Source organism: Gossypium hirsutum, chromosome A07 (assembly GCF_007990345.1).
Source record: "Gossypium hirsutum isolate 1008001.06 chromosome A07, Gossypium_hirsutum_v2.1, whole genome shotgun sequence".
In the NCBI taxonomy this organism is placed as follows: Eukaryota; Viridiplantae; Streptophyta; class Magnoliopsida; order Malvales; family Malvaceae; genus Gossypium; species Gossypium hirsutum.
Window position 1 is genome coordinate 91,214,351 of NC_053430.1, and position 72,089 is coordinate 91,286,439.

General features: G+C 31.5%; 2 protein-coding genes, 1 non-coding gene and 1 pseudogene across 3 annotated transcripts; 3 read left to right on the forward strand and 1 right to left on the reverse strand.

Moving 5' to 3' along the window:
- The first annotated feature begins 1,353 nt into the window (after nt 1-1,353).
- Nucleotides 1,354-1,460, forward strand: LOC121203957 (small nucleolar RNA R71). The gene has a single exon (XR_005898889.1). It is a non-coding gene; the product is annotated as a small nucleolar RNA R71 (small nucleolar RNA).
- A 27,926-nt stretch (nt 1,461-29,386) lies between these two features.
- Nucleotides 29,387-30,332, forward strand: LOC107954943 (uncharacterized). Its single transcript, XM_016890637.2, has one exon. The coding sequence runs from the start codon at nt 29,482-29,484 to the stop codon at nt 30,052-30,054; it is 573 nt and encodes a 190-aa protein (XP_016746126.2). The 5' UTR covers nt 29,387-29,481; the 3' UTR covers nt 30,055-30,332.
- A 3,318-nt stretch (nt 30,333-33,650) lies between these two features.
- On the forward strand, nt 33,651-34,609 carry LOC107954942 (uncharacterized). Its single transcript, XM_016890636.2, has one exon. The coding sequence runs from the start codon at nt 33,837-33,839 to the stop codon at nt 34,389-34,391; it is 555 nt and encodes a 184-aa protein (XP_016746125.2). The 5' UTR covers nt 33,651-33,836; the 3' UTR covers nt 34,392-34,609.
- Nucleotides 34,610-39,743: 5,134 nt separating this feature from the next.
- LOC107890437 (alpha-1,6-mannosyl-glycoprotein 2-beta-N-acetylglucosaminyltransferase-like) lies at nt 39,744-41,579 on the reverse strand (annotated as a pseudogene).
- Between the last annotated feature and the right edge of the window lie 30,510 nt (nt 41,580-72,089).

Consider the following 72,089-nt stretch of genomic DNA (forward strand, 5'->3'; position numbering starts at 1 on the left):
AACTCAATTGTAAGAAATAGAGAAGAGAGGGAGAATTTCAAGCAAGACACCTTATTACTTGTCGCCTCACTTTAAATAGCCAAACGTACGAAGAAAGTTTGGTTGAATTAAATTAAACAATTCAAATTCCTCAACTCTGTGGGTAACACTTGAAAAAGGTGTTACAGTTAAGGCCATTATCTCAAACTCTCCCAACTTTATCTTTTTAGAAAGGATATTCATGAATTTGATGTAATTAAGCATCTGTTCCAAAGCTTCTACCAACGAGATGTTGATATGCAATTTCTTGAGTACGTCCAAGAATCTCTTAAATTATACTTCTTTCTATTTCTTCTGGAGCCTTTAAGGATATGGAGGTGGTGAAATTTTGGGTTTCACTCGACAGCTCCGCTAAGATGATGACTTTTCCTTAGGTGTAGAAACTTTTGACTCATCTGGTTGAGGTCACTCCTAAAAAGATGTTACAAGAACAGACTTCTGTGGTGGTCAACTTTTAACTGCTGGTTGAACTTTCTTCTTATTTTGAACTTCTACAGGCTCATCTTCGATTTCAATTACCTTGGGCTCCAACATCTTTCCGCTTCTCAAAGTAATAGCTTGACACTGTTATTTACCTATGGTCCTCAGATTTACAGTGTCACTAGGCAAAGCATCTTGTGCTATACTTTGTAGCTCATTGGCTAATTTTCCTATCTACTTCTCCAAATTTCTCAAAGTTGTACTGTTCTTGGTCATGTACGCCTTCAATAGATTCTCAAAACTATTAGATGATTTAGCTGACTGAGGTTTCTGAAGTTGTTAAGAAAAATTTGGGCGATGATTTGGTTGTGATTGCATATAGAATTTCTTGGGTCATTTCCTTGATTACCACATAAGAAATTAGGGTGATTTCACGAGGAGGAGTTGTAAAAATTTGATAGTGAGCTTAGGCCACTCCTATTTTGATGTTGATTACCCATGTGGCAAATGAATTTTTGATTTGATAGACAATCCTCGAACATATGGCTTTCTCTATAATACACATATGATACGTTCTTAAACTGGCTCGACTGATAGTTCATCTGGATGCCACTGGTTCCATTCATACCCATGTTCTTAAGCATGGTACATATGAAAGATACTCGTGTAGCCAATGAGGTCAATGCATCAACTTTATGGCCTCCAACCACTCTTTTCCCTGTTGCTACTCAAGTGGTTGGCCCCAGATAGTTGTTACTTGAAATTCTTTCGATAATATCATATGTCTCATTATAAAACTTAGATAAAATGGCTCCATTGGCTGAAGCGTCTACCACCATCCTTGTATGTGCATTGAGACCATTATAGAAAATCTCCAATTGGGTATAATGAGGAATGTTATGATGATGACATTTCTGCAACAACTTCTAGAATCTCTCTCATGCATCATAAAAGAATTCATCGTCATGCTGCTGGAATATAGTAATTTCATTACGTAGCTTGGCATTCTTACTTGGTGGATAGTACTTCATTAGAAATCTTTCAGTTAACTCCTACCAGGTAGATATTGAACCAGGCAATGAAAAATTCAACCATGCTCGTGCTCGATCTCTTAACAAATATGGGAACAACTTCAATCTTAAAGCAATTTCAAACACTCCGGCTATATTTAAAGAATCATTTTCATGAATCAACATATATGTAAATGCGGATCTTCAGTAGGCATTCCACTGAATTAGCTAACTATTTGTAACATCTGGAACATCACAGGTTTCAATTCAAACTAGGGAGCTTTAATTTCAGGTATTGCAATCCCTAGATGAAGCTGATTGAAATGAGGTATTGCATACTAACGAATGACACAGTCCCTATCGACGGCCACATGAACTGGGTTATACACATGGTCAGCTCATCCTTGATTCAGATTCTGATATTGATTCATCTCTTATGATCACCTTTACTTTGATTGTCTTCTCCTTCTCCAAAAAGTGCGTTCAATTTCTTCAACAACAGGAAGTAGATCAATAATTCGAACTACACTCATAAACTAAGGACACTTGAAAAGACAAATGAACAAGAAAAACTTAAACTAAAAATAAAATAAAAATAAACCAAACTGCAAATTTGAATAAGTTTCACAAACAACAACAACAATTAACACAGTCCCCGACAATGATGCCAAAAACTTATCACTGTATATATATAATTAAAATATTCGTGAATTATGTGCAAGTGTACACAATCATAACAACTAATAAAGTAGTAAATATATGAGTATCGTTTCTACAGGGACATATAGTAAAGTTAATATTTGTGAAATGATTTAATTAACAGTTTGGTAACAATAAAATTTATTGTGAGTTTTATGTAAATGACCTAGCTAAATGAGTTCTATCATTTATGAATACAAAAATCAATGTAATATTGAGCAATACAAATGGGATATTTGTCACATCCCAAAACCCAGCCTAGTAGTTTTGGGTTAGTAAACCGGGTTTGAGTTAGGTATCGAAAATTAAGGTCATAAATGAATTATTAAATAATTAAAGTTACATATTTGGGCTTTTATTTTATTAACTAGCTAAAAAAAATTAAATTTTGAGGTCTAATTTGAAAAAAAATATATTTTAATTGATTTAGGAACTGTTTGGAAAAAGGGAAGAATTAGGAGTGTCCTAAAGTGCAAATTGTCTAATTTTTACAAATTGGTCTCCTACATAGAGCCATTCACGTCTTCCCCTTCTTTTCAAAAACCCCAAGTCATTCAAAAGTTTTCCAAAACTTAAAATTAGAGAGCTTTTTCAAATTCAATTCATTACTTCAGATTTATTAACTTTCCAAACACTAGAACAACCTCAAATTTCAAAGGAAAATCACATTTTCTTCCCCAATTTTGTCATTGTTCTCCTTGAGTTCAAATCCTGAATTAACATTGTAAATCATCGTTTTCAACAAGTTAATGGTTTAAATATAAAACTAAATGATATTTAGGATGTTCGAAATCGAAATTGAGGACTAGAAATGAGATTAGAAGGTTGAAACTTCAATTTTGGCAAAACTACCTAGTTTTCAGTAGTAAGAAATGAGAGGCTTAGATTGTGCTTTCCTTGTTTGGTCATGTTCAAGGCTGTTTTTGATGAGTTTGGAATGTGTTTGTTATGTGTGTAAAGTTTTAGATCAATCGGGAACCACTACGAGCAAGTCTAAAGGTAAAGAAAAGATTGTTTGTGCATTTGACTAAAGGGAAACATGATCGTTGAGTGTTCAGAGTCGCTACTAGTATGCGTGATTCGTAGTGTTAATCGGAAGCTTATTATTGTCCTAAACCCTATCCTAAGTTTAAAGAGTAAATATTTTTTTATAATTTTTGCCTTCTTGTGAGTTTATGTCTAATGTGTGATGAATTATGATATGTGATGATATTATGATAGGTAATATGTGACAGTACTTATAAGTGATATGTGATAAACTGATTTTAATGCACACATATATAGTTTGATATATGATGGCTCAATGAGCATTGTTGTGGCACTTAAAGTGCAATTAAATGTGAAACTGATAAGCATGCACTATGTACGAAATTGTGATATGAATTGATGAATATGAACATAGGTTATGTACATTAAAATGGTAATTAATAATTTTTAATTATGGATATTCTATTCTTGTGATATCTTGAAACCATTAGACATAGTCGGCATGCTATAGGATTGTGAGTACTTACATTTTTGTTTTGTGATTTGGGCGTTGAGGCCCAGGACAAGTTGGAGAGATAAGGGAATGTCGAGCTAAGCTTCATTCATTAGGACATGTTAGTTTGGTGGAGAGTGTTCAACTTAAAGCTACACTTATGGGACATGTTAGACTCTTTAAGTCATTGGTGTGATGAAGATCCATTTGTCAATGTGTGATGATAGAGTCTACTTTTTACGTTTCATAATCTCATGTTGCCAAATTATCATTAAATGATTTATATATGAAATATGTTGTTTGGAAATGCATGTGAGAGTATATGCTAGCCTTGTGAGATAATGAAACATGGTTATATTATTTTGCATTGAGGAATATATGGTTGTGAATGTACCCTAGTATGTTCTTGCTTAACTTATGCTGTTGTGTATACTTTGCAATTATTCCAAACATTCACTAGGCTTATTTAAGCTCACACAATCCACATTAAAATTTTATAGATAAGTAACATTTTCAGTGTGAGTGGAGTGGCAAAGGAAGTAATCTAAAGCAAGACATAATTTTTGAATAGGTGGTTTTGCAATTCATTTAAACACACTGGATAAAGGTAATGTGGGTTATAGTTTATAGTTATCAATATCATTATTATTATTTTGGGATTAAACTTATGAACTGTTAATGTTGTTTTCGGGCTTTGGATGTAAACATATTTTTATGCTTGAGATTGATATTAGTAATGCATTCTATAGTTGCTTGACGAATATGTGTTAATGTAGCATAAAAATGGTTGAAAGCTTGGTTGAAGTAGACATTATTTGTATATTGAGTAGGAATATGCTTTAAGCATGAAAAACATTTCAACTTGTGAATTTTTAGCATTTTGGGTAAAAGTAGCGATACTCAGGCTGGATTTCAAAAATTTTCAAAATGGTCCTTACTTATCAAATAATTCTATTTCTATTATTTCCAATTAAATGTTTTAATTAATCATGATTACATCTCTAAAGGTTGATAGTGGTAGTCGTTGCTCTTATTTGAAACTGTGTATGCATGTGTATAAGTTCCAGTAGTTTTAGTAACATCTTGTAACTCGGGTCCAGCGACCGGACTCGGTTAGGGGTGTTACAATATTCCAATATCATAAATTACTGGCATAGTTAATCCTTTTTAACGTTGATGAAAATTATTACGAATAAATTGTGGCATAACTAGTGAGTTACTAATGTTTAATTTTAACTTACCTTCTCAGGCATCGTTACAATAGAATCATGTGAGTTAATAGTATAAGTCTAACTTGGAACAATTTAATCACTAATAAGATTATCTTGAAGTCACTACGTTTAGTCTTGTAGGTTCATCGCATATCTCTATGTCAAATGCAACTCTAAAGACTATGTGAAGTAACAAAATTAAGTCTTTATTGAAACAAATTTAATCACACATTCCTGAGGTTATGTATAGTAGGTACCTCTCAACATAACTACAAAATTAACTAATCATCCTCAATTAATTAAACAAACACCAATTAAGCATCGTGTCAACAACCATCTTCTCAACTAAATATACTAACTTTGTTATTTATTTAACATCACGTAACGTCAATAAATATAAGTATGATTTTACTTAACTGCATAATACAACTAGATACACAGAATAATTTCAACAAGATATTATTAAATATAAACTAAAAATTCATAACAATTCTAGCATTAACAATATTAGAACATGGTAATTAACAATAACACAAAGTAATAATGCTTTCAATAGCATGAACACAATAGAAAAAAATTAAGGAAAGAATAACTCTTGGTTGTTCACGGTGGTTGCTCGTGGTGGAACACATGTCTCTTCCTCTTTTCCTTCTTTGGAAAGCTACAAGAAAAGCTTAAACAAGCTAATGTTGAACTACTTTCACTTAAAGAATGCTCTCTACTCTTGAAGAAAATGAGAGAATACTTGAGAGAATGGAAATGTTTGATGAATGAAGTATGAGAGGAATGATGCTTGAGTTATGAAGTGAATAGCAACTAGGTCCCCTTTTTACACTTGAAGCCCTCCAACGTCCATGGGTAAAAATAGCATGGAATTCCTCTTTTTGCTCCATGTGGTTGTCGTCCATGCATGTATCAAAGAAGAAGTTTGAATGGTTTCTTTGAATCAAGTAAGGGGTTGAAGATGTTGAGATTTTCTTTGATTTTTTCTTCCCTCATTCTAAATGTAAATAAATGGCACTGGTAGGCTTTAAAACGCACCAACAAAAAAGGAAAAACATTCATTTCTCTGAAGTTTTCAATATTACTCTAACAAAAAATAGTGGTAATTTATTTTAAGGATAAATTCTATTTTCTGGGAATTGGAATTCTACCGATTTCTATTTAAAGAGATTTACTTTCCCACTGAAAGTAAAGAAAATATTTTTGGTTCTGCATTTGATTCTATTTGTTCGAGTCTACACTCGAAGTAGTTCGTGGTATGAAAATAACAGAAAAGAACATTTTGTTGAAAACCAGGAATGACAAGGATCTGTCTATCCAAAAACACATGTATGATTTTGATCTAGGGTTTATTGCTATAAATATCACAAACCGAGTCGATTTTTAAAATTTTTATTTTCTGCTGTGTAAGAAATTCATTTTCAAACTAGATTGAAAGTACCATTTCCATATTTGATTTCCAAGTTCTAACTTTACAAAATCCAAAGATTGTGAACATCATTATAATATGTGAGAGGAAAGTTCCTGAGCTTAAGTTTTCTATTAAGTGGCTGAAGTTGAAGCATGTTAGTTTAGAGCCAGCAAAGCAAGCAATTGGAGAGGATGCTGAGCATATAGAACAAGTAAACCATGAAGCAATAACTACTGCAGTGGAAACAGAAATGCCGACTGGCCCTTTGAGCAATGATGAAGGATCCAACATAAGGATGATTGATCATCTGACATCACCCATTAAAGCTCATAATAGAGTGATAGCCATGATGAAGGCTGAGGTTGGGATCATACTACAGATAATGGATAGAAGCACTAAGGAAGGATCTGTAGAGCAAGTGATCCCTGCACAATTGTTCGCTCAATCTAGTGATTTGTACTCCTGATTAGGTGAACTGACTTACTCCTACCTAGTTTTATTGTTGTAATCCTCATGTTCTTCAACATTTGTTTTACCTTGGTCTAGTTATTAAACAAAAAGGGGAAGTAGAGTATAGATGATGGGAGTAGTTAAGAATCTTTAGCATTCTGAGTCGTAATTTTGTTGTTTTGTTGCTGTGTTGTGAGTGTTGTTATATGGGAAGTAAATATCATTTTGTTGTTGGATGAAGCTGCTTACATTTCCTAAAGATGTTGATTTTAAATATGCATAAAACTTTATGGTGGTTAATTCTTTTTTACTTTAGAATTCTTATTCGATCTGATCTATATAAGTGAGATAATGGTACTTATTTGATGATTCTAATAATGTGAATGTTGCGACATTTATTATTTTAAGCAAACAAATAATTTAAGGTAGGACCAAACACTTTTAATTGTCGGTATTGTACTTAATAATAATAATAATAATAATAATAATATATCAAATATGGATAAGAGAATATGCATAGATTAGTTTTGGCTAATGGCTAACAGCACTTGGTAGGGCTCCACACCACCATCTTTCTGAGTTAATTATGACATGAAATATATCCGTTAAGATGCTGAAAAGATAGCTCGCTATATTCTATACTAAATTAATTGAGATATTTAAAATTGATAAAGGTTATACTGTTTTTTTTAATTATAATTATTTTTGGTTTTTAAAAGATATTTATTTGATTGTTTAAATGGATAAAGAAAAAGTTATGCAAGTGTAGCAGAAGTATATTTGTATATCATTAATCGTTGGCAGTGTATGAATTCAAATATATTCAACATAATATGATTTTTAATTTTTGTTATTCTAGTTTAAACTTGAGAAAAAACTTAAGAGTGTTGGCTTAATTCTCCATTTTTGTTTTTTAAATTATATTTTTTTATTTTAGTATTTAAAAATTATTTTTGTCTAATTTTGCCCTTAAAATATACTTAAATTCTTAAGTATGCCTCACTTATATTTTTTAGTCTATTTTTTTGCAAATGCTAAAAAAATTCTTATAACTAATTACACAGTGTCATGTGATGTCTTTTAAAATATATTTTCTTTTATTAAATATATATATACACATTAAAAATAGAAGTAAATATAAAAAATCATAATATATATATAAAATCTAAAAAATATATATAAATTATAAAAATATAAAAATAAAATTTAAAAAATATATCTAAAAGAAATTAGTTAAAATTAATAATATTACTAAAAAAATGTACAAAAATTATAAAAAAAATTGTAAATAAATTTAAAATTTTTTAATAAAATTCTAAAATATAAATAATTCTAAAATTTTAAAAAGTATTTAAATTTAATTTTTTTTGCAATTACTTGAAATTTTAATACATTTTTAAATTTTTATAACACCTTTCGATTTTTATATATTATTTTAAATTTAAAAAAATTATAATTATATATTTAGAATTTTATAAAAAAATTGATTTTAAACTTTTTAAAAAAAATTATATATTTTATATATGATATATTTATTTACATTTTTAATCAACACCGGTCAACGGTCAATGCTCAATCAAAATCAAAAATATTTTTTAATATTTAAATATTTAAAATTATAAATTTATTTTTCTAATTTAGATTTAATATTTTATTTTTAATAATCTTAACTGTCACATGATTTTTTATTAGCAATATACGGCCTCGTATAATTTTATTGGTTAAAATTATTTAACAATTTTTTTAACTTTCATTATAAAATAGATAAAATAAAAAGGAATCTATACTTTGTATATTAAAAAAATTAAATATTAAAGTGGAGAATAAATATATTTAAAGATTAAAAAAAGATTTAAATAGATGATTAAATACAATGTGTTTAATTTAATTTTTATCTTATAATACAATATCATTAAAATATTTAATTTTATTTATATTAATAGTAAATAAATATACCAATTCTAAATCTTTGAATTAAGCCTGAACAAAATAACCAAAAAGCGGAAAGAACGAACAGTTGCTTTTTGACCAGAAAAACCAATCAAATCAAGGCTGGGACAATGAAATGATAATGACATGCTCATGTCTTATCAACATTTTCCTTGGAATAATAATTACTCCCTAACTCAACCTAATACAATAGATTTTAAACATCCAAACTATATCCTTAAAACAAATAAATTTCATAATTACACATAAATTTTAATTTAATATTTAATTTAATATATGTATATTGATTTGATATAATTATACAAATAAAATTTTGATTGTGATTGTTAAGAGTATAGAATACTCTAGTATCTCTGAGTTGTTAAGGAGTTGTTAGTCTGTTACTAAGTCTGTTAGATTGTTAAGCTAGTCATAACAGTCACGTATGTACTCTATAAATACTACTTATTCGTCTGTAATGTATATGATTAGGTTTCAAGTCTAAATTCAGAGATTCCTTATTTTTTGAGTAAGCTTATTCTTTTTACCTGAGTTCGTTACAGTGGTTCAAATATATATATGAAATTTTAATTTTGATTTAATTATACACATTTAAAGAAATAAAAATATTAATTTATTTTCATATTAATAAATATAATAATTTGTGTATGAAATATATGAATATAAAATGATGTTACATTAATAATTATGTTAATAATTTATAAAAATTAAATCAAATCAAATTTTCATATATAAAATTATTCGAAATCTAAGTTTATGTATAAAAATACATATTAAATCAAAGTTCATATATAATTTTAAAATTTATCTCCGAAAAGTCCAAATTATATAAACTAGTAACGTTTCACCCATTATTCACGTTGAATTGATTTTTTTGGATTAAATTATAATGTAAAGATTTAAATGATACAATATGCTTGTACTTTTTTTTATATAATTAGAATTTAGCCATCATATATTTTTTAAGAACTCATTCATCTATTTTTAAAATTTTAAAATTCAAGTTTAGTTTGTAACATCGCTCCTCCCTTCACTTCAGGTAAATATATAACCAGTTGTACCAATTAAATTAAAATAAAAACAATTTTTTAAATAAATAAAACTTTGTTATCAAATCATATGACTAATGATTGTGTTAGGCACGTATTGTTTTAGATCAAATTATGGTTATGGCCCATATATTGTGTTTAAATTTTATGTCATCATTTTAATCAAAATAGTTAAGAGATATTAATTATTTGGACTAACTAATCTCATCACAAAAGTAAATGATCGAATTATGTCAAATTAAAATATAAAAATTAAAACCCAAATGTAAGCATAGCAAAGAATTTAAAATGGTAATATTATCAATATCTTAAAATATAGGAATCATGTCTAATTCAAATAATTAGCTACTTTAATAATTTTAGTAACTAACATGAGTTTTAAAAATAAACAGTACATTGACTTGGACATTTGCAAGTCAATTTTTTCTTTATAAACTTTGAGGAGAGTTACAACTCGTGGATAAATTCTTTATAAAAGAAAAACTCATTTTCTTCCTTTCTTCATTTGGGCTTTGATCAAGGGTTATTTAGATTTGATTTTGGAAAGAAATAGTTTGCTTTAAGAGTTGTCGAGACTTGATTTTAAAATTGAATTTGGCGAGATGCTTACTTGAGAATTTGATTTAGTTGGATTAAAAAGATCTTTAAGATTTCATCTTGAATTAACTGTCTATTTTAAAGGTTGTTGACACTTGATCTTGAAAACAAATTAAGACCTCCTTTCATCAATTGAATTGAATCGAAAGACAACTTTTTTTAGAATTGTTTTAGAAATAATTTTTGACTTTCCACTCGACTAAATTGAATCGAAATGTAATTTTTCTTCAAAACGAGTATGGTGTTTGTCAGAAATTCTTCAATTTCCACAAAGAATTTCAAGAATTCTTGAACTTGTGTCAGTCAATCAAATAAGGCAGAGTTCTTGTAGAATTTAACTTCTTCATTTGAGTGTTTTGCAAGAATTAAATTATTTTATTTGTTATTTATCTCCTATTAATTTAATAAATTGATGATAAAAATCATTTAATATTATCACACAATTAATTTAATTTAATAAATTTTTATTATTTATCTCTTAATTAATTAAAAAATAATTATTAGACTAAATGATGTCATTATTTTCATCCACAATAATTTTAATTTAACCAACGTAATTTAATCCTAACAAGTGACGCTTTATAATTAATCCAAAGAAAAGTTTTATCTTCAAATACCACCTCTCAAGTACATAAAATTTGAGTTAGTTATTGTTGAACATCAAATTTTGGTCGGATGTGTCGTTTAATAATCAAATCATTCCAACAATGAAATGACATAAGGCAACTTTAAATTTGCATTTCTTGTAGATTCCACGTAAACAACCCAATTACTTCAACAAGCCATGCAAGTGATGATCATTTATTCTCCTACACATATACAGGTCTAAAAGCCTTGCAATAAGAACATGGGCTAGCCACGCCCAACCCAAACCAAACTTCTAGCTGCTATCCCTTGCTACGGAAAAGGAAGAGGGATTATCGGAGAGAGAAAATCTGAGAGGATTGGCGAACAAACGGCTAGAAAATCCACACCGAAGAGGAGCCAAAGTCTAAGACAGAGTCATCTGTCGTCGCCTCCGTCGAGCACGTTAAGGACACCGATGGTTGTAGATTCAATGCCTTCAAAACCGACTAGCGAAGGTTCGGTGCAACGTTATTGGCATCTCCATGTGCGAGCCTTTGAGGCCAAACGGCGACGGCGCACCACCTTGAGTAATGACCTTGTTGGGGCATTCAAAAAAAAAACCCGAAATAACTGGAATCGGTCCAGCGGCAAGAGAAAAGAAAAAAAAACCTCTAGGGAAGCAAGTTGTCACCATACGCCGGCAAAGGAAAACCGACACAAAAGAAAGGACAACTTCTTAGTTATTTTGTTTAGAAGAAAAGCAAAGGAAAAATGATCGATTACAGCGGTCGAAATGTGAGTGGTACCGACCCTAGGGTCGGGCGGCCGCTAGAAAGGCCAAGGCAACAAAGGTAGGAGAAGGAAGGATTTGAGAGGGAGGAGAGAAAAGTCTTCTCAGTTAAAAGATTATCTAACTTTTCATCTTACTAAGACCAGAACTATTGTAACAAAATAAATGCTTTCAATAAAATTTAAACTTAATACTTTTTATATATTAATTTATTCTTTAATAATCAATTTATAATTTACACAAATTAATAAATGATGTATGAAAATATAATAAAATATTTTTAATATTAAATATAATAAATAATAAAAATAAGATGATTATTTTATATACATTTTTAAACTCGCAAGTAAATTATTAAATAAAGAACTCCACAAATAATGTATGAAATAATGTTCCTAAAATTAAATATAATATTTATTAAAAAAAGAAGAAGAAGATATTTTCTTTTAACAACTTATTCTCTTAAATCTCATTTTGCTTCTTTTGAATCATATTCTTTTATATTCATAAACTTCGTTGAACAATTAGTTGGGATCATCAAAATCCCTAAATTTTTGTTTATCCATTTTATTATTTGATAGACTCAATTAGTTAAATTAATTTAAACAAAAAATTAAGTAACATTTATATAATTAAAATTAACATGATAATATGAATTTATTTTATAATGTGGGATATAATTTTATTTAATACATATTATATTACAAAAAATAGTATATATACGTTTAACTACATATAATATATTAATTTTATATATAAGTAAATTTATGAATGTACAATAATTATTATATAAGTATGATATTATAATGTGCATTGTTTTATTAATGACATTCAACTTAAACCTTAAATGTGAAAATAATTTTATGGTAGATCATAATATATACAATTAACATTTTTATAATTAAGGTATATTACTAATGATATGTATCCCTATATACAACTATGTTATTATAATGTACATTTTTATATTAATGATATGTAAGCTTAAACCCTAAACGTGTAACTAACTTGTGGCTGATTATAATATTGTTAGCTTTGACCTCCCAAGCTTTTAATATACAACATTTAAGACAAATTTTATATGTATTATATTTCCTAAATCATTTGGTGAAAATATAATTAAAAATTTTATCAAGCATTTTCAAACACATGCAATATAATCAATAACAAGTTTTAAATGTGTTTTAATTTATCTAAATATTTTCGAGTTAATTCCAAGTGTTTTAAGGTGTCCAAAATATTTTTAAGAGACTTTGATATGTACGTCTTGAGACATAAACATGTTTGTCTCGAGACAAACAAACTTCAAAGCTAAGGGTTGCTTTAGAGGAGCCATGTCTTGAGACATTTGAGTAATTGTCTCGAAACATATGGCCAAATGTCTCGAGACACATTAGTCATGTCTCGAGGCAACTTGCCAACAACTATGTAATGTCATAGTTGTTATTCCTGACTCGAGACAAGGGTTTAATGTCTCAAGACACACTGATGTGGACTGCATTAGATGAACGAAATAAATGCACCTAACGGCTAGAATTCATCCCCAACGGTTATAAACGTCCACAAACTTGTTCTTTGGTTTAAAAACAAGTCAAAGACACATGAAGACATAATAGATAAACATCCAAGTATAGAAATCAAGAGAAAAATATCAAATTCTTTATTTCTTCATTTTCTTTTATACATGTCTCTTAGGTGTTTATTGTTAGATCTTTCTATCATTCTCATTTCAGTTCTTTGAGAGAGAAAAAAAACACTTGTAAACACACATCTTTGAGAGGCCTATTGGGAAAAATCCAGTCTGAAAACAATTTTCTTGCATAACAAAAAATTAAAATTTTGAAAATTGACCCGATTTGTGATATTTATAGCAATAAACCTTAGATCGAAATTGTACATGTATTTTCTGATAGACGAATCCTTAATACTTTCCAGCTTTCAAACAAATAATCTTCTCTACTATTCTCGTACCACAAGCTACTTCGAGTGTGGGCTCGAACCATTTGGATCAAAACACAAAACTAGAAAAAGTTTTCTTTTCCTTTTGGGGTGAAAACGAACATTCTCTCTTCTTTAATAGAAACCGGTAGAATTGCTATTATGGATAAATATATCTAATAGTTAAGAATAAATTCTCTCTATTGTTTGGCAAAGTAACAATCTCTTAAAGTTGCATAAATAGCTCTACCGGTGTTATCTATTTATAGGGAGAGAAGGTAGAACCCTTGTTGAATTGTAGAAGTTTATTTCAAATAGAAAAACAACTTCCTAGTTCAACTAGGAGAGGGAGAGGAGCTAATCAAGTGTGTTTTCCCTCATATGTATTATGATGGGGATTCAGGCGTCTCATTGTGTTGGGTCTAATTATATGTGTTTTCTGAACTTTTAACCAAACATATTATAATTTAATCCAACCAAAAACATATTTTTCTATTTTCCAAAATAAACATTAAATTTCCAATTAAATAATTTTCTCATTCCAATTTTACCTCCAGTAAAATTATGACGATTCCTGGTAAAATTTCCAAGAAAATATATTCAATATTTCATAACTCAAATTGTTTACTACGAACAACTGATTTATTTTCATTTTCGGGCTTTAAGACTGGTCAAAAACATGAACTTATTCTTCTGATCATTTTTTAGTAATCCATGCACATTTGGAAATGAATCGTTTCTCAGTTTCATTTTTATTTCAATTTCCATTTTGAGAAGACCACATTCATTTCCAAATGATTACATTTCTCCATTTTGGAGAGAATATAATCATTTCCGAATGTTTTCCATTTCTCTATTTCTAGTCATTCTGTTCATTTTCGATTCAACACAAAATTCATTTTTGGTTTCAACGAACTAGCAAAGGGATCAATTAGACATATACAATTAGAGCTTAAATGATTTATAGTTAAGTTCTGGCTTTTTGCTTATTAATTATAACTCATTTAGTTACGAAGTCATTCCAATATAGTATCATGACTGAGTTCTCCCTAACGACAAAACCATTACGAATGCATCTACTTAGTGCTCGTCCAATGACCTTGTCATAAGTGTGTTACCCTCATAAAATATTCTTAATCTCTTTAGGATAATATCTGCTCTCTCAATATAATCATTTTTATCTCATGATAATCATTACATCTTTCTTCATTAAAAGTCAAATTACTATCAAACAGTAATAAAGTCATTCATCACAAAGGTGAATGACTCGTGACCATGTTTACTTTTCATCAACCATGAAATAATAATTGAAGGATATCATTTACCCATGTCTCGGGCTATGAATTCCACTGTTATGAATGACATTACATACTGCAGAAGTCGTACACCCAACGCACCAACCTTCGATTCCTTATCTATTCTAACTCAGGCTTTTACTTACATCAAAGTGTACGAGTCACGCATAAAAAGTCTGGCATCCATTCAAGATTTAGGTATGTCACACTATGAACATCATAAGTGAATAAATCCATAAACAGATTCAGGATCTATTATGTTTGGGTCCAGTCCGATGTATTGTCAATCTAGTTAGTCATATTTATGTCTCTATCTTTTGGGAGTCATCCGCTCCGATGCCCAAGACAAAACATCTTCCCAATTAGACTTGGTAGACGACATATTAGTCTTTCAACCGGTTTGCTCATTTTCGATTAGACTAAAGACATTTTTAGGTTTGTCTACTAATATAAGTTGTCCTTTCGTATTACGATCCGACCACGTAATACTGCTTAGTATAAGTTAAACATTAGACAACCAATGAGAAATTTACTTCTATTTCGCTTTGCGTGCAAAAACCATTTGAGGACAATATGCAAAGTAGTAATGTAATTCAAGAATAATTTTATTAATAAATCTGTTCTAAAAAATTACTAGTGTACTTAGACGAAAATACTACACTTAGAGCACCAGATCCAACAAGACCTTGATTTTTTACATATTTTCTTGTACTTACAAAAAGCTACTTAAGGTTTTTGAGGTATATAACCTTAAAGGGTTTTAGCTGATCCACAAAAACTAGGAAGGGTTCTAGTTTAACCATAAAAACTAAGGGGTGGTTCTATCTTAGCATTGTAAAAAATATGGGGATTGTAAATGTTATACCTTATCCTTGAAAGGTATCAATTCAAGTATAGTGAATTAGAAAATCCTTGGTTGAGGTAGACCAAGGTAGTAGAGGTAGGCTATTGGGACCGAACCACTATAAATCAAAATGTCCAAACTTTTCTTTCATTTCTTCATTATTTAGAAAAGCTTGCAAATATTTTCAAAATACCAATTCTCCCCTCTATTAGTATTTTAGTATCTAAATAATATTATAATGTACATTTTAATATTAATGATATTATAGCTACCTTACCTTGTCTATTTGCTTAAAATCAAAAGTGCAATGGAAGTGTTAGACTGTGATGGCCACTACAAATTGGCATTGCGAAAACTTTGCAAACACGAATTTAAAAAACACAAAGGTTTGTTACGCAGTTCAATTTCCCTATGTTAGCGGAGCTTAGCTCAGTGAGTAATTTCACTATATTTAATCCACAATACAACAAGTGATTCACACCCTTTCAAGTATAGAGATCTCACCTTTGTACCTAAAAACTAGAACAATCATCTCCAAATCCTCCCTCTAAGAACTTGGGCAGTAAACACTCAACAATGCTTTCAATAACAATTTGCACTCTCTTACAAAAATAGTTCCCCAATAAAAAAATTAGAATGCACTCAATAAGCTCTTATACGAAACCTATACAAGCCTCAAAGCATAAATCAATTTCGGTTTGCTAATATAAAACCTATGTGAATAAAAGTTAACTCCTTAAAAATAGCTAGGACATCAATAACAATCAAAGTACAATCAATCAAAAATATGCTCTTCAAAATTAACAACACTATCTTGATCAAATCTTCATATTCCAAGGTCTTTATTGATTCATATGAATCCAATCCAATATTCAAATGCCAAAGATTGGTTTTCATATATGGACCAAAGTATCTTCAATGAAACAATACATAACTAAGTCTAGATTTTCTTCATTAAATTGGCAAATCAAATAAGGTAAGTTTTTAACTACCTTAGTGGCAGTCTGCATTTGGCACGTTGAGTACCACTTAGCAACTCTTAACTCATTTTGCCTCAATATTCTCCCCCTCTGGCAATTTGATAAACAAAATCAAATAATATAGGAAGCTAACTACCATAGTAAACAATAGCTCCCCCTCAGCACAAACCTATCTCTACTTAGCTCAACTTACTACATAATATAGTAATTTTAACTATCAATGATATATCTAGAATTCACACCAACAATCAAAATAATAAACTATAACTAAGAAGCAAATAAGATAAAGTGCAACAATGTAAAGCATACATCATAAAATAAAATCATCATAGTTCCAAAATAATTCGGCAATGCCACAACATCCACAAAGTCAATATCAGAAAATAAGTATCATCATCTCACCTATACAAACCAGTTCAAAAGAAAAAAAAATCACCACTACAAGGTATGATGCATCTTCAATGTCTTCAACATCATCTTCTAGAAACATAATGTAACACACTAAACCCAGCCTAGAAGTTTAGACCGAATCCTGGATGCTACATTGATCGCCGAAGTGATCATAGGTAAATTTTTACAAATAAATTTATATTTTAGTTCATAATTCTTAATCGTTTAAAACCAGTCAGTAAAATTACAGTTAAGCTAGTATATATATATGTAAGCGCAATAAAAACGATTAAAACTTAACTCGAAATTTGTACCATAGCTTTATAAAAATCTTATAGTTCTAAACCAAATAATCAAATAGATACTGAAAATGCAAACCGATAATAATTTATTTTCACCGAGACTGTCCGAGACCTCTGCACATCGAGTCTAGCATTAGAATTCGGAAAGGTACCTGAAAAAGAAACACTAAGAGGGGGTGAGCTACATGAGCTCAGTGTGAGTTCGAACAATATAAGAGATAGAATTACAGATTTTAAAAAGTAGCGTAACAGATTTTCAAAACACACAGAGTGAGAAAGCATACCTGAAACTAGTGACCCAACAGAGCTTAACAGTCAGAGCACATCAAGTTCACACAAAAGTTTTAGCACAAATGCTATTCAGACCAACAAACTATAGACAACTAATCTTACAGTCAGAACTCATAGATAGATGTGAATAAAATGCAATCAAATAAAAACCTACCTGCCCAGTCAACACACCTCTTTGTCCCCCGATCGCACCCCAAAAGAGCTATCAAACTCATCCAATCCAACACACCAATTAAGACCTCGAAAGGCCCATCCAACCCTACACACCAAAAATGTGGACTAAGCCATTCAGATAATAATACGCAGCAGGGCTAGCGTATGTGTTGTACTGTGCAATGCGGTAGTCCGCTGTACAAGCGAGTTGCAGTTTAAACTGCCAGGTCAAATAATAGTGCGCAGCAAAGCTGACGCATGTGTGGTATAGTACAATAAATCGTTGTACGTATAAATTTACAGTTAAACTGCCAGATCAAAACAGATACAATCTTTATTCTCTTCACAACCTAACCCAAAATACTTTATGCAAATGCATGAATGCATTCAACCTCACAGAATAGTGGCACATTATCAGACAGTCAAACAGAACAAATATGTGCATATACACCTTGGCTAGTCGGGTTTAGAGTAAGACATTACACACATCAATCACAAATAACACTTAAGCTGCAGCCCAAAACGGAGTCTTAACTACCCTTGTTTAAGTTTAGCCAAGGGTTAAAGCACGTAAACACATTTTCAGATCAGAAACATACACAGAACTAATATAAGTGTCTTAGGACCACACGCCCGTATACTCTGGCCGTGTTGTAGAGGCACACGCCCATGTGAAGAGAGGCATACAGCCGTGTGACTAAGGCACATGCCCGTATAGACTAGGGACATGACCGTGGGAACAGGTCGTGTAACTCTTTGCCCATATGCACTAAATTTGAATACAGAGCTGACACAGTCATGTGAGTTCCACCAGACACGGTCGTGTGACACAAAATTACTCAAACCCTGATTCCCAAACTCACACGCCTATATGCCCAGGGTATACGGACGTGTAAAAATCGATTATTTTTCCCAAATCGACCACACGGTCGTGTGGCACCAAAACTTGCTCAGAAACCCTAATCTCTAATTTTACACGACCGTATAAATAGGCACACGCTATGTGGCCACCCGTGTGGTCACAAAACCACATCAAAATTTGTTACCGATCGTGTCTTTGTTGCCGAAATGTTCTAAATCCTTAATTACACAGAAAAATACCAAATTCACTCCTAATTCTAAGTTATTCCACTATAAGCGCCCGCTTTTTAAAGATCGATTACAAAATCACACAACAATTTTTAATTCCACAAAACACAACTACAAATCAATAACGAAAGTCTCAAAGGTTCGAACCCACACCTGTTTTGATGATCAAAAATGTCCCAATGCTGACTCGATGACAAAGAAGAACGAAGCTCTACCGACCACCACACCACTGATTCAAAAAGATAAAAACCAAAGAAATAAAACAAAGCCAAGAAGTAGAAGAGAAAAAGAACAACGTGAAAAAGAAAAGAAATAATAAATAAATAAAATCAAAATAATAATAAATAATAAATAATTATAAAAATTAACTAAAAACAAAACAAAATTCAAGTCTCTCCAAAATGCACACCTAAAGATTCGAACCCCGTACCTTGAGGTATACTAACACTCACTCAACCACCAGACCAGCATGAACATTCTATCACTTACACGCAAGACCAAACACAAAAGCACACCTTTCTCTCAGACCCTAACCACTGGCATCATAACTTCTAACCCCCCAAATTTAGGGTGTTACACATAAGTAACTACATCAAATTACAAAAAGACATATACTTCTCATATAACATATTCATATCTACTTCTACTCCCCATCATCTATACTCTAGTCCCCATTTTTGTTCAACAAACTTGTCATTCAAAATGTTAAAGATCCTTACTTTCTTAACTGGACCAAAACAAAATGAATATTAAAGAATATGAATATTAAAATAATACAACCAAATAAAAGGAAGCCAATCCATCGAATCAAGAGTACAATATCGTTGGATTGAGTGAACAATTGTGCAATGATCGCTTGCTTTGAAAATCATTCCTTAGTGCTACCTCTTTGTCCCTAATTTGCTATATGATCCTTATCCTAGTTCTCATCTTGGTTATCACTCTATTATGAGATTCAATAAAGGATGTCAATTTATCAATCCTTTTTTTTATTGAATCCTTCATCATTGCTTAGAGAGCCAGTGGAAGTGGGCACTTCTGCATCCACTACAGTAGTTGTTGCTTCATGGTTTGCTTGTTCTGTTTGCTTAACATCCTCTCCACTTACCTGCTCTGATGGCTCTGCACTAACACGCTTACCTTCCAACCACTTAAGAGAGAAATTCAGCTTAGGAATTGTCCTCTCAGATCTTTTGGTTAGTTTTACAATTATTGGATTTTGTAGAGTTAGAACTTGAAAAATCAAATATGGAAAATGGTAAGAGGTTTCTAACGTGTACCTTCTCAACATGACTCGTCACATGATCAAACATCAACTAAATCATATCAAACTCAATAATCTCCATTACTTTTTTTATTAGCACAGCTACCTTAGGAGTCACTGAATCCCTCTATGTGTTTGGAGCTCAATTTCTTGTTGCAATGGAAAACAATGTAGTATATATAGTGGACAATGAAGAAACTCTAATTCTTCCTTTTTGATGTCAAGACTAGTAGATGTTGTTGTTAATCGCAGTAGTTGTGGCATCCAAGGATTCATTTATTTTAACCATATTTCTATTGAAGCATTTAAGCACCCTCTGGATTAGCTCATGGTTAAACTTATACCAATGGCATCTGACATACACGTTCTAGTACAATTGGGTTGGTTAGGGAATTAATTATATTCCCATCCTAGTCGCAAACTAGCTTGTTCGTCAATGCTACTAAAGTTAATCTTAATCTATCCAGTCCAGATTTAAACCTTAACTTTCTCTTCTAAGACAAATTAAGGTGACCAAATTAATTCAACTTGGTGGCCAAGCAAGCAAATTAAATAAGCATATGGCTGAATAAATAATTAGCATAGATCAAAATAATTGAAGAGAAAAATTAATTAATTAACTAAGAAATAGGATCCATCATCATTCTAAGAAAATAGAGTTTAGTACAGCATGAGTTGAGAAAACATCACACAAAGAAATTCAAAACAAACTTGTATCAATAACATGTAAAAGAAAGAATCTAGAGAAAATAGATGAAGAAGATGAATCGAGCTCCCTAAAGCTCATATTCTTCTTTCTTTGCAAGCTTGAAGTTTCCTTTGGTCAAAGAGATTTTTCTTTTATCTCCAAGTGATTTCTCCCTCTTTTGTTACTCTCTTAGGCTCTATAACTTGTAACCCTTACTTTTTGTTATTTTATTTTATTTTGGTGCTCCACCGAATAAACCATTGCGATGGAGCATATTGCTTGCTATCAAAATGTCTAAATTGGAGCATAAGGCTTCTCTACACCATTGCTAACTTTATGCTCCAACTCTTTCATTATTCGTTCGAGACCTATAATGGAGAAAAAAATTGTAGGTAAATTCAAACTAACTTTAAAAATGATGATGATTAAATAAAATTCAAATAAAATCTAATTAATACAAAAAAAATATAAAACAGAATAAAGACTAACCTAACGCTAAAATTTACTCCTAAAATATTACAAAAACTAAACTAAAATAACTGGTGAAAGTGATAACAATTTCGAGCTTTAAAATTAATCATCATATTTTGTGACTATTTTCATTACCACTTTTCGTACACCAATAATCCATAATATTATATAATAAATTTACATTTAAGATAATCACGGTTATGTTGCTAGTCATATATGAAAATCTTATTCATATCTAAAACTTGATACAATAAGGTAATGAAATCTGATAATTAATGCAAATGAACATGGAGACACTTGAGATTCTTGAGAATAATCATATCTAAAAGGCAGAAATCAATTCAAAGCTTAACCTCTGATGAAACACATAAAGGTTCACAAAATTTTGTGTGCAAGTGACTTTAGGCAGCTTCTTCAAAAGTGTGATGTGCAATCCCATGATCTAAGTCAAATAAACAAAGAAATTTAATATCTAATTATGAAATAAAGTTTTATAAAGAAATAAAAGAATGGTTAATATGTAATTTATCCTTTTGAACGTGTTTAAAAGTATTTAGTTGGTACTTAATTTTTTTATTTTGGATCTAGTTGGTACTTAAACCTGTATTACGTCCCACAGGTAAGTATTTTTGTACTAACACTTTAGTTTGTAGTAACATGACATTGATAACCAATTTGATATTAACAAGTGGTAACCTCTCAACATGCCACATGGCAAACATAAATAGATAAAAATATTAATATCTATAAATTAATTAAAAAATATATTTTTAACATCAAGAATGAACTTGGACAAATGGTTGTTCAGATACATTTGAATATGGACACCATCTATCTGCCCAAGTTCATTCTAAAATTGTTTTTTAGTAAGTTTATAGATTTTTAATTTTTTTTATAAAATATCAATTTTCTAAGTTGGTATTATTATTTTTTAAAATCTATAAAATAAAATTTATAAAAATATATCCAATTAAGAATATATATGTAAAAAAAACTTTTAGTATTTTAAAAAAATACAAAAATTATTATATATAAATATATAAATTCATAAAATAACTAAAAATTTATAAATTTATAAAAATATTTAAATATATGAAATCACTAAAAAGCACCTTTAGAATCAATACAAAGTAAAAAAATATGAATCATTTGTTAATTTTCCATAATTTGCATCATAGTGTCATAAATCCCAATTAGGGTTTATTTGTTTTTATATTGTTTGTAAATTGAATTATGTGTATTTAAAATTAGATGCTGGTTTTGGATGTTGTAGGTGGGATGCGAATTATTCAATATATAAATTGATTTATAGATTTTGATTTGATGTAATTATATATACGAAATTTTTATTTTGATTTAATTATGTATATTTAAAGAAATAAATACATCGATTTATTTCTTATATTAGATAAATATAATTATTTATTTAAAGAAATAAATACATCGATTTATTTCTATGTGAACATAAAATAGTGTTGTATCAGTTATTATGTTAGTAACTTGTGAAAATTAAATAAAATCAAAATTTCAAGTATAAAATTACACAAAATTAAAATTCACTTACAGCATTGTACATTAAAATAAAATTTATTTATAATTTTGAAATTTACCCATTTTCCATTTTCTTATCATTCTCGTAGACTTCACAATTTCACATGTTTAAATAGAGTGCAAATTAACTGATGATAAAAATATAATTAAATAATATAAAATATTATGCATGATAAAGAGAGTAAATATAGAAAATAGATTACATATAACAATTTATACAATATAAGTTAGGATAAGCTATCAAAATAGTCACTTTTGTTTACCTCATATTACATTCTAGTCACTTATGTTTGAAATGTTACATTTTAGTCACTAATGTTATTGCGTTGTAACATTTTAGTCACTAAGCCGTTAATTATCATTAACGGTGTAACGGTAAGCTGATGTGGCACGTTAAATTATCATTTCAAACAAAAATTTTAGGTTAATTTATACAATCGGTCCCATATTTTTTGTTTTGAGCAATTTAATTTTTTTTCTTTTATGTTTTTTTAACCTTTTTTTTCCATTCTCTTCTAATTCTCCCTCTGTTTTCCTCTCTTCCTTTCTTTTAACGTAGTTTTCCTATATATTCCATTTGTTAAAACTAGTCCCTATACTTTTATTTTTTTTTTGAACAATTTAATTTTTTCAAGTGAGCGAGCTTGTAGACTGGTTTTAACAAATGTAAAACATAGAAAAATATGTTAAAAAAAATGATTAAGAGAAGAAACAGGGGGAGAAGCAAAAGAGAATGGAAAAAAAAAAAAGAGAGGAAAGTTTAAAAGAACATAAAAGAAAAAAAATTAAACTGCTCAAAATGAAAAAATATAGCGACCAATTGTATAATTTAACCTAAAATTTTTATTTGAAAAAATGATTTTACACCGTTAACGACAATTAAAGGCTCGGTGACTAAAATGTGTCAACATGATAACGTAGTGACTAAAACGTAACATTTCAAACATAAATTTTTAAAATGTAACCTGAGGCAAATAAAAATGACTATGTTAGTAGTTTACCCTATAAATTATTAATTAAAAAAATACATATTTTTCTTTTCATAGAAAAATTTTAGTCATTTAGTTTTTTCAAATTAAAATCTTTGTTTCAGCCGTGGTAGCTTCAGTCTTTGGGCTGATTACTGGTTATGGTTTCTCCAACATTTTTTTGCAATTTTATTTTGTTTTTAATTTCAGTCCACATTATCATGGTTTTATCTACAGTTTCATGATTCTATTTTGTCTATATTTTTCGTGCTTTTTATTTTGTCCACTTTGTATTCTTTGAAAGCAAAGGTGATTTTATATTTACTTTTTATTTTTTAGTTATATGTTGGTGTATATGTGAGACTTGCCAATATAATGGTGTTGCTAGATCTATTAAGAACCATTCTTAAAGGGCTTTATCATGATAGATCATTGTGATAGTGATAGCTTCGAGAATATGAGGAGAATGATGGACCATCTAAGACTTAGTCTTTTGTGTATCATTGATACAAAGGGTCTCTTAAAGGTTATGCCAGTATTTTTTTTGGTAGATCAATGTTCATCATCAGATTGATTTGATGATGACAAGGCTAGAATGTAAATTTCAACAAATTTAATGTGCCTTGATTTGTTCCTGAATTAGTTTAGTGTTGTAGTTACTCTCATTATCTTTTCTTTTAATACATTTATACATTACTTTACAGTTATTTATTTATCGTTTATATTATAGGTGATGTTTCATTGTTCTATTTTTGAAATTTATATATTAACATGCTGCCTATTGTTTTTGTTGGATGGGTTGGGCTTTCGCTCTCCGAGTCTACCTTTCAGGCGTCTAAAAATTTGAAGCATCTTCTCCTATTTCATTCATTGCATGATGGGTACTTTCAGCCTGATAAAATGAAAAATAGTAATCTTTTTATAATTTTTTCTATAAATTTTAATAAAAAATAATGATTTCAACTCCAATAAATTTCTTTGAAACATTTTTTTTATCATTTATAGCACAAACACATATATCATATTTATTACTTTTAGTAAATATTAATTTATCTCAATTCATTTTGTTAAACTTATAATCAATTATATCAATTAATTTAATTTGATTTAAAAACAATTTTTTATAAAATAAATATCAATTCTTTTATTAAATCAAATTATAAATGATTGTATTAGACATATATTGTTTTAGATAAATTATGTTTAAATTTAAGGTTTAGTATCTATATTTTAATACGATATAATTCGGTTTCTCTAATGATATTGAAATTTGAAATAGTTGATACCCTTAATTATTATGGTCAAAATGTTGATGCCAAATTCGTTCTTAAAAATATCCATTTCAACTTCATGCTTATGTGTATGTATATATATATACACGTGCGCATGTGTTAAAAAGTTGTTTTTAAGATTAGCTCACATAATCATTTTAATATAAACAATTAAGAATGTTGACTATTTGGAGTTACTAATGCCATTATAAAGTAGAGGACTAAATTATGTCAAATTAAAATATAAAGATAAAATCTCAAATGTAAGTATAGTAGAGAGTTCGAAACTACAATTTTACCATTATCTTATAATGATTAAAAAAAAAGAGTTGTTATTAGTTACTTCAAATAATTAGCACCGTCAATAAATTTGATTTTTGATGTGATTTTTTTAAAAAGGGGCACACTTATTCCAACTTATTATGTCAAACTAAAAAAATTAGAATAATATTTTTTTTTTAAAAAATCCATGTAAAAAATTTACTTAGAATAGTTAAAGATATTAACTATTTGAACTAACTAATTTTATTGTAAAAATAAAGAATCAAGTTAAAATATAAATATTAAATCTCAAATGTGAACAGAATAAAATGATCAAAACTAAAATTTTACTGAGGTGTGTCATGAGAAACGACTTAAATCATGAAGATTAAATTATAAATTGAAGCATTATATAAGGATTAAAACTAAGAATTTACCAATATGTATAATCTGAAAAATTAAAAAGGTGACATGTATACGATAAATAAGCCTTTCTACTATTTAATCTATAAATATAACCCGAGTGGATGAAGTTACGAGGGCAGATTTGGTAATTTTGGTTCAAATATGATATTAATAAACACATTGAATAATCAAGTGACTTTCTATTAATAATCGGATTACATATTGTTTTTTATTAAAAAATATATAATTTAATCTATATACGTTAGATTAAATAATAAATTAATTATTTTAATAAAAATTTCATCTATTTTTATTGCTAAGTGATGATATAGTTGATGAAGCAACTAGACAACTATACATAATTTGCTACATGTACCTCATTTTGACATGATATTTTGCACATAAACAAATATTTAAAATTAAAAATTCTAAAATTAAATAAAATTTTAATTATGATTGTTTAAGTTCATTTGAACTTGGGTTACTTTTGTCCTAACCCATCTTTTAAATAATTATAAAAATATTATTTATTATTTAGTGTATTATTTATTTTTAAAATATTACTACACAGATAAGAAAACGAAAAATATCACGTTTTACTATTTTGATGCTCTTTCAATCACGTAGCACTTAATAATAGAAATTGATAAAATTTTTAGTAGAATGGTTAATTTACTATTAATATGTTAATATAATAATTATTTAATTTGAGTTAAAGTCTAAATAATGAATTATGTTAGACTCTTTTTCTTCTCCTTCTTCTTTTTTTAATAAATTATATCGCCGTAAAATTTTTAGTGACCAAGAACACGTTTTCATTGACCAGACTTTTTCTTTTTTAAAAAAGTAAACGTAAAAAATTGAAAAAAAAGAAAAAAGGAAAAGGAAAAGGAAAAGGCAACCGGATCTTAGACCAATAAACATTGTACGTTATTAAACAAAGAAATTTAATTTAGGTTAAAATATGAGATAAGTCCCTACATTCTTAAAATTTTAAAATTTAGTCCTTACACTTTTCTTTTCAAAATTTAGTTTGTTTATTTTTCAAATTTCATGTTGAACTGTTATGTCACACCAACAAATTTATTAATAAAAAAAATTAGCAATATTAACAATCAAACTTAAATTTTAAAATTTAAAAATTCCTGACAATAAAAATTAACTTTTCAATTTTGTAAAACACGAAAGACCCTATCATATTAAAATAAAGATGTTCATTTTTCAATTTTTTAATAGAAAGAGCTACAATTAATAATTAAATCAATGAGTGAAAAATAAACTTTTCTACTTAAATTTCATAAAAAATTAAGTTTTTTTTGTATAAATAAAAGATTATTGTATAATCTTTTAATACAATGAATTAGAGTGAGTTCTCTTAACCATCAAACTAAACACAAGAATTATTTGTAAAATCATTATAAGTTGGTAGCAATTGACAACTGTCAAAATTATTTTTGTTGACCATCCATATTAATGAATGGTAGTTAAAATTAATTGATGTCCCTAAGGTGTGAACGGTGGCCTTCAATTTCATTATTTTATTCACTCACTTAGTCTCACAATAATATTCGAAGTGAATATTTTATGTAACGCCAACTATATATTATATCATGTTTACATTAGCTCTTCAATTTATTCCAATATCTATACTTCATTATTTATACAAATATGACACTTTTAGTCTTCAAATTTAATACACTTAATATTTGGTTTACATTTTCTAATCTTACCAAATATATATGTGCTTATTTTATTTTATTTTATTTTTGTGTTAATTGTATAAATATTATTCAACATGATATTATTTGGATATTAATTATATTTAAACCATCATATTAATCATGTTAGGTTAATGAGTTAACTAAGATTAATTTATTTTTAAATTACATATAATTAGTTTTAAGCAATGATTTGGGATTATTTAAAATTCGTATAATTTGTGTAATATGAAGGCCAAATTTAAAGACATACCTTCCATATAAAATGCCATTTTAACTAAAAAATTTGGCAATTAAATGAACCAAAAAACTACTCTTTTGTTATTCAATAATCTCTCTCATCATAACTTGTCTACAACTCAATATATCAATTTTTTTCAAATTATATGTACTTATAAATGAAATAATTAATGTATCTTTTAAAGGTATAATTAGAAATCACCATCAATATACCTACATATAATTACAATTTGGAATCAAATTATTGCATGCACAAAAGAATGGACATATACTTGTTAATGGGTCGAGTCACCCGGCCTGGCCCGAAAGTCCGTTCAAAATGTGAGAGGGTTTGAGTAAAAATATAGGCCCAAAAATAGGCTTGGACAAAAAATAAAACCTGTTAAAAAAACGGGCTGAGCCTCAAGTAAGGCATTTTTGGTCAGGCCCGAATTCACTAAAGGACAAAAAAAAAATATTTTTTATTTTTTAATGTTATTTTCTCTTTATTTTGCTATCATTTTACTATTATGTTGCTACTATTTTATTGTTATTGTTTGGGTATTGTATACATTTTGTTTTATTGTTAATTTTTATTTATTATTTTAGAGATATTTGCTTGTTAAGTTGCATCTATCTTAGTGTTATTTAAGTATACATATTTTTTTAAATTTATTTTCAATTTGTTTGGAAATATTTATTTTGATGTTTTTAGTATTTTTGATGTATTATATATTTAAAAATAATATAAAAAAATTAATACGGGCTGAGTTGAGCTTGGGCAGAGTTTTAAACCCATTTTTTAGACTGGGCCAGACTTGAACCTAGCAAACAGGCTTGAATTTTTAGTTGGGTCCGGCACATGAACATCTCTAATTGGACAGACCTAAACTAGAATAAATTTGGACAAGCCAACACATAATAAGACTTAAACTATAATAAAATTTAGATTGAGAATCTACGTACATGTAAATGCGCATAATGAAACTCAAATTTAAACACTAAACTCAGCTTTTGCCAACACTATTAAGACCAACAATTATTTAATATTATAAAGTTAGAGTTTACATTTGATGGATTATTGGTTTATAATTATTTAAATAAAAATGGAAAATATTTATTTGAATATAATAAATATAAGTCTATATATAAAAATTGAAATAGTTTGAAGGATTTATATTTAATCTAAGTTAAGTTTATCATTAATTAATAAATAGTTGTTAAAGCTTCCATATCAAATTTTATCATTTTTTTCGAAATTGAATCTATAATTTTAAGGAATTGAATACATTTTGGTTACTATTAAATTGATAGTATAAATTTTGGATTATTACATTTTTCAAGGATAGAAATGTCAACAAAATTTAAAATCTAATTATAGCAATCAATATCAATATTAAAAAAGTTGCTTGAAAGTAGTTCAAAGTAATACAAAAGACAATGTTTTTTTTTTCTTAATGGTAATCATAGACTTCGATTGAAACATAAAAAAGTAGCTGAAAAATATAGTTGCCTAACCTGCCCTCTAGCCCATACATTATTTCTTCGAGAAGAAGGGGTAGTTTCCGGGAATTTGGTCCCCTACTCCTTATATAAAGCCTTTGCCTCATCTCCCTTTAGCTAATGTCATGAATCTACTCTCCAAAAGCTTCCCCTCTGTTTTTCTTCAAATCCCTTTTTCATAGCCCAACAGAGAAGATAACAAGTATGGAGATTCTAAACAAAAAACAGAGAATTCAATTGATCACCACCTCTCATTTGGTGAAGCTACTCACCAAGATTTTGCTCCCATTTTCACTTCTTTCTGTTATATTATCCTACCCTTTTCTGTGCAACTTCCAAGCTTTGGCATATGGTTTACAACTCTTTAGTTTCAGTGTGGGCAAGAATTACATGTTTCTGCTCTGCAATGGGTTGCTTGTTTTCATTGCCACCAGCTCGGGTTTGATGGGTAGTAGTTGTGAAGAGACTGGTATTAAAGCTGAAAAGGCTGTGAAGATCAGTAAGGGAGGTAGTCAAACAGAATTAGAGGTGGAATCATCAGAGCCAAAAGAGAAAGTTGTTACAGAATATGATCAAAAAGAAGAAGAGGCGGCCTTGGTTGTGGAACTAGAAGATGAAGGCGAAGAAGGCAGATCAGATGAGGTTGTTTCAGCCGAGGAGGATGAAGATGAACTTGGATGGATGAGTAATGAAGAGTTAAACAAGAAATGTGAAGATTTCATTAGAAAGATGAAAAATGAGATTCACTCTGAAGCTCGCCAACTAATTACAATTTGACACAACTCAAAGGACTCTAGGCATCAAATCTGCTTATAGTTATAGATTTTTGCAACCTTTTTTTTTTTCTCTCTTTTGCTTGTCTTTTGAAAGCCTCTAACTTTGACAATAATTTGGTTCCCTGGTCTTCTTTCTTTCTTTCCTTTTTCCCCTCAGAAATTTGATTTCTGAGTTTTCTTTACAATTTTGGTCTATGTAAATTAAACGCTGCATTGGGATGATTTCTGGTGCAAACAACAATGTATTGGTATTTGATAAATGGAAACTTTTTTATACGACATTAAATATAATGGATGGAATAACATGGTTGGAATTGGTGTTAAACTTGATAAAAATTTTATTTTACCTCTTACCAATTAATTAAAAGTTTAATTTCCAATTTCTGGGTTTAGTGGCAAATAAGAGGTCGGGAGGATGTCTTAATTCATTCCATTTCTTTAATATTTTGATTTTTCAATTAGATATGTTTACTATATATTTGAACATAAATATAGAATATAAACTTTTTTTTTAATTCCGTGTATTATTTAAGTTTAATTGTATGTATTAATTAAAATATATTATATTTATTTTTAAAAATTTATTACAAATTTTATAATTTCTACAAATAATATAATTAAGAAGACAAAAATAATATAATATAAATATTTAATTTTTAGAATTTTTATAAATTTTATTATGATATATATTATCTAAATATTTTAAAGAGAACAAAACTTCTATCTTTAAACATATTCAATTTTTCATATTATCAAATATGGCAAAAATGTATTGTCTGAGAATGGAGAGAGCTTAAAAATTAGGGTAAACTCCTCGTATAGTCACCTAAGTTTTTGTGCATTTTTATTATTTTGGTTATCAAATTTTGTTATTTTAATTATTCTTGTTAATTCAATTTCATTTTTTAGACGCCCCATAATTAAAATACATTTAGTTATCAGACATAATACTGATGTGGCCTTATTTTTATTGGTATAATAATTTTAGTCCTTAACATTTCACATAATCTATCAATTTGGTACTAATTCTAAAAAGTTTAACAAATTTCTTTCTCAATATTTGCATATTCTGTTAATTTAATCTTAATTTTAAAAATTTAAAAAATAAAAATATCTTTAAACATATTTGTCTTAAATGTGAAAGGATATCCAGTTATGACCCAAATCCAAATAAAGATTGAATAAAAGATAAGCATTGTTTGATCTTTCTTTAATTATGTTCCCTACACGATTTTAATGAATGTGTTGGCCACTGCCCTATGCATGTGCAGGGTTGTTGCCCCGGCGGTTTCTTTAAATCAAAGGAAGCGACGAAGCAATAGCTGGGTTGACTTGAAGTCATCCCCAAAGGAGGTCAATGTGAACACTTAAAAACAGTGAGAAGACTTTTGTCAGCAATCACTTCCAAGTCCACCCTTATGAATCTACTATCTATGTTGTACAAAGAAAGTTCAAAGTTTGAATTCTTTCCATTCTAAACCTTTAAACGGGAGAGTAGAACCACAAACAATAATCTGATTTTAAAAAGACTAGTTAATTTACACACACTAGTTGATTCAAAGTGTCCCATTGGAAGGCTTGTAGTGCATCAATTTGTCAAGAAAAAAGAAAAGAAGGCAAGCCCTTTTCCCTTTTCCCCTTTGCACATGCACACACAGTCATTACAACAACATGTATATATATATATGAAACTAAAGAAACATATGAACAAAATGGAACCAACACTGCCATTCCATTCACTTGGAGTACCCTAGAACCCCAACAGTTACAAAGATGTTAAATTAAGAGCAAAGCTGAGTGGCAGACAAGACGTTTGCCGTGCTTGACCTGCTCCATTCTTAAGACCCCACAATTAGATTTGGTCCTCTATGGTTACCTAAAATGGATGCCGAAGAATTCAAATGGTTTTTTTTTTTAAAAAATATTTAAAAGATCATATTTTTATATTTATGTTTAAATATGTATTGTATATGAATACTTTAGACAATAGTAGGGTCTTAACAATTTTTATTACAGCATTTAGCATGTTATGATTAAATAGAAGCAGGATTAAACAATTGCTGTAGAACATATGTCCCATCCATCCTACGAGGTTATATTTTTAAACAAACAAGACAGAGCATAGTGAGGGAAATTCACTTAATTTCAAAGACAGAATAATACATACAACACTTTCACTGAAATGTTGCTGCTGCACCATCTCTCTCTCTCTCTCTCTCTCTCTCTCTCTCTCTCACCATTGGTGGCGAATGCACAAAAAAGTTTCTGGAACAGTGACGAAAACAAACAAATATATGTTAAGAGGAGCATGGGCAGTGGTTCTTAGTTTTTGCCATTATTTTCACATGCATATATGGGATTGGCAAAACAGAGTACTGTCAGCCTACACTCAAAGCAAAGTGTTTATCTTAGTGAATCGTTTCTATATATGATCATACAAGGTAAGATTGGTTATTAAGGATTTCTATGCATGAAAATTTTTAAGTCTTGTATACTTGCTTTTAATGTCACGCGTGATTTTCTACATTTTTGTTATTAAACAATGTATCTTTATAAATTTAAAATTATATATTTCTATGAACTCATGTGATGGTACGATGATTAAGGGTATTTGTTGAGCTAGTTGTGTTTGTTGTTCGAGTTTTACTTTATTATTATAATTCACAAAAAAATCAAATAAATAATAGATAAATAAAAAAAACGAATTTAACATTGCCTACTTCGCATTGTATAAACAACTTACGAGACAAAATTATGCTTGATACACATATTTCAACTATTCTTCCACCAAATGAACAAATTCTTTACATCAAAAGAAAAAGTGTCCCAACTCAGAATGTTATGGTTGCATGTGAATATCTCCAATTGATACACATATTTCAGCGGTGGATCCTGGGATTATGTTTTAGTAGAGTCTAGTAAAATTTTCAAAAATTTTAAGAGTTTAATGAGAAATTTTAAATATTTTAAGTAAATTTAATTAAAATTTAAAAAAAAATAAAAAGTATAATGAGAATTTTCAAGAATTTGGAGGAGAGGTAGCTAAAATTTTCATAATTTTCGAAAATTTTGCCTTTTTAAAACGTCTGTCTAATGATTTCATTGCTGGTAGTTTAATGAATTAACTTTAACTAGAAAATGTTATGATATATTATTTTGATAATATTTAAATTGCTTAAATGCATAAAATTGTTTTAAAGAATCATAGATTATTATATTAATATTATCTAATATATTATGTATATTCTTAAATTAAATTACTTAAATATTATTTAAATTAACTAATTTAATAGTAATTGTGTTGGTTTTGAAGTTTTAAAATTGTATTTATTGATAGAATTAGTATTAATTGTTATTATACGATTTTAATTTTTTTCTTGTTAACATTATGTTTAAAAGAATTATTTTAATTTTTAATCATAATTTTTGGCAACAATACAGAACACTTTCAATAAATCACATTTTCTTTTCAAAAACACTTTATTAATAATATCTTTTAAAAGTTAAGGAGAGTAGATTAAAAAAGCAAAGTAAGGTTAAAAAGGGGATGGTAGACTTGATTGAAATTGAATACTATACAGACGAAAGAAGTAATTCTCTAACCCATACATCATTTGGATGAGAAGAAGGGTTAGTTTCCAGGAAGTAGGTACCCAACTCTTCTTATATAAAGCTTTGGCCTCTCCTTTTAGCTTATGTCAAGTACCTACCTAATCTCCAAAAGCTTCCGCTTTCCTTCTCTTCAAATCCCTTTTTCATAGCCCAACAGAGAAGATAACAAGTATGGAGATTCCAAACAAAAAACAGAGAATTCAATTGATCACCACCTCTCATTTGGTGAAGCTACTCACCAGGATTTTTCTCCCATTTTCACTTCTTTCTGTTATATTATCCTACCCTTTTATGTGTAACTTCCAAGCTTTGGCATATGGTTTACAACTCCTTGGTTCCAGTGCAGGCAAGAATTACATGTTTCTGCTCTGCAATGGGCTGCTTGTTTTCATTGCCACCAGCTCGGGTTTGATCGGTAGTAGTTGTGTAGAGACTGATGTTCAAGCTGAAAAGGCTGTGAAGATCAGTAAATTAGAGGTTGAACCATCAGAACCAAAAGGGTCCAATTTAAATCCCAACGTTGTTGCAGAATTTGATCAAAGAGAAGAAGATGTGCCCTTGGTTGTAGAAAATGAAGGTGAAGAAGACAGATCAATGGAGGAGGATGAAGATGAAGAACTTGGATGGATGAGTAATGAAGAGCTAAACAAGAAATGTGAAGATTTTATTAGAAAGATGAAAGAAGGGATTCAATTTGAAGCTCGCCAAGTGATTATGGCTCAATAGCAGAATTTCTTGCAACTCGTTGCTTGCCTCTTGAAAGCTCCTAATTTTGACAATAATTTGGTTCCCAGTTATATTTTTTTCTCAGAAATTATTTCTGAGTTTCCTTCAAAATTTTGGTGTGTGTAAATTAAATACAGGGATGCAAATAATCATGGATTGGCATCTGATAATGGTAACCAAACTTTGCTGTTTGAAAATATAATTAAGTTTTTGGAGCATATTTTATATGTTAAAAGAGTTTAGTCAACCTAATTAATTAACAACCATAAAAGAATCTCCTAAGAAAATGCAAAATAATAAAATAATAATTAGCACTCAATCCTAATTAAAATAATCAATTAGTTTTCTTATTAATCACATTCATTCTTACAATAAATTGATAGACCAATTAAATTATGACATGTAATAACTTTTACCTCATAAAAATTATAAAAGAATATGAATATCAAAAGTAACTTATAACAACTATTATAATGTTATAAAAATTCTAATAAATTTTATAAAATTAATAAAACATATTTTAAAATATTTAATATTTTTATGAAAATCATAAAAATTATAAAAAAATTGATATAAACTTATAAAAAATCATAAAAACTTAAATTGGACCAAATTACTCAGTTGGACCGATTAAACCAAAACCGGCCAGGGTATCGATTTAGAGAAAGCAATTAGACCAATTGACCTAGGAACTAGACGATTGAACCAAATTTTTTTATTTTTTAACATATTTTTTTTATTTTTTAATGTTCTATTTAATTGAATTGGACAAATCATTCGAACTGACAAATCGATGGCTTGATCGGTTAGACCACTGGTTCGGTTCTGAAAACCTTGTTTAGAGAATTTCATTTTGATATATGCTAATAGTTAAATAATGAAATTTTGGTTTGACAAAAATATTTAAAAAAGAACAAACAGTTCAACCGCTTGATTCCCAGGTTAACCGATCTAATGGCTTTCCCCAGTTCGGTACCCTTGCCAATTTGGGCTAACCAGTCTAGTTCAAATTTTTATAATTTTTTAATACTTTTTATAAGTTTATATCAATTTTAATATATATTTTTTATTTTTTAAGAATTCTAATACATATTTTTCAATTTTAAATAAGTTTTATTAATTTTAATAAGTTTATATCAAATTTAATATATTTTTATATTTTATATTTTTTTATATTTAATATTCTTATTTTATTATAACTTTTCTTATTTTTTTGATTTTTTTAAATATTTTTATGAGAAAAATATTAGATTAAACTAGGAGGTGTCACATGTCACTATTTGGTTGGTCCGTCGATTTATTTTAATGGTCAACATTGTCAATGACAAAAACTGTTAACGGAGGGACTTAATTGATTATTTTAATTAACGGCAGAAGTGCAAAATTAATACGAGATATAAGCTAAAAATTTTAAAGTTTTAAACTATGAGTTTGGTGGCAAAGATGAGGGTTATAAGCTGAGGGCATCTTAAATTCATTTAATTTGTTTCCTACAGGATTTTATGATTGTGTTTGCCCTTGGGCTTATGAATGTGAACAGGGTCGTTACTTTATAACCAAGCAATTGCATAGTTGACTTGTAAGTCATGCAAAAGAGGACAATATAAACACTTGAAAACAGTGAACACATGTCTGTCTGGTTTTCGTTAAAGGTAGCTATATATTTGTTGAACAAGGAAAGTTAAAAGTTTGAATGCCTTCTATTCTCATCCTGAAGATAATCAGATAAATCACTTTCCAAGAAATTATTCCCCACGCAAGGATAAGCCCCAGGTAGATTAGAAGTTTCTGAATATCTTGAGGGCATATCTGAACCTATGTTAACAATATAAAGTTTTTTGCCATGTATATCCCTCCAGAAAGTGATCAGAATCTGAGTTATATTATAAATGGTTAAAAAACAAGGCTAAATCTTTCCAATTCCAACCCAAACTTGGGGGTGGGGACACTGGGGAGGGTGGTAAATAAAATGGCACAAACTTCAAGATCCTCAAATCCTATAGAGTCTTTTATTTCACAGTTCATATTGAGCTGCCAAGCATTGTTTAACCCCACCACTAAATAAACATCGGCATCAACTAAGCACTAAATCAGCTTTTTTCTCGCAAACAGCTTCTCTATCCTTTATCTTCATCACATCCATATGGTTTCTAAGGGTCCCATTGGGAGCTGCATGATTATAGACTTTCAGTGCTATTTGTCATTTCTTGCCCTTCCCACATGCGCACACAATAATTAGAAGAACAAAATTATATGAACGAAAAAAAAAAATGAGAGAGAAATAGTAAGAAGGAAAAACAAATGATCAAAATGAAACCTATACAGATTTTGCTTTCGCTTTGGGGTTCCCTTGGACCCTAACACTTCAAACCATGTTAAATTGACAGCAAGGAGAGTGGCAGACCAGAGGTTTGCCGTGCTTGACCTGCTCCCATCTCAAGACCCCACAACTAGAATTGGCCCTCTAATCTATTGACTTCTCACTTAAAACAAGTCCAATTTTCACATATTACCTAGAATTGAAGTGAATATTGAATAAAAGTTTGTGTTCAACACCAATATATTCAATTTCTTCAAACTTTTTTTATCCATTTGGAGTATCATACACTTATATCTCTATCTGTGCCGGATGCGAATACTATATGGTCTTAATTTTAATGACCCTCATCATCAACGATTTGATCAAACAATTGTAGTGGAACATGTCCCATCACTCTACAAGATTCTATTCTTAAGCAAACGATACAGAGCATAGTGTGGGAAATTCATTTTTACTTCAAAGAAAGAATAGATACATACAGCACTTTTGACATGAGTCGTTGCCGCTGTGCCAACTCTCTCACACACCATTGGAGGTGATTACAAAAGAACCTTTCTAGAACAGTGACGAAAACAAACATCATCAGTTACAAGACCATGGCAATGGTTCTTAGTTTTTGCCATTAGTTTCACATACATATATGGGATTGGCAAAACAGAGTACTGTCACCCTCACACTCAAAGCAAAGTGCTTGTCTTAGTGAATCGTTTCTATGTATGACCGTACATTAGTACAAAATTAAGAAGATGACAAGATAAACAAAACTATATACATTGCTTCCTTGGTCTTCCTGTTTCTCCCATTTCACACCAGGTTTTAACTATAGGGGAAATGATTCCTTTCATTCTCATGTTTTACTTTCTATAGACAAAGAGCTTTGATTTGATACATAATTTCATCGACTTTAAATTCAAATACAACAGAGGAAAAGGGGCTACTATATCTAAATTCAGGAGAACGGTGGTGTTTAAGTTCAGCTTTGCAAACTAAAAGGTAGCATTCATCTCTGGACAAATAAGTAGATTAGTAGATATTGAAAGAATGACCTGGGGTCAACCGGAAAAGTATGAACATGATTGATTACTACTGGCATAACTGAGTGAGCATTCAATCAACAAAACAGTAAGTGTTGCGAGGAGGTGATCTCGGAAGGGAAGGACCAGAAGCTCCTTCAAATCCCAGCAGATGACGTTGATTAGTTTATAGCATTACAGCGACTGACATTGTCAATCCCCCTCTGCCCTCATCTACCTGTAAACAAAGTCAGCAATATACACCATAAATAAACTTATTTTTATTAAATTTTCACCCGCCGTCTAGATCCGAGTAGTTTCCAAGACTTTGATCTGATACAGTATGCCCTCAGCTTCAGGTTGTTTCAACTAGAATAGGGGAAAAACCCTGAAGATTAGCTCACTAATTGCTTCATACTGAACCTTGAACACAATGTTGATGGAACATGCAAATAGGTATCCTTGTTCTCCATACCAAGATTGAGAACACAAAATGTCAGAAGAGATTAAACTTGTACATGCACGCATTATACACACATGAACAGTGCAGAGACAAAATGAAACAGTTCATTGTCTATATTGGAGTATGTATGCCTTGTAGAAAATGAAAACACAAGGTGTAGATATGAGGAAAGACACTTTTGCTTTTGTCTTCATTTTTTACCCTGCCTTTGAAACTCAAACCTCTTCCAGTTGTTCAGTTTTAGAGAAACTTTCATCCAAACAGCTCATACCACATTTTTCCTTGTAAAATTTTCGGTTCAATGAAATTTGATGTAAAACTAAGCCTAGCATAAGAGTTGCAATTACTCCGTACCACAGCAATTTCTGTTGATACTTTTAGATATTGAAACAACTTATTTTAGAACTTGATGTATATTGTAAATCCCACTTCTCTCAGTTAGCTGCAAGTTCAATTTACAGATCTGTCTTATCAGTTCATTATAATGTTGGAACATCAATGAATGAAATAAGCATGATTTTACTAGATTTTCTACAATCCTTTCGTCAGTTACAACTTTCTCAGTCTCCAGTCAATGTAACTCCAGTTAAAAAGTTTATATCAAGTGGATAATCATTCTCCATTCTAAACTAGTCATATCTTTGTCATCCACTCTAAAAAGCTTAATAGCCTGTTTCAAAGGTTAAAGATGCAACAATGGTGCACAGTATACAAACTAAATCAGCTTGAACATTAAAACAAATGCAATCATCAACATCATCTAGGTTTTTGGGGTTGACAAAAGCTGTATGCTTTTAGAAAGAACTCATTAAGACATCATCTGAAGTTCTTTGAATAGAGTAATAAGTCATTCAATTCCACTTATTTCATCAATCTTTATTATATCTACATGGAGTTCATATATTCTGTCAACTATCGACATAGTACCATATCGTTCAGTGAACATAGACTAAAGTTTCACAGGTCAACCAACTAATGTCGAGTAACAAACAGTCTTAGCCGACTAAACCATTGACAAAAAGATCATCAGCTACTGAAAATATATGTAAAACATTAATTATGCTTTATGAAGAACTAGAATTAGATAGGGTCCGCCTCTTAACAAATGCATGAAGGCTACTTAACAGACGGGCCAATAATCAAGCAAAAATATTGATTTATATCAGAGGGCAACACAACAATCTACAATCTATGGGAAATGTAAATAAGGCATTTTTTTTCTGTGAACATGCATGAAAGCAGGTGATATGCAAACTCATCCAGACAACGGTAATAGAAAAGATGTTGGTGTCTATTTCCATTTATTGATATGACAATGAAAGTTTTTGCATGTCAACCAACTTACAAAGCAATCCAAGCTCAAAAGGAATCCACTACTGTCAACATAGAATATTGCTCTCAATAGCCAGAAAGGCATCTACTTGCTCCCAGCATAAACATTTATGACCTCTAGGAGTATCATATTTTGATTGCTTCAAAATCACAATAGAAACACAAAAAAGATGGTTTCTTTGCATCAAAAAATTGGAGAAAGAATAAAAATAAGACGTCAAAGATACAAAATTATAACAGCTTCTAATACATGTATTTCTCTGAACTACTGGAAAAAGAAAATATCCAGGTCTCACCAGTTACAACAGTGGGAAAAGTGAGATGCTGGAGTCTCAACTCATGACAGCTGAATAATAAGTGTTAAATTAATGGTACATTTGAGCAAAATTCAAGCACAATCGGTGATCTCTATTATCCCCCCAGCCACCCCAACCCTTAAACCCAGCTTTATACCCTGGTTGATTCTGATATACTTTAACATCCCATTCTGGTCTGATATTAGCAACCTTATCAGTGTCATCTACTTGAACGTTCACTGATTCATTATCAATGCAAGCATTAGCCTTCCCTTGGCCCTGATGCAAACCACACTTCCCAAAGTGAACTGCACTAGTCCTTGGACCTCGTAACGTGTACACTGGACTACCAAACGAAGGATAGACGGTTGCCCACATTGTTATATCCCAATTGTAATCATCAAAGAAGCAGAACTCTTTAGCCTTCCCATGGATTTTTCTCCATACAGTCCGGTTGAAGGCATAACCCACATTTCCCATTCTCTCAGCAACCAAACTATTCCGTCCTTCTCCTCTTAAATTCACATCACAGGGTGCCAGATTTGCAGCATAGCAATCTGGGCATTTGTTAGGCTTCAGTGATACAAGAAGCTGTAAGTTGCAATACGCATTGGGGTAAATGAAGTGGTCCTCCTCTATGAAAAGAATATGTCCATCATGCCCTCTAGTCTCCTTCAATCCATCCCACACAGTGTTCATCATCCACCACCAATGATGCTTCAAAGAAACTATATTTGGAGACCGGTGGTTTCCATACTGATCTGGATTCCCAACACAATGTTTCTTCCCAGCATCATTTTTTCTTGACAGTCCTTCGACGACACACCAGGAAAACTGTCAGTAAATACATGGGGCGAATAAGGGGCAAAGATCTGTTTCAATCGGCAAAATTTGATCCCTTCCACAATCTTGTTCATTTCTTCAAAGTATCCATCATGGCTGACAATTAATAAAGTTTCACTTATCCCCACAACCTTCGACAAGCTATTAACAACTACTCGGAGATATTGAGGGCGATTATGCACGTATAAAACAATGGTTATATGATCTTTGGCTAACCTTGGATATAGATCTATATTCCTAGGGGGCAACCGGTTTTGTTTCTCCAATCGAATTGAAAAATCATTCTCTTTAGGAAGGTTGAGTTTTTCCCTAAAACTCTGAATATTAACAACACTTTCACTTAAACCTTCATCTAATCCACTTGAACCTGGCGTTGCATTGGTCCCAAGAGAAACTACCAAAAGTGAAACCAGTAGTAGAGTACCTAAAACTACAGAGAGGAAACGTTTAAAAGCTGCATCTTTGAAACGGGGTTTCTTGTAATTAGCCATAGAACAGAACACAGACGACGTCAACCAAGTTGCAAGTCAAAGTTTGCTCTCTCCAAAAACAAGCATAAGAAAAGCTAAAAACAATTCACATTCATAGACAATCAAACGGAAAAGAGTAACAGCAACCCATTTCAGAAGAAGGTGAAGATGTAAAAGGGTAAGTGCCCAAAACCTCAAAGAACAATTCTCTAATACCGTGCTCTCCCCTTGCCGCTACTGGAATAAATGGTTTTGGCGGTTAAAGGGAAACCCCAAACCCATGAAAAATCAGAGACTTGAAGGTCGTGTGTATTGCTCTGTTGAGGGGTTCAAAGCAAGCCTAGGAAAATATTTGTAGAAGAGAGAAATTGACTTTGTTAAGAGCGGAAATTGCTTCAAAGAAGAAACGCAATACAATGGAGGGCCTCAGTCACTGTTTACTTTACAAGTTTGGCCAAAACATTTGGAAAAAAGAAAATAATTTAACCATATAATTCCCATTTTTTTTCTTCTAACCGTGGAAAAAGGTTAATTTATAAGAATATGTTTGGGAAGAAATTATTTGAGAAATTAGGTTGGAATTTTACAAATTTATTGATATACATTATTTTTGGAGAGAGAAAGAAAAAATTAGTATCCTCACTAAGATTTGCCTCACCATCACTTAAGAGACGGCGAGTGGCTCTAATATCAATAAATATCAAATCAAACACTCAGCCCGGTAAAATATTATCCACTTTGGGCATACATGACCCTTACAGTTTTATTCTTAGGAGCACCCATACATCCCCAAAAGGCCTCTTACCATTTAAGTGTTGCTACCCCTTTATATAGTCTAGGTCTTTCCGTGCTTTACCGATGTAGGATTTGCCTAGGGTATTGCATTTTTTACTTAGGTAAAATTTCTTTCTTTTACTTTTTTTTCTTGTGATTAGAAATTAGAAGTTTATAGATTTATTTTTATTCGTGTTTGAGATAGACATATTATAGTTTTAAGGAATGTTTGAATTTACGGTGGTGTTGTGGAGTTGGGTGACGTACAAGTTTCATCTGTCATGTGAGTATAGAGCCATCACCTGGGAAGTCGGGTCGTATTGCAACTCAAGGTCCCAGTTGATGGTGATCATACGGTAAAGGGTTGAAGTGTAACAATGGCTTCAAGTTTATAATGATTATGTTGTTAAAGGATAGAGCATAAATGGGGTCATAGTTCACAATGGTTATATGGATACGACAATGAGTTTCTAATTAGAAGATGATGCTTTATAAAACTTAAACATAAATATGGGGAAGAAAAATGTAGTAACATTTTGGAACAATCAAATAATGCGCCTTATCCACCACCATTGAAGGTAGTGACCCCGTTATTATAACCTGTGACAGCATTAATGTGTAATAGATTATACTAACAAAGTCACCGCCTTCGGTAGAGATAGACAACACGAATAACTTGATTATACTGGAAGACCCCTTACGTTTTCCTTCCTCGCACTTATGTTTGAGTTTTATAAAACATGCTCTTTTGATGAGAAGACTCATCGTCGTTCCCGCATTAGCACCATCAACTACGACACCATTTATACTTCATCCCTTGATAGTATAACCTTTGTACACTTGAAGCCTTAGTTACATTTCAACTCGAGACGGTATGATCCCCACCAACTTGGACCTCGAGTTGCAAAACAATCCCTCTTTCTCATGTGATGGCATCATACTCACACTGTAGGTGAAATTTGTAGGTTACTGAGCTCCATGACATCACCGTGAACCTAATCACAACTTAAAACTATAATTACGTCTCCCTCAAAGCGAGAGAGAAATAAATCTTTAAACTCGAAAATTTCAACATGTAAGAAGAAGAAAAAAATAATTTAGATAAGATTGAGATGTGGTGAGTAAGGGATGAATGAGCAATTATACAGGGGATGGGGTGGGGTATAAAGTGAAAAAATGTATCCCGGGAATCCTAGATTGCAGGGCTCAGAAACAATCAAGTTGGGGTGGTTGAAATGACCAGAGAGAAAGCGCTCCCTGCATAGGGCGTTTTCTACTAACATGTTAGACACGTGGCTTGAAAATGCATCCTGTAGGAAGCATTTTCACTGCTAGATCAGATGAAAACACCCCATGCAGGGATCACTTTCTCTCTAGCCATTTCAACCACAAAACTTGGTTGCCTTTGAACCCCTACAACCTGGGATAAATTTGTTGAAAGAAAATGTAGAAATCGCACGTGTAGAACTAGTACACCAAAGTTAATATTAATTATTAAATTGTAGTAAAGCAAATTAAAACACTAACTTATGCAGTGAAAACACTAATTTATTATATTCATTTATTCATTATTTTTTCCTGTAAAGTAGGGGTGAGCGTTCGATTGAATCAAGTCAAATTGAGTGAAAAAAATCAAGTTAATCTAGTTGAAAAGTTGTATTTTATCATCCCAACTCAACTTGAAATTTTTCTGAATCGAGTTGAGTGAAATGAAATTCGAGTCTAGTTGAATCAAGTGAAATTGTTCGAGTTAAATTAAAAAATTGAACATGTCAAATTAAAATCTTATGCCAGTATAACTAATTCCTTATTAAAGTATATAAATTTGAAAACGTTTTCAAAGCAAAAAAAAAAACACTTTAGTATGATAAAATTAAATCATTAATTTAGTTAGGTCCTTAAAATTATTATTCTAGAAAATTTTTAATTTTTTAACTCTCTTTATATATTTTTTAGAATTTTTTTAGAATTTTATGATTTTTATATAAAAAATCTATTATTCGAATTATTAGAATTATTCAAGTTATTTGAGTTATTTGAATTATAAAATTCAACTCAATTCTTTGCTTTTTGAAAATATTGTACTTAACAAATGGATGGAGTAAAAATTTAAATGAAACAATAACATAAATAATTGTAAATTTTAAACTTACAACTTGATTACGTACAACTCAAACCAATTTAATAAATTTGTTTCATACATTGTAAATAAGTGTACATTTCGGATGTAAATTAAAGTATATAGAAAATTACAAAATAGCGTAATCATGGGCGTCCCGAATGTGTGCCACAACCAAGTGGACATCGGACACACCTAGGGTTCTGCTGCACTATTTGGTTTGGCAGCTTGTAACGTCCTTAACCCATATTTGTCGTCAGAATAGGGTTACAGAACATTACCGTACAAACGGAACATTAAATCATTCATTTCATATGTCATTTGAAACATAATCTAACTGTATTCAATTAAATACACAACGTCCCTTAATCGAGCCCTCGAGGCCCTAGAAATACATTAGAAACAATTCAGGACTAAATTGGAAACAATCAAAAAGTTCATGAAAAAGTTAGAAAAATTGGATTGTAGGGATCACACGCCCGTGTCTTAGGCCGTGTAACAATCAAAATAGGGATACACAACCGTGTCCCATCCCGTGTAACTATCTAATTAGGGTCACACGGCCAAGCCATACGCTCGTGTGCTAGGCCGTGTAACTCTCGAAATAGTCACACACGCTCGTGTGCCAGGCCGTGTAACAGCCTGACTTGTATGCACTAAAACCTAAAGGGGACACACGGCCGTGTCTCAAGCCGTGTGGACATGAATTTGCCCAGAAACAAGCCAATTCCATCACCAACTAAAGCATGTACCTAAAAGCATTTTGTGCACACAATCAAAGCATTAAAACCTTACCAAAACATGCATGAAATGACCAACTCAATAGACTAAATCCATTCAACCAATATGCCTAACAAGGCACCTCAAATGCATTCATTCAAATCTTACCTAAACATGTATACATACCACATTTCAATCATGCACATCAAGTCCAGTACCTTTTCAAAACATACCCTATCTTGACCACATTGAAACTAATCCATCACATACCATATTGGCTATTGAAACACGCATCAAACCATTGCTACATTAATACATGGTAAACAGGCATAAAAAGTACCAAGATGATATAAACCAACCAACATCACATGGTACCAAAACAACTTATACATGCCAAAATAATCAACCAACATTCAACCAACATTACACACAAGTCCACTTATACATGCCATTATAACCTTGGCCAAAACATCAAAAACTACCGATATATCTACTGGATAGTGTGATAGATCTTCAATGAGCTTCCAAACTGATCGAGCTTTCAGTTATCTATAAACATAGGAAAGAAAACTATGTAAGCACATAATGCTTAATAACACATGTTAGTTCATTCAGACATAATTCACTTGAATTAACATAAGGTAAGCTATTTGTACATGAACATACTTCTTTTGAATGCATCATTTTCATGAACATAAACATACTTCCATTGAAGCCTTTACATCGTTGCTCACACGAACTGTGAAATGAGCCTGCTCACACGAGCTATGGATAGGAATATAAGCTACACAATGCTACTCACACGAGCTGTGGAGTATCCGCAAAAAATGTAGGACCTTAGCCATCGATAAGACATTCAAGACCAGCACCTAAAACATGAAAATCCTAATGACATGTCATTTGTATCTTATGAATTCCTAGGGTTCAAATGGGGCTTAATAACCATCATGGCATTATTGGATATTCATCATTTAATTATATGACAATTAACTAACAACATATAATCAAAAATATCATTAGAAATGATATTTATTCATATGAACTTACCTAGACAATATGAGTGTAAAAACGAAGTCAATCAATCCAAGGCTTTAGTTTTTCCCTGATCTAAATCCATATGAGGTTTATCTTGATTTAAATAGGAAAATTCAATCCATTTAATACTTCTATTATTCAATTCAATACATATTTTATATTTTTTAAAATTTTTAATTTTACCCCTAATATTTTAACTTTTTACAATTTAGTCCTTAAGCTCATAAATTGAAATTTAAGAATTTTAATCCTTATCTCATGCTAGTTGAATTCACTAGGGACCTATATCAACCCATAAAAACCATAATCTCACAAATTTACCATGAAATTTTATAACTTTTACAAATAAGTCCCTGAATGACAATTTCATCATAAATCACTTTATAAAACTTATTTATTTATCAAAAATGACTCATAATATTTCCTAAAATTCATAAAAATCATTAAATTTTTTACAAATTAATCCTCAGCTAGTTAGATTAAGCTACAACGATCCCGAAAACATAAAAATCATTAAAAATGAAATAAAAAATCATACCATGCAAGTGAATTTTAGCTTGGTCGAACCCTAGCTATGTCTTCCTTGAAGAATAGATGAAGAAGAAAGAAAATGGGGAAAAGATGATGATTTTTTACTTATTTTTTTATCTTTATTTACTATTTTACCATTTTACCCTTTCAAAACATTCAAAATTTCAATAAAACCTTGCCATGAATGTCCATTAACTATAGAAATGGTCTAATTACCACCTAGGTCCTTTCACTTTAGAATTTCATATCTATTTGAAACCTTTTAACTAATGAAACTCTACTTTTGTACTTTTTATGATTTAGTCCTTTTTATGTAATTAAGCATGCAAACGTCAAAAATTTCTTAACGAAATTTTAATATGACCTTAAAAACATTCCAAAAATATTGAATTAATAAAATATTATTTCACTTTACGGATTTGTGGTCCTAAAACCACAGTTCTGATTTCACTAAAAATGGGCTGTTACACGGCTCCTCGTTGACCTTGGCTTCACCTTGATGTGCATGTTGGGGTTGATGGCTGACTTCATTTCATTCCTATGTGGTTGACTATGATCATGTCCTAGCTACCCATTGTGGACCCCTACAGGTTGATCGACAGTTGCGAAGACAACAATGATGCTGGGGGTGTTTGTAACACTATCGACAAGCTACTATATGGTGTCGCATGCCTCGATTAAGGATAGAAGGTAGGAATTGAAGGCAATATCAGATACGTTGGTGTTGTTGGCGGGATTGAAATGTAATATGGAACGATGGGTAGGGGTGAGCGTTCGATAGAATCGAATCAAATGAAAAATTTTGAGTTAATTGAGTTGACGAACCATATTTTATAATCCTAACTCGATTTAAGATTTTCTGGAATCGAGTCAATTGAGATGGAATTCGAATCGAATATATTTGTTCTAGTTAAATTTAAAAAATGACTTTGGTGTTTTTTTATTTTTATGTAATCTTTTTTAAAGTTTTTAGACATGCCCATACAAAAAAGATTGAAGTGAAAAAATGTAAGTAATTGATAAAAAAGAATGAGAGGATTTTGATTTTTAGGAAAATTTGGAGGTAAAGGGGATAAAAAAATTTCGTGGGGGATTTGATTTTTGGGGTAAAAGGGAAAGGAAAGTAAAAGCAATTGGAGAGAAGAGTTGGTGGTTTAGAGGTAGGGTAGTTTGATATTAGGTTTATTCAAATTATTCGAATTCGAAAACTTAAATCGATTCAAACTCAAAATTCAAAAAAAAATTGAGTTGACTTGATTAACTCGATTAACTCAATTCGAATAATTCAAAATTCACTTTTTTTTTACTTTTTTGAGTCAAATCGAATTTTGCTCACCCTTAACGATGGGTGGCGGTCGTGCATAATATATCCTTAAAGAAGGTGTTGATGTGAGGAATGATGCGACGTGCTGTGGTACTTGTGTAAAATAAACTGGTGCTGAATGTGTTGATGTAGGGAATGATTATGCGTGCTATGATGGTTTTGTAAAATAAACCAGAACTGAAGGTGATGATACAAGGAATGAGTATGTGTACTATGATGCTTGTGATAAAAAAAACTAGGTTAGAAACAAAAATAAATAAACCACACTGACAGGGAGGTTGCACGACAATCGAGTCTTCCGATGCAGATGGAGCAAATGTCGATCCCATCGCGTCTTCATCTCTCAACCTAGGATTGATATTGCCTACTCTTGTCTAAAGCTAGCAGTAGATACAACATGCCATTATGTCTCAACCAATTTATGTAATTCAAAGAAGTCGCCAACTCCGGTGTAAAAAATGGCTCACGCATTTGGGAAGAAATTGTACCTACGCCCCCACATTTTGATATATTTTTTGCGGAATGTTGGCTGATCTTCCTTGATTCTCCATCGTAAGTCGATCTTGTGTAGGTCATCAAGCTCCTAAGGTGACGGCAGCATACGTTGCATACCCTCGAACTGTCGTATGACTCGACTGGATTTGTGTTACAACATATTTTTTGTGAAATTGAAACAATGGTTTCGGGACCACAAATTCGAGCCAGAAAGAAAAGTTATTTTAATATTATTGCATGGTTCGTATTATGATAGGAATGTCATATGAAAATTATGATAAGAAAAAATTATCGATTATGTGCTTAATTATGAAAAGGACCAAATTGCATAGAATACAAAAAATGAATTCTAGTAGCTAGAAGGATCAAATAGCTATGGAATTCAAAACTTGAGGTCCTTATATGGTAATTAGACCATTAAAGAAAAGTTAGTAGATATTTTTGATGAATCATCCATGGAAAATTAGAAAAAGGCAAGGACTAAATTGGAAAGTAGAAAAAATTAATGGATGATAAATAATTAAATAGAAATATTATCATTTTATATCATTTTCATCCCCAAAATTTGCATGGAAACCCTAGGAGAGAGAAAGGAAACTAATCAAGCTTAATTAGGTTTGTTTTCTTGTCTCATTTTTAGTCATTTTTATATTTTTGAGATCGAGATAGTCTAATCTATATATTTTGGGGATTAAAAAGTTATCAAAGTAACAAAATTTTCTCATGGATGAATATGCTGAAATTTTGAAATTTATGGTAGGAAATGAAAGGTTATTCATAGATAGACAACTTTTACAAAAAGAATTTTGATGAAATCAATATTTAGGGACTAAATTGAAAAGTGGTAAAACCCATGGAAAAATTTTGAATTTTTTGAAATACAAGTGCTGCGAATGTTATATGAAAATTTCGGTTAGGCTTGGAATAAGGATTAAATTGCATGAATTTCATTTTTCGAGCATAGGGACAAAATTAGAATTTATGAAAAGTTTAGGAGAAAAATGGTAATTTTTCCTAGAGTGTAAACTGAATCCAGTTAAATATGAAATATGATAAATTGATAATTAAATTCATTTATATAGATCCAAATAACTCAAATTCGAAGCTAGATCGAGGAAAATAAAAAGTTTCAGATTAGTAGATTTTCATACACAAACAAGTGTCAAGGTAAGTTCGTATAACTGAATTGTGTTTAATTATATGCTTGAATTGAATGTGGTATATGATTGTATGAATTATATAAATGTTAAAAATAAATGAAATAATCATATGTTCAATCATATCCGGAAAATAATAAGTTCTGTTTAAATAATGAAATTCGATTGATATATGTGATTTCCCATATTACATGTGGTCCTGCATATGTTGTAGATAGAATATAGCTCGGATGAGCAATCCTGTTAAAGCCCTCTCCAGCATCCTGATAAATAGTTCTTGCGAGCATCCTGATCGGTAATGATCATACATGTGTTGCGCACTACCGCAGCTCTATGTGAGCATCTTGTTACATGATTCGATCGGTTGTGATCCAGCATATAATGCGGACACAAACGCAGCTCTACATGAGTGTCCTGATATAAACTATTATGGGCTTCCTGACATGGCTCGCTTGAACTCCCTGTTACCTTATCTAGTGCTCCCTGATGTTAACTCTTCTGAGTTATCTGATAAGCTCTATGAACTCCTTGAATAAAACTCTTATCAGTTTCTTGTTTAGCCCGGATAATTGTCCTATTACATGGCTCATCTGAGCATCCTGATATGTGGCTTGAGAGTGTGCTCTTTGATTAAATACCCTAATGGGAACCCCTAATTATGAGTTGACGGTTTATAGCTTTGTACACCCTGAGTGTGCTACCTGAATATCCATCAATATTTCAAAAATTCAACAGAATAAATTCCTGACATGAGAAATTGTGAGACTAAGAGAACTATATCTCGAATGCTTTTGAAATACCTAAAGGTTTATAGCAAGATGAGCTCATTCACGCTTACTTGATGTACATGTGAATTTGTGACTAACTTGATTACTTGAATGTATGTGGTTAGGCAAATTTACTAATTTGTTGGAAAGCATGATATTGTTATGCTTATTTAAATGAATATGATTGGTAAGTTACTTCCTGTTATACAAACTTACTAAGCATTAAATGCTTACTAGGTTTTATTTTCTCTATATTATAGCGCTCAAAAGCTCGCAAAGGTTAGAGATTTGTCAGAGTATCATCACACTATCCACCAACTTATTTTGGTAAAAATAGCAAACTTATTTTGGTATAATGGCATGTATAGATTAACTTGACCAATTGATGGCTTGTAAATAGATGTTTGTAATCTAGCCATTGGAATGGCTAATAATGGTTTGTTTTGGTATATTAGTAGTAGGTTATATATATCATGGTTAACATATATGTATGTGGTTGGTTAGATTGAATTAGGATAAAATATAAATCTTTACTAAAAGGTATGTAACGCCCCAAAAATTGGGCCTAGAAAGAATTGGGCCTTAAGTCTGGGATTCGGATAGAAGAAAACCTGAATAATTAAGAAGTTTTAAATATTATCGTTTAAGAAAAAAAAAATATTACTGTATGTATGTTTGAAAAATTTTTAAGAAAATTTTTATTTACTGTATTATTTGAAATTTTTATTATTAGATATATTTATAAAATTATTATTGGTAATTAAATAAGTAACGAAGGGCTTATAGTGTGGGGAAAAGTCCAGGGTTCGGCCCACAAAATTCTTAAATTTGGCCTCTTAAGGAAATCTGGGTAGTAGGCCTTATTAATAAATTAGGCTGAGTTTTAGCATGAAGGAACGCCTGGCCCAGTGGCTAAGCACACTAGAAAAGGTATGGGAGGTGCCTGGGTTCAAGGCACGGCGTGCGCAAATGGTTGTTTTTTTTTCAACCAAGAATTTCCACAAGAGCGCCTTATAAATATTTCGAGAGGAAAGGTGACACAAAAGAGTCACATGGTCAAGTGACAAAGAGGCGTTAAGAGTGTGCATGTGGTTAGGAGTTCGAGTCTGGTAAGTAGCATATTTTGTTTTATTTTTAAACAAAATCAGGACTGCAGCAGATAAGTCTTAAGATTAGTTGTGAGCAGATTATATCATGAGAAGAGCTTCAGTGCAGTGGCAGCAGTGCGTTACAGGGACTGAGAGGGCACGAGTTCGAATCCAGGTGTTGGCGTTATTTTGGTTTGTTTTTACCTATCTTCTTCTACTCTTCTTTTCCTTCTTTTCTTTTATCTCATCTCTTCCTTCTTTAATTTCCTTCAAAGCCGAATCTGTACTGTCATCTCCTCTTTTCTATTTTTTTATTTTCTCTTTTTCATTATACTAAAATCCGAAACATCCATACTTTAGTGATTCGGGAATTAATTTTTAGATCTATTTCCTACTTGCGATTAAGATAGATTCACAGTGGATCTAAGATTTGAAAAGTGTTGAAACGCTTCTGGCAAGAACGTCTTTGGTGGTAAGCATTCAGATCTTATTTTTTCTTTATTTAGTAATTCGAGGATAAGCTGAAAACCCCTAAATACTTTAGGGAGACTATCGATTTTTGCCAAGATTAAAATTAAGTATTTTTCATTCGGTTTTTTTTATATGTGCGTATCGAAGGCTAGCGATCAAGATCTATTTGGAGGCTAGTAAGATCAACAAGGTTAATTGTGGGGGAGATCTCGTTAGCGAATCGTCATAAAACAGGTGTGTAAACGACACCCACTCATAGACTAGATCGGCAAAAGTCGAAAAGCCGAAAAGCCAGCATTTGTGAACTTGCGAGCGTGCGAGCGCTTGTGAGGTGGTTTGGTTGTTAATTTTGGTAATCGCAAGCAGTATGATTGCAGAGTGCGCAATTTCGTGCACTTCGGTATATTTGGGCTTAATGGGCATAAAACGAGTTAGTGGGCCAATGGGCCTAATTCGGTAAAAATGCTCGGTAAGTGCTTCTGTTAATGTGTTAATGGTTAGAATATGTATGTAAACTCTAGAATAGTAAATTTTATTAAACTACACCTAAATATGAAAATTATCGTTTTATCCCTAGGTGCAAAATGACCGTTATACCCCTAGGGTTAATTTTGACTGAAATGCATGATATTCTGATTATGTTTGTTGTATGCCATGACATGTATATCTGTTGCATGGGGTTGGGTTTTGTTATGGAGGAAGAACCCGTTCTGGTGGCTGTGCCACATATTCTGATATAAGCAGCTTTGCTGCGGATTATAGTTAATGCCGCAACTGGTGCTAACACTGTAAGTGTAGGGATGGCGTGGGTGATTTATTCCCCGCAGGAAGTGTAGGGATGGACGGAGGCAAGTGCAGGGTTGGATGGGGTTATCATGCATTAATCATATAAGACTGTATTGAAATGGGCCCAACTGTGTTGATATGGGCTAGGCCCAATATACTCTGATACTGTAAGGGGTTATGGCCCAGATTAATATTGATATGGGCTAAGGCCCAGTTAACACTGATTTCTGAATAGGGCTTAGGCCCAGTAAAGCTTGAACTGATTTGGGCTCTGGTTGGGATACTTTACACACTGAGTTTCCAAACTCACCCCTTTCTTTAACTTTGCAGGTGAGCCTTGAAGTGGGGGCTTAGAGCCGGAAGGGATTCAGAGTGGCCACGGTGATCGCTTTTGGGCTTTTGAAATAAGTGATTGGTTTTCTTAAGTTACCTTATTTATTATTTATTTTTGGGTTGTAATAAGGCCATTTTAACTTTATTTTCTTCTCTTTTCTGGGATTATTTTATTTTAGTAACTTTAAACTGGTTGATAATAATTCAAATGGGCAAGACTTAGGGTGCGTTTTCAAAATGATACTCGTTTTCAAATAACACAACATCACGATTAATTAGTTTATCAAAGATATCCACTCAAATAAATTCCAACTCGTTATAACCAAGTGTGGCAATGGTTGTGGGCATGTCTAGGATTGGATCCAATTGAAGAGCTTGGTACTTAAGCAGCCTTCATGGCTCACCTCCTCTGTTATGGATACCTACCTGGTGCCCAGCTTCCATTCACTTTGTTAGCTTAACAAAAGTCGTTTTTTAAAACAATAAAAACGAAACATGGATTTTAAATTTCAATGTGGCACGTCAAATTCGGCCATAACGTCTGGGCCGGGTTTGGGGTGTCTCAAGGTAAGTTTGATCATATGAATGCATGTGAAGTTATTTCATACATGTTATTGATGTTTGCTTGATTTATATGACTTGAATTGGTCGGAAAATGTATGCAAATGTTATTATAGGTTGAAGGTTAAATTTGGGTGAGAAATAAGGCTAAGAAATAACCTTATTTTGTCTACACGGGTAGACACACGGGTGTGTGTCTTAACCGTGTGTGACACACGGCCTGACACAAGGGAATGTGGTTTGGCTGTGTGTCCCCTGCATCTTAAAATTGAGAAATAGAATGCTCAGATTTGGACGCACGGGCAGAGACATGGACGTGTGCCTCAGCCTTGTGTGCTACACGGCCTAGAATACGAGCGTGTGTCTTGGCTGTGTGAAACCTGCACTTAATTTGTAAAAATTAAATTGACCACATGGCCTACCACACGAGCATGTGGCAGGCCGTGTGGCACAAGTCAGAGAGTTACATGGGTAAGGACACGGGCTGTGACACGGTCGTGTGCCTCACATCAAATGCCCACATGGCTTGAGACATGGACATGTCACTTGGCTGTGTGCGCCACACGGCCTACTCACACAGCCGTGTGACCCCTGTATATAAGAAAAATTTTAAAATTTTCTGAAAATTTTTTTTAGTTCTCGATTTAGTTCTGACTTGACTCTAATGTTTAAATTGGGCCTCGAAGGTCCATTCAAGGGGACAATATGATTAATTTATGATATGAAAAGTAAATGACATGAATTATATGAAATTACTCAGTAAACTCTGGTAATGCTCCATAACCCTATTCTGGTGACAGATACGGGTTAAGGGTATTACAATTCGTGCATCTCGACCATTGCAAAAAGGGCCAATGGCACTTTGACATGCCAAATGTTGCGATTGGCCAAAAATTCCGTTGAGACACATTCTTGAATCCTCGGATCCGCATATGGCATCCATACAAACTATATTACGAACTTATAAATTTTAGAACATGCATATTATTTAATTTCAAGTGCTAGAATATATATTATATAACTTTGAAATTCATAAACTAACCTCCTCTTAGGTTTCTTGATCTAGATCTAATTGGATATCCTCGAGCTTGGTCGGTATGCTGCTGTGTCTTGCGGGGTTGTTTCACCTATTCAAATAATGTGTTATTTTAAAATTACAACAATGAAAAATAAAAACGATAATGATATTGTGGAATGAATTTTACCATATAAAAAGTAGGAATTCATAAGAGAGTTCCATTTGAGGGCATAAAATGGTAGTTGAAATCATGCCCACGATTGGAAAAGGAGCATGCAACCGTCGATTTTAGCTTTATCCGGTGTTGTTGCTTGACATATTTCTCAGTACAATACCGCCAACACCATTAATCCCCAACTAAGTCATCCCAATTCTTTCAAGTAGGCTAGTAGTAGTAGCCACTTTAAATATACCAGATTACGAGATTTTTCTGGCATTAGCATTCCCCCGATCAACCTTAAAATTAATGCGCACGTGAATTGTTCCTTTTCAATGTCACTTGTTGAAGCCTCAATAGTTTGGAAGTTGTCCTAAAAAAATCTCATCTCGATCTGGCTACCCTAAACTCGACACCTTCCTTAGTAGTTGCTCACACGTTGCATTCCAATCGACACTAATAACTGGCCCCGTAACAACATCCTCATCAACTGACAGACTGAGTTGTAAATTGACGTCTTCGAGTGTAATTGTATACTCGCCACAGGGAAGATGGAACGTGCGTGACTCTGGTCTCTATCTCTCGACCAAAGCACTGATGAGTGAGGGATCCAATTTAGCCTCTCTGAGCATGCAAGCTGCGTTTAAAAAACCTGCATCTCGCAAGTGTTAATGAATGACCTCTGGTGCACATTCACTTAAATTGTTTATGTACGTCTCCAAAATCTGATTTTTGGGTTGAGTATATAAATATAAAAAAAGTAATAATATAAATATAAAAAAATTAATAATCTAAACAACATAATAATTAACTATTAAAATTTAAATAATTTAATAAATTTTCTTGTCATTTGTAATTGAACACCAGAAATATGTTTGTCATCCAAATGGATAAATTGATTTGCCATTTAAAATTTATAAGAAAAGAACAATATTGAAGAGAATAAAATTTAAAAAAAATTAAAATATAATTGTTGATTAAGGATTTAAAATTCAAAATTCAAAATTCAAAATTTAAAATTCAAAATTTGAAGATTGAAGATTGAAGATTGAGGATTAAAAATTTAGGATTAAAAATTTAAAAATGAAGAATGAGTATGGAGTATTTGAGTGAAAAGAATGAAGTTTGGAGGGGATTATATAAGAATTTTTATGGTTGTTGGAACCCTACTAGTAGTTGAAAAAGTTATCATTGGAATAATTACCATTGAAAGAAAAGGACGTGTTTTCATTCTCTCTTTTAAAAGCGCGTCCTATGTGGCGTGTTTTCACTAAAGTGGTAGTGAAAACGTGCCCTGTAAAATGTATTTTATTTTCTCTCCAAAAACAACGTAATTCAATAAATTTGTAGAATTTCAGCCTAGTTTCTTAAATATTCTTTTTTAATATATTAATATAAATTAACCGGCGGAAAAATAATAGAGTTTTGATATTAAACTCATTCATATCTTATAATTATATTGTATCTTTAACAAATTTGTAATCAAATCAAATTAAACTCTTAAACGTATAAAACTTTTTTAACTTTATTTTTTTCAAAATTTATAATACTCAATTTTATTTGATTAACAAATTTATTTTTAACAATTTCATTTTCCTCCCCAATAAAAAAAATAAAAAAAATTAACCTTAGACTTATTGTTTAGGGAAACTATCTTCTAACTATTTACGTTATAAATTGATCTGACATGTCAGATGGTTAAGTGATTTGCCCTAACTCCAACTATTATTTTTCTACATCGGACTGCTTTAATTTATTTTGGTTTAGAATTTTTTTTAATGAAGGAGAAGATTAATAAATCCATTTTCGTATCTCTGATGATTTATATAATAATCAGGGCTTCCATTTTAAATACATATTCTTTTTTTGTGCAGTAGAGGGTATAAAAATCCATGAGAAACAACTGGGTATATTGTATGTGTCAATTACTATTTAGCGAATAAACCTGTGGATATTAAAGTTCCACAAGCGGTACTTCCTAGTATAGTATTCGAAGCGGTTGTTAGAATTCCTTAATGATATACAATTGAAACAAGTTCTTACTAATGGTAAGAAAGGGGCTTTGAATGTAAGTGTTGTTCTTATTTTATTAAAGGGGCTGAGTTAGCCCCACCTGATCGTATTTCGTTCGAGATGAAATAAAAGATAGATAATTCGTCTTTACAAAATTACCATCCCACTAAAAAAATTATTCTTACAATAGGTTTTTTTCCTAAAAAAAAATATAGTGAAATCACATTTCCTATATATTACTGATAAAGACAATAGAAATTAATGTAAAAAATTAGCTAGCCTTTGTCTTCCCTCATAATATATATATTATGGTAAATGATACTATACATTATTTATTTGTATATTTTTATTTTAGTCACTGAACTAAAAAAGAATATCAATTCTGTTATCAATGTTTTTGTCATTGAATTTTTTTAGTTACTTTGCTATTAAATCATATATGGATATTGACGTAATATTTTTATGATATTGAAATAAATTTATTCATGTTTTCATATTCTTTTCAATTTGATTTTAATTTTAAAAAAATTAATAAATTTAATTCTTAATGTTTATATGTTCTATCAAGATATTGATTCTAAATTTTTTAAAAAAATTATTAAAATTTAAATATTTGATAAAATTTAAAAATTTTATAAAAATCAGAAAATACATTTTTTAAAAAAAAATACATAAAAAATTATAGAAGTTTTTGAAATTTTAATAAAAAACTTAAAAAGAAATTAAAAAGTTGGTGGTATCCTCTGCAGCGCTCACTGATGCTTAGTAAATAAGTTTTTGCGGACAAAAACGGTGACCAACCAAATTGATTTAGCTTTAAGTCAACTCAATGGACACATTTAATTATTTTCATTCAATTTTTTGGCATTCCAATTTTTTTAAAATATTTTAATTTTTATTTAATTTTTCATATCTTTTGAATTTATATTTTTTCAAATCACCCAAAAATAAAAGGAAAAAATAAAGTTAGTTAATTTTGATGATGTGGCATACACGTGGATTATCATGTAGATGATATGTCAAAATTTAATTATTTTTAAAATTTTTAAAAAATATTTTTAAAAAATAACTTTTAAATAATTTTAATGATTTTTAATTTTAGAAATAGCTTTTATAATTTTTTTAAAAAAAATTATAAAATTAATTAACTATTAGCATATCATTCACATGGCAATTCATGTATGTACAACATCAACTAAGTTAAAACACATTATTTTTCTATTCATTTTGAAGTGTTTTGATAAAAATAAAAATTAAAAAAAAATTTAAATGAAAAATTAATTTTTTTAAAAAATAAAAAAATCAAATAAGTTATTATTTCTTTTCATTATTTTAGGTAGGTATTAACCAACTTACCAGCTTATGTTTTAGGTAGCTACAGAAGGAAATTAAATTTGGGGCATACATGTCCATGACTTATAAATCGTCTTTCGAAAGAATTGGTGGTGATGGAAATTGAACATCCATGTTAACTGATAATTTGAATACAAGTGTTTCTTCTTTTCCCTTGGGGGGAGGGGGGAGAGGGTGCAGATAAGTGTTATTTTATTTTTTGAGTTACTTCAACTCAAATATTCCTATTTTAAGTTTGAATTTGATTCGAAATTTAGAGTTTGGTATTCAATTTGAGTCCGATCGAATATTTATTTTTAAACTTGAGCTTGATTAAGGTCATTTATCAATTTTTGAATTCAAGTTCAAGTTTGGCTCAATAATTAAGCTTAGAGTTAATAATATATATTAAGGGTTATGATAAAGCTTAATAATGTAAAAATATGAAAAGTTCGAGTTGTTCAAGTCTAGTATTACTAAGTTTGAATTCAACCAATTGATAGCTCGAGCTCGACTCAATAATTTTTAAATCAAGTTCGAATTTTTTGAGTCGAACTTGAGTAGCTTGAGAGTACCAATGTCATTTACACCCCTAAAAATAATCGAATTGAAAATGCCTTTTTTTCTTTTTTTTTATTACAATGAGATAAAGGTTTAAATGAAAAATTGAACTCTAAACTAAAGTTATTTTTTCACTTAGGTACTTAAATTTTTTTATTATCAAAAGTAGTACCTAAACTATGATTTCATTACACTTTTTGGTCCAATTGTTAATCTTGTAAAAATTTTTTAACCAATCATATTTTGGCACTTGACATTTTTAATTAATTAAAAGTTTAAATTTAATATTAAATAAAACAAAATAGAATATATTTCCCTTAAGCATCACTCAAGCACCTCACTTCCACTTAAAAATGTAATAAAAATTGGCTTAAATAAAAAAACTCCCCTAAACTATAGTGTTTTTCACATTTAGGTACCTAAACCACGATTCTATTATCCCTTTTTGGTCCAACCATTAACTCCCGTTAAAAAAATCTTTGGACCAATCAAAATGGGACATGTGACATTTGTAATTAAATATTTTTTTAAAAATTAATAGTAAATAAAAATTAAATTAAAATTAAAAAAAGCATAATCACTTATTTAGCCCTCCAACTTTGCAAAAAAAGTCACATTCCATTTAATTTTTTGTCTCTTTTAGCTCTTGAACATGTACTGTCTGTCAAATCACCCTAAAATAGATGAAAAAGTTAATATATGTTAGCTTTGCTGACGTGGCATCCACATGGCAGTCTATGTGTATACCATGCTAGGAATTAATTAAAATTTTTAAATAATTTCATATTTTTTATACTTTTTGCTTTTTAAAAAAATAATTTTTACAAATTTTTTTAATTTTTTAAAATTTAAAAATAATTAATTGCTTACGTGGTACCTGTGTGTATGCCATTTTAGCAAAGTTGACAAACATTAACTTTTCCATCCATTTTAGGGTGATTTGACAAACAACGCGAGTTTAAAAGCTAAAACAGAAGAAAAATTAAATGGAAGACTAAAATGATCTTTTTTTTGTAAAGCTGGAGGGACAAATAAAAAGAAGAAGAAGCTACCTTTAGAACCATTTTGAATCGATGTGGTTTGTCGAACTACAATGCAAAGACATAGTTAAACAAGCATGGAATGTGAGGGTGAATGAATACTCATCTTATAGACTATGATCTAAGTTGAAAATAGTAAGAGATAGCTTGAAAAAATGGAATATGAGAACTTTCGAAAATCTACAAGGTAGGCAACAAGACCTTCAAGAAAAGCTAGCCATTGCTTTGAGTGATTTATAGGATTTTCAATCCATTTATCAAGATAGAACTATAAGGACAGAGTTGGAAAGGCCTTTTCTGGTTACATGAATCCAAGATGAATTGAATTATAAATGGTGAGAGGGATACTGGATACTTTCATATGATGACTAATAAATAAAGAATCAAAAATACCATTCACACGATCAAAGATGAGAAAGGAAATCAATGGGAGAATCAGGTAGACATTGAGAAGTGCTTTAGTGATTATTGTCAAAGCATTTTCAGTAAACCAAAATCCAACAGGTTGGACGTTATTAAAAACTTCCTAAATGAGTTAAAAATACCAAGGATACTAGAGGATTTAAAATTTTTATAAAATTTTCCTTTTACCAAGGCAAAAATCCAAAAAGTAATGTTCGAGATGGGACCTATCAAAGCTTTTGGATTGTACAACTATCCTACTATCTTTTATCAACACAAGTGGGAGACGGTCAAGCCATTGGTAATTGATTCATCTATAAACTTTCTTAACACGAGTAGAATGCTTAAAGAATTAAAGAAAATCTTGATTGTGCTAATACCCAAAAGGAAATGTCCAAATATGGTTAGTCATTATCGATCTATCACTTTATGTAATGTGGCGTATAAGTTGATCATGAAGACCTTGATTCAATGCCTCAATCTTATTTTAAAGATTATTGTTTCTTTGTTTTAAAATGCTTTCATTGGTTGGGACAAATTGTAACACCCTTCGCCCAACCCAATCGTTGGGTCTGGGTTACAAGATGCCACATTCGCTGCCAGAGCAACTACTGTCAATAATACAGTAAATAATCATTCAAACATGTGATTATATGTTAAACACATTTACATTATGTTAAACATTCGAATCCAAGCCTTAATTAAGCTTATGAAAGCTCTTTTGTTAACTCGAGCACGAAATAAGACGAAATTGTAAAATTTCAAAATCTCAGGATCGACGTTGTAACATCACTTCTTTCACATCGTGATGCTACCAAACAGTATGTCACATCATGACCTCAGGCCACTCAATGTCACAATGTGACTCACTATAGGCCAATGTTGAGACGAGGAAAATTACTCGTCAGGACAAAGACCCTGTTTTTGGTAAAAATGAATCATTTGGTATCTATTTCAATGCTTTTAGCCATACCAAACAATATATGCATCAATTAATCATTCCAATTAATTTCAAACATGCCTAAATCATGTAAAAAACAAACCATTTAACCATTTTCATTCAACTAATTCAATATAACTTCAATTAACACAAAACATAGCAATTCATCTTATTCAACTATATACTATTTATCTAACCAACTAACCATTCAAAGATCAACTTCTCATCTATGCTAATCCATGTTTAATCATGCTATTTTAAATACCATATATGACTCAAACACATTTGCCAAAACATTTCAACAGGACATTAACATTGCCAAAAGTCATGCATAAGGTAGGTTTCAAGCTATGTTCAACATTCAAACTTAACATATACAAAACATTTATGTACATGCCAAAATTCTAGACTTATAATGATAAAAAAGCTACCGATTCAAAAATGAGATAGTTTGAACTTCAAGGTGATGCTTTTGACACATTCTGTAAAGTGACAATATACAAAGAAAGGGTAAAACAACGGGGTAAGCATATTATATGCTTAGTAAGTTCATATAAAATTTACTTAACTTACTTTATGTAACACTCCATACCCGACTAGATCGCTAGGCCTGGGTACTAGATGCTACAAGAACCCGTTTAATTTTATTATACATCCATAATAAATCTAATTACATATAAAACCACTTTAACGCATAAGCTTAATTACCACTAACATCAAACACTAAAGAAAATCCATAATGATTTCATATGGCCTTAGTTTATGTATATAACTTCACTATTTGAATATGTTTCTATAATTACTATGTTTGTCTTAACCCTCGAGACGAGGCCTCTGCGGGTGCCACTCTATATACACATACAACTTCTATTATGCAACATTGAATAGGTAATGGCTGGCTTGGTCCCTCTATACAAATCTCTTATCACGCTTTGTCCTTCCTCATACATAACTAACTCCCGAACCTATTTCTTGGATTTTGTAGACCAAAAATTATCATTTTAGTAAATCTAACATTTAATTAAAATGACCAAGTTTTGAGGTGATCCAATCACACCTTAATTAAAAAGGATTGGTGGTGACTCCATTTTCGTTTTTTAAAATAAAAGCTCAATTTCCAAAAAGGTTTCAAAAAGGATCTTAACAAATGTTTAGCTCTGGAAGACATTCTTGGTTTTCCCAATTATTAAAAAGTTTAAGAAAAAAACCATTTCCCCTTTTACAGGTATCACCCATTGTGTTTGAGAATTTAAATCGTTTAGTTTATTTCAACCAAACTTCTCTTGTACATTTAACTATATAAATTGAAGCGTGAAGTAAGGGGATGTCCTTCTTGAAATTCTCTCTCTTTTTCTTATCGAATAAGTTACTCTAAAATTTTCCTTGCTTATACTTCTCCGTTTTTCCCTTCTGAGTTCACTTTCTTCTTTCCTTGACTATCTCTCACAAGTTTTTCAGGTAATTCCTCAAGGATTTCTCTTTTTGTTTTTTTTCTTTTTTTTATTCTTAAAATGGTTAGGATCAAACTTAGTTATAGTGAGAGGGTCAGCCACAGTAGCAGTGGCCATAAGAAGGGTTGTGATGGTAATGATGAGGGCGATGGGGTTGGGACTAGTGCTCGTGGAATACATACTCTAATGAAGATTGTCCCCTTCCATTACACTATATATCATGGGGAAATGGTCCGTTACTTGAGCATTTGAGGAATTCAGCTTCCTAATTTCGCCATGATAGCAACATTGTTCATAGCGAGTGTCAACTGAGCGATACCTTCAATAGCATCCTTCTTCCTCTTCATCTGTTCGAGGTCTTGTTTCATCTCTCATTTAATTATTTCTTCTGCTATGTTCTTGATGAGTATGGGATCACACTTGGACAATTCATTGGCTTTTCTTGACGGATCATGATTTCTTATTTCATCGATTGTAGCCTGAGAGGTAAGCCACCCATTCTTAGTGTTTTCCAATGATTACACCAGTTAAAGGTAACTCCTTGGGAAGCCTCGACTGGGTTGACCCATTTTAGTGCTCGTCAAGGTTATGAACCCATAATTAAAAACCCACTCTCCGGGATTTGATGGACTCCTACCATATTTGGATGGAGTAAGGTGTTTGCTTGGTTGGGCTTTTTACGAGTGATGCACCGAGGTTGAAGCTGGACATTCCCATTTTGAGTTGGTCCTAGCTTTTAAGGATCAATAGTTAGCTAAGTTAGACCAAATACAAGAGGCCATTACCATTTAAGCACAGAAATTCACTAAATCTGCCTCCAACTAAGAGTCTAAGTACAACTCTCTAAAGATAGAGTATTAGGGTAAGGTTCTCCAATTGGAGGAATAAATCAATGCGTAGAAGGAATAATGATTAGCGGATCTTGACGTGAACCTCGTTATGAGTTTTGAATTCGATTCATAATTTGAAGTTCCTGATTGTCTAAATATGTACTTTACGAGAAAAGGGAAAAATAAGTTCGAAATTTAGAACTATATAAGGAAATGAAATAAAAGGGATAGAAATGATATAGCTTATAAAATGAAACTCGACCTAGAAATGAACCAACATTATATAACAGTGTAACCCGTTTTCTACAAAGTAAGTTAAGTTTTAACAAATTTGGATTTGATAACAAGATCGTGACCCACTATCTATAAAGGAGATAGAAACTAATGATATAGGGTGATCGCCATATTTTAAGAAGTGATAAGATTAAAACACCACAAAAATTTCAAGTTCTTAATAAGTTCAATAAGTTTTGAAAAGAACAAAGAGTTTAAAACTCAAATGTATATTAATTCAAATATGTCTAATCGTACAAAGTGACCTAAACGAAATATATATAGAGCTAGGTATGCTAATAGACAAATTTGGCCATTAATGTAAAGTTCATGATTTAAATGCTTTCTTAATTCCAAATACATGATCTTACCGTCCATGTGCCTTGAAATTGGAATTGGTGGTTGCTATTAATGTCTTGAAATAGTGTACATGTATGCTTAATGGCTAAGCATTCTTCAAAAGTTACATTCAGCTCATTAGTTGGACGGTGGCTTTAGTGGTGAATAAGAATGGCCAAAATTCATCTTCTAGAAGGCATTCAAATGGTCTCTTTTAGCCCATGTGGACGGTGACAATGAATTTAAACAATTGTTGACTGAATAGTCACCTTTCCATGCCAAACCCGAACAACTATTTTAAGTGCGAAAGCTTCATTGATACTTGGTAAAACCAAGCAACATTCTTGAAGCTTTAAAGTGGCCGGCCATTGGACTCTCTTAGGATAATTAAACACACATTAAACATGTATTAAGATATCATAAATATATCAATAAATTTGTAATAAAATGGACAGGTTAAATACCTAGTTTTTAAGACATATTTAAAATGCAATAAAAACTAACTAATTAAACTATCAACCAACTTAACTATAACTACCAAATTAAACTCATTTTTAGGACACATTTAAAATGCAGCAAACAAGACTTAATTAATACACATATAAACTAAATTTAAAAATTAAAAAGTCTGTGGAAATAAAACAAGTTAAAATGCATAAATGGGCTTCCAATGTCCACAAGCAAGATGTTGCATAGACTTGAACATTTTCAATTTGCATTTGGGCCCCTCAAGCTTGGCCCAATCTCAAGTCCTTCTAGACGAATCACGTGATGTGACCGGAATCACATCGTATCTAGAGAAGGTTCAAAAGGAAAACATTAAAGCCCTGGTGCAATACAAGGCAATAACTGAGGCAAGAATCATTGACTATCTTCCTAAGTCGAAGTCCAATTATATTCTCCAAGCCTAAGTTAATGTGGGCCCTTTTGGTGTGAGTCGTGTGAACATCAACTGTCTTCGGTAGTTCATCAACCAAATTCCAGGATTTAATGCCATGAATCTTTTTGGAGCTGAGTGGGAAGAGTTTTAGAAGAAGTGGAAAGATTTTAGTAGTTTCTACCTCCCACCTAAACCTGGGCCTGTAACATCCCGAAATAAGGCCTAGTCGGAATAGTAGTTTCGGGACCACAAATCTGACATCAAAATATTTATTTTATGATTATTATGAGGCCTTGGATATGAGTATATGCATGTGTTAAAGTTTCATGTAGAAATTCTAAGTATAAAGCGTCCCATTGAAAATTAGGGACTAAATTGAATAAATTTCAAAACTTGGATTTTAGAAGAAATTTGTATGAAATTGCTTTAGATTATGAATTAGAAAGTCTTGGAGAGCAATTTGCCCAAATTCTAAATTTTTGGACAAAAATGGGCTTGCATGGATGAAATTTTAAAGAAAGGGCATAAGGGCATTTTGGTCATTAGGCATTTTAATGAAATAAAAAGGGAAAAATGGAGCAAAAATATGCTCATCTTCTTCCCATAGCTGCCGAAATTTGGAGGACACCATAGCTAGGGTTTCTTCAATTTTCAAGCTCAATAATAAGTGTCCCAAGCCCCGTTTTTCATGTTCTTTGTATTTTTGAAATCCTGGTAACTTGCACTCTCCATTTCTACCCATATTTCATGCTAGGGTTCATGTTTGAAAATTTACCCATGCATGATTTGCTTGTATTTTAATGGATTATGGAGGGATATGAAAGATAAATGTGTATTAAACATATTTTCCTAGTTGATTTTCATGAGAAACCATTATAGGGACCATTTTGCAAAAGATGTAAATGTGTGGTAGAAATGAGAAGATAATGGATAATGTGGGCTACCATAAGAGAGAAAAATGTTCGGCTAGGCTTGGGTGAGATAGAAATTGCATGTGTTTCATTCTACGAACCTAGGGACTAAATCACAAAAAAAATGTCAAAGGTTAAGGGCAAAACGATCATTTGGACCGGGGGTAGATATAAAACTTGAAATGTACAATGTGGGGTATTAATGAGTTAATTTTGCTATTATAGACCCCGAGGAACAAATTCGGGAGGTCGATCGTGGTAAACGTAAGGTTTCGGAATAACCGAAACACAATCCCGAAAGGAATACCAGGAAAGTTCGGATAACTTAAAGTAAATCCTTAATATGCATAATTGAATGATTTATGAATGCATGATGATTGCATTCATTATTAGCATGAAATATTATAGAAATGCATATTGATGGTAGCATGTGAAAAATGCCTTGGATGAGGTCGACAGAGGGAATTCGATGCATAAACCCTTATTGGCATTGGAACTGAGATCTTGCATGTGTTGCAGTAAGGATTTAGCCCGGACGGGTAATCTGTGATCTCAAGTATGAAAAGGATCTAGCCCGGACGGTTGTTCCTTGAATCATCAAGCCTCCCGAAGAATATATGTGCATTTAGGATTTAGCCCGGACGGGTAATTTGATTAGGGTCTGAATTTACCCTGGACTGGTAATTCAGATCCGAGCTCACTAAGGGTGTTTGCCGTTATAAGGGATTTAGCCTGGACTGGTAATCCTGACAACACCTTATGAGTTCATATAATGGGAGATTTAGCCTGGACTGGTAATCCTGCCATATGATGTGAGGTTCGCGGGAGTGTATATATATGAAATGATCATTTGTGTGAATTGACGGATAATGAGTATTCCATCGAGATTTCCTAAAAACTCAACGAGATTAACATGGGATACATATATATATGTGAATGAAATGTTGAATGATGAGCTCATCTAGTTAAATAACATGATACATGATTATGTGACTAACTCATTGATTGAGTGCATGTGATAGGAAATCATTTTATAATGGATGATTTCATGAATTAAGTATGGATGTATGCTAATTACTCGGTAAGTTTACTTTCCGGTTATTCGAGCTTACTAAGCATGAAAATGCTTACCCCCTCTCTTTTTCATGTTTTACAGAGCTCGATGACTCATAAAGATTGGAAGACGGTTGGAGAAGCAACACACTATCAACTAGTTAAGCTTTGGTATAAAGACACTTCTATTTTGTTAATGGCATGTATAGGGCTCTGAGTATTTTTTCATATGTGTCATTTGAATTGCCGAATGAAGGCATGTAAAGATGTATTCGTCTTTTTGTATAAGGCCATGGAAATTGGCATATTTAAAAGTAGGCTATGATCTACCTTTATATGCTTGTTTATGCTCTATTATGATGGGTTGCTGCAAGTGGCAATGAGTTCAAAAATGAGCCAAATTTTGAATGTGCTACAATCACATAAGAACCCATAAATACTAGATGGGAAATAACCTTTTTGTATGAAACCAATGATATGAGGTTTCCATACAACTATTTTCATTAAGATTATTTACAAGCGTAAAATTATGTTTTCTCTCAAACTTGATAACCACTGGGCACAAGTAGTAGAAAAGGATGACTAAAGGCTTGGAAAATAGCCTAATAAAGTCCACATGGTTGGACACACGGGCGTGTGTCTAGGACTTGTGTGACACACGGTTCCCTCCCATGGGCGTGTGCTATGGCAGTGTGTCCCCTGCATTTAAAATTTTAGTTCAAAGTTGTGCACGGGTAGGCCACACGGGCGTGCGCCATGTGTAATGCCCCGTACCCGAGACCGTTGCCGGAGTCGGACACGAGGGGTTCACAGACTAAATTCGCTTACTATCGCAGTCCATTTTAAAAATTTCCAGACAGTTGGCTAACTGTGTCGCTGTCACCTTAAAAATCATATATTGAGTTTCACAACTCGAAAATCAGTTTCGTGATTTTTCCCTGAAACTAGACTCATATGTCCATCTACATATTTTTTTCTAGAATTTTTAGTTAGGCAAATTTGTAAAGTTTATTAGTTAAAGTATCCCCTGTTACAGGGTGCGACTACACTTACCTTCATGCATTACAATTTGGATATCTCCCTGTACAGGACTTCAATACTGATGCCGTTTGTTTCTATAGAAACTAGACTCAGAGAGGAATCTATACATATATGGCATGACTCCTAATTATCTCTGGTTAATTTATAATGAATTTCCAAAGTCGGAATAGGGAATCCAGAAACTATTCTGGCCCTGTTTCACGAAAACCTAATTATCTCCTAACATACCACTCATATGACCGTTTCGTTTCTTCCATATGAAATTGGATTCATCAAGGTTCATTTAAATAATTTATTCACTATTTAATTCCATTTCTACTATTTTTAGTGATTTTCCAAATCTACATCACTGCTGCTGTCAGCATCTGCCTTTAAGGTAGACTTTACCTATTTCATAGTTTCCATGATTCAACTAGCCCTTTTAGCATAAATAGCACAAATTATGATAGTGATTAACCATTCCCATGGCCAATCCTTGTTAAGCATATCCACACCTCTCAATAACCATATCCATACCAAATGATTATAACGTTATGCTCAAACATATATAAGCCATTTTCGCATGGCTATCCAAAATTATACAAAACCGAAGGGTACATGACCAACAACAAAAGGGTAGTCCTATACATGCCATTTTCAGAGTTCAGCCAAAAGTGTACCAAAAGGGTTTTGATAGTGTGGGTGACTTCGACTTCAATAATCCCGAGTCCGATAGCTGACGAACCAAAATCTATAAAACAGAGATTCAAAGAACGGAGTAAGCATTTAATGCTTAGTAAGTTTTAAGCAAAACAAAGTGTTCTCAGTCACTATCATTGGTCATTCTTTCAACTGTTCGATGAAGTTAATCTAGAGCTTCATCTCGATCTATAATATCATTAAACGCAACACTTGGCTGCCACATATATACTTTTGAATAATAATGACCTAGATGGTCAAATATTTCCAAAGCACATTCTTCATCGATTTTCAACTTTCAATAATCCTTTCCACTTGTTCATAATCACATCCATACTTTTAAGTATTTCAACATGACAAGTACTAAATTACCATAGGCACATAAAGAACCAACATATTCCTTATCACATATATGTAAGCTTACAAATCATAATCCTTACCTTGTACTGGCACATCTAGCTCAACCCAACCCATACTCAGATCATAAGGCTTTTGGGCAGAATATGCACTAATACATAAGAATATTTCATCGCATACTTTATTATACAAACATACCATTACCAATTAGATCATTCTCACATTTGGAGTTATAATATTAATCACATTTACCTACCTCTTTGATACTGATAATTCACCTCGAAATCACTCCACCGATGAGTAAGTAATACGTACCTGAACATCTTGAATACATAATACTTATTTGATGGTAACTTAATGCAGATACTCAATATCAAAGTCTTACTTGAATCCTAGCATTTAGCCGTCGGGTCTTTAAAGCTCGGATATAGTACGAGCACGAAGCCTACGGACATTAATCAGGATAATATTCTCGCATAAAGCCTGCGGGGTTTTAACCCGGATATAGTACTGACACAATTGCCCTTCGGGACTTATCACATTTATACACTTCCACATCCATCACATTGGCCATTCGGCCTTATCACATATATACACTTTCACATTCATCACATTGGCCATTCGGCCTTATCTCATATATGCATGTTCACATTCATCACATTGGCCATTCGGCCTTATCACACATACACATGTTCACATTCATCACATTGGCCATTCGGCCTTATCACACATACACATGTTCACATTCATCACATTGGCCATTCGGCCTTATCTCAGATATGCATGTTCACATTCATCACATTGGCCATTCGGCCTTATCACACATACACATGTTCACATTCATCACATTGGCCATTCGGCCTTATCACATATATATACACTTTCACATTCATCATATTGGCCATTCGGCCTTATCACATATATACACTTTCACATTCATCACATCGGCCATTAGGCCTTATCACATATATATACACTTTCACATTCATCACATCGGCCATTAGGCCTTATCACATATATACACTTTCACATTCATCACATCGGCTATTAGGCCTTATCACATATATACACTTTCACATTCATCACATCGGCCATTAGGCCTTATCACATATATATATACACTTTCACATTCATCACATTGGCCATTAGGCCTTATCACATATATACACTTTCACATTTATTCAAATATACTTCACATACCACATATACTATCATGTACAGACTTGGTCTTGGCCGAATCTACATCCATCACTTTCCAATGAATAATTCAATTTTACGCCATACTATCATTTCATATTCGAATACTCATAAGCTTACAATATCACGATTTAGAATTCAAGTATGGATTTAATCAATAGCTTATGAGTAACTAAAACAAGTTTTATCCATGTTTACAACAAAATCACATATTCACTACGAGCTGTTTTCCTGAGCAATGGTCACTAAATTATTTATAACCGGAGCTACAAAACTCCAAATCACTTGCCGTTAATTTTTACTGAATATAGACTCGTATATCTTCCATCCATAAAATTTCCAGAATTTTAGGTTTGGCCAATCTATACCAGATTTTTCTTAAAGTTTCCCCTGTTTCACTGTTTGACTAATCTGACCACTCTTCACTACGAATCAAATTTCTCATTTTACAGAATTCAAAATGTGTTGTATTTGATTTCATTTTAAACTAGACTCATTAAGGAGTCTAAGCATATAAATTTTATCTTATAACCATTTTTTTAAAATTTATAATGATTTTCTAAAAACAGAACAGGGGATTTCGGAGTCATTCTGACACTGTCTCACACAACTTTAAATATCTCTTTATAGGAAATTTCTTTGCTCACAAGGTCTCTTTTATAAGAAACTAGACTAATTAAGCCTTGATTACATATTTTATTCAGCCTATAATACCACACCAACAATTTATAGTGATTTTCTAAAATCACGTTACTGCTGCTGTCCAAAGCAAATTATTATAATTTGCTCTTAAATTTCCGAGTCCAAACACATATGAACTTACCATTTGAGTTTAAGACATATCATGGCCACATCATATCTTATTAAATCAACTCATTATTTCCTATTATGATTGAATTTACTCAACGTTTAATCACTTAAAACTTACCTCGGATATTGTCGAACGATTTCGGCGGCTATTCGATCACTTTTTTCCTTTCCTTTATCCAACTTTGGTCCTCTAAGCTCTTGAGCTTAATCTAGATACAAGTATGGCCAAACCTCCTCCTAATCCTATTCCAAACCAAACATGAAGCAAGAACTCCTTCCTTCTTCCTTAGAATTTTCGGCCAAAAGAAATGAAAGAGGATGAACAAATTTTCTTTTTTTTCTTTTCTTCACTCACGGCAATGGGGGGGGACAATCACACACATCCTTTCTTTTCTTTTTTTTGTTTCTCATCCTACTAACACTAATATTTTATTGCCCATGCCCTTTATTTTATTAATCCTTACATAATGCACTACCCCAACATGTTTATGACATGTTTTTAGCCATAACATCTTGTCCACCCATGCTCTTTATTTTATTAATCCTTACATAATGCACTACCCCAACATGTTTATGACATGTTTTTAGCCATAACATCTTGTCCACCCATGCTCATGGCCGGCCACTACATATTAGGGGGGGGAAATTGACATGCAAGTCCTCCCTTTTGATTACATGCACTATTAGGTCCTTGTAGATTAGCCTATCACATTTCAAAAATGTCACCCATAAGTCCTTTTGACTAAATTCACATGCAATTTACTAAATCGAAGCCTAAAACTTTCACACCTTCATAATCACATATTTTAGACAATAAATATCACATTCAAATAATTTGGTGACTCGGTTTAGCGGTCCTGAAACCGCTTTCCGACTAGGGTCACTTTAGGGGTGTCACACCATGGCCGTGTTAAAATGACAGTTTCGTGCACGGGCAGGCAGCACAGGCATGTTCCATGGCCGTGTTGATAAGTCAGTGTTGCCCATGGTTGAAGGGAATGGGTATGCCCCAAGATACACGGGCGTGTGAGACCACACGGCCCACCTACACGGGCGTGTGTCCCTGTATGTTAAGGAATATTTTCTGAGGAGCCCAAGGTTAATCGAACGTGCCCGTATTTGTCCCGCATTACTTTCCGATATGTTATAGGTCTCGAAGGCTTATACAAGGGACGAGATATTCATGATTGAAAGGTTTTAAATTCAAATGAAATTTTGTGATCCAAGTTAGTATACTAAATGTGTAAGGTTCCGGTAATGCCTCGAGCCCTGTCCCGGTGTTGGATTCGGGCTAGGGGTGTTACATTTATTGGTATTAGAGCTACGGTTTAGTCGGTTCTAAGACTACCGTAGAGAATGTTAAAGTTTGCTATACATGTGATTATTTGAATGTTGATAGTGTGACGTCTCCTAATTGTTTAAATTGTTTGGAATTTAGTAAATGTCTTCCAATCAAGTACAAGATGAGTCTGAGGGAGCCGAGAGCCATGCTCCAGCTTCTGTAAAATAAGCTGTAT

Excerpts from the sequence above, each read along its gene's own strand:
- LOC107954942 (XM_016890636.2), top strand. The coding sequence starts at position 33,837 with ATGGAGATTCCAAACAAAAAACAGAGAATTCAATTGATCACCACCTCT.
- LOC107954943 (XM_016890637.2), top strand. The coding sequence starts at position 29,482 with ATGGAGATTCTAAACAAAAAACAGAGAATTCAATTGATCACCACCTCT.